Source organism: Rana temporaria, chromosome 11 (genome assembly GCF_905171775.1).
Source record: "Rana temporaria chromosome 11, aRanTem1.1, whole genome shotgun sequence".
NCBI lineage: Eukaryota > Metazoa > Chordata > Amphibia > Anura > Ranidae > Rana > Rana temporaria.
In genome coordinates, this window is record NC_053499.1 from 151,830,033 (window position 1) to 151,902,121 (window position 72,089).

At 46.5% G+C, this 72,089-nt stretch overlaps 1 protein-coding gene across 1 annotated transcript; it reads right to left on the bottom strand.

Moving 5' to 3' along the window:
- Positions 1–20,274: 20,274 nt before the first annotated feature.
- LOC120917888 (histamine H3 receptor-like) lies at positions 20,275–32,827 on the bottom strand. The gene is made up of 3 exons (XM_040329476.1): positions 32,392–32,827; positions 25,118–25,284; positions 20,275–21,562 (listed from the first exon to the last, which is right to left on the bottom strand). The coding sequence occupies exons 1-3, from the start codon at positions 32,645–32,647 to the stop codon at positions 20,672–20,674; spliced, it is 1,314 nt and encodes a 437-aa protein (XP_040185410.1). The 5' UTR covers positions 32,648–32,827; the 3' UTR covers positions 20,275–20,671.
- Between the last annotated feature and the right edge of the window lie 39,262 nt (positions 32,828–72,089).

Consider the following 72,089-nt stretch of genomic DNA (forward strand, 5'->3'; position numbering starts at 1 on the left):
ATACAGATATATAGAGAGAGAGAGCTGTCAGAGAATACAGGGAGAGAGAATGACATTAGAGATAAAGAGAGACATTAGAGAGAAAGATACATCAGAGAGTGAGATGTCAGAGAATACAAAGAGGGAGAGAGAGCCATTAGATTGAGAGACATCCGAGAATACAGAGAGAGAGAGTGATGTCAGAGATTACAGGGAGACGGTGACATTAGAGAGAGAAACTTTAGAGAAGGAAACATCAGAAAAAAAGGTATCAGAGAATTCAGAGAGAAAGAAAGAGACATCAGAGAATACAGAAAGAGAGAGACATCAGAGAGAGAGAGATGTCAAAGAATACAAAAAGAGAGAGAGCGACATTAGAGAGAGAGAGGGAGACCTTAGAGAAAGAGAGAGACTTTAAAGAGGGACAGAGAGACATTAGAGAAAGAGACATCGGAGAATACAGAGATAGAGATAGAGAGACATGAGAGAGATGTCAGAGAATACAGAGAGAGGGCGACATTAGAGAGAGAGAAACTTTAGATAGAGAGACATCAGAGAATACAGAGCGAGAGAGACATCAGAGAATACAGAGAGAGACATCAGAGAATACAGAGAGAGCGAGAGACATCATAGAATACAGAGAGAGAGACATCAGAGAATACAGAGAGAGAGAGAGATCAGAGAATACAGAGAGAGAGAGAGACATCAGAGAATACAGAGAGAGAGAGACATCAGAGAATACAGAGAGAGAGAGAGACATCAGAGAATACAGAGAGAGAGAAAGAGAGAGATCAGAGAATACAGAGAGAGAGACAGAGAGAGAGGGACATCAGAGAATACATCAGAGAGAGAGAGATCAGAGAATACAGAGAGAGAGACATCAGAGAGAGATGGACATCAGAGAATACATCAGAGAGAGAGCGATCAGAGAACAGAGAAAGAGAGCGAGAGAGATCAGCGAATGCAGAGAAAGAGACATTGGAGAATACAAAGAGAGAGACATCAGAGAATACAGAGAGAGAGAGACATCAGAGAATACAGAGAGAGAGACATCAGAGAATACAGAGAGAGAGGGACATCAGAGAATACACGGAGAGAGGGACATCAGAGAATACACCAGAGAGAGAGAGAGACATCAAAGAATACAGAGAGAGAGACATCAGTGAATACAGAGAGAGAGAGAGACATCAGAGAATACAGAGAGAGAGAGAGACATCAGAGAATACACCAGAGAGAGAGAGAGAGAGAGACATCAGAGAATACAGAGAGAGAGAGACATCAGAGAATACAGAGAGAGAGGGACATCAGAGAATACACCAGAGAGAGAGAGAGATCAGCGAATACAGAGAGAGAGACATTGGAGAATACAAAGAGAGAGTCTCTGTAATTAGGTGGGAGGGGATTGGGAATAGTATGATGTTAGGTCTCCGCCCCCAAGCTTTGTTGCTGTTCCACCCCTGCAGATCTCTGAGAGCTACAACCAAATGAGATGACTTTTTGAGAGGTACACACAATGTGAATTAGGTCATAACAACATTATCTACTAAACTGTGCAAAAGAATGGTGTTGTGGGGTTGTGGGTTCACAACAACTGCTAGTGACGGCTTGGTGCCAGATACCACGGCATACCTTCAGGGGTGGAGTGGGGTCCATGCCTCCCTCCATGGATTAGGGCTGTTTTGGTGGCAAAAGGTGGACCTACTCAATATTAGGTGGGTTGTCATATAATTATTATCTTGTGTAGGCAATATGTTTGTTCATTGTAATATAGAGCGCCCTCTGGAGGATGAAGGACACTTGAAACTCTTTGCTTGGCGAGAATGGCACATTTTACTACAGACTGTAGCCCGAGGAGAAATCTATCCCAACCCAGAGCCTACCCCACAGAGACCATCACCTGTTCCCGTCATCTTATGTACAGCAAGCCTGGGTCGTCTAGTTCAGTACATAATGGAAGATAATCAGAGCGCCTGTCTTGTGTGTAGAGTTATTAGTGTATCCGGTGTGGTGGAGCACTTCATTAGAAGCGGCAACGTCGTCTCACCGGTCGCTCCAAACAGAGAAGAGATACAGATGGCTCCTCACCTCCGATTAATTTTGCGGCCACCTTTCATAACGGTCTGTCACAGGAAGCCTCCGGGAAGGATGATAATTACGGTCGGTAATTAACGAGCTCCCACTCTCTGACGGCAAAATCAACCTCGAAAAATGAAGAGTTTACTGTAATGCATTGAGAATAACTCAACTCTACATTTCTAATATTCTGCAATTTATACATCCGCCAAACGCCAATTACCGACGCCATGGAATTAATTGGGAAAGGAAACAAAAAGTTTACGCCGTCCACATGAAGTAATTGTAAGATTGTGATCTGTAGACTTGACCCCATGACTTCCCTTCAGTCTTGTACAGTTTTTTTTTTTTAAAACTGCAGCTTTCACTAAAACAATCTCTGGTGATCCTGCCACGGTGGATGTTGTTCAGGCACTTCCTGATGGAGGGTGACACCAGTCTGTCCCTGTCTCCAACTGTGCACCTGAGTAGTCACCCTGGCACATGGGCTTCCTCCTCTGCCCTGACATGACTTCCTCCGGAAAAAAATAAGCCTGCCCTTATGCCTATAGCTTAGAGCAGCCTGGAGGGAAATCTCCACCCTGCCCCCTGGCCCAGCCCGCCCCTGTTCCTGTGTTCCAGTGCCATTTTTAGTACATTACACAGGGATGGTCTACTGTTGTCACCATCAGGAAACCTGCCCTGAGAAATTCCAATGCGCCCATCACTGGAGTGCCTGTAGACAGGAAGCGGCTACAGAAGGTCGGCCGCACCGAAGAGTAACAGATGTGAAAACAAGGATTTTATATAAGAAGCAGAATTCAATTATTGGTGATGCACAAAGCAAATGAAATGTCATTCAGTCGTGGGTTACATTTACTTTAAGCCCACTACAATATAAATGTAATACAAGTTTCTGCTCTGCGTTCCATGGCGAGATCTCTGCAGCCTCTTGCCTGGCGGGTCCAGATGTTTCCTGACCAAACAATCCACATTTTGCTGTAATTGGTGTTATTGTGAGGGGAGTCTGGGCTCACGGGGAAGGTCCATGGATGTGAAGGACACGGGGACGATGTACAGGGATGGGGCGATCAATAAGTCATTCCAAGAAAATATCTGTTTATGAAACCATGTCTGATGCTGCTCTGCAACAATGCACCAATCATGGTCTGATGATTACACAGCTGTCCATCCATTCTATTCACCCCATACCATCCATCCATCCATCCATCCATCCAATGATCCCTTCCATTCATACCATCCATCCAATGATCCCTTCCATCCATCCTCCCATCCATCCAATGATCCCTTCCATCCATCCTCCCATCCATCCAATGATCCCTTCCATCCATCCTCCCATCCATCCAATGATCCCTTCCATCCATCCTCCCATTCATCCAATGATCCCTTCCATCCATCCAATGATCCCTTCCATCCATCCTCCCTCCCATCCATCCAATGATCCCTTCCATCCATCCTCCCATCCATCCAATGATCCCTTCCATCCATCCTCCCATCCATCCAATGATCCCTTCCATCCATCCTCCCATCCATCTAATGATCCCTTCCATCCTCCAATCCATCCAATGATCCCTTCCATTCATCCTCCCATCCATCCAATGATCCCTTCCATCTATCCAATGATCCCTTCCATCCATCCTCCCATCCATCCAATGATCCCTTCCATCCATCCTCCCATCCATCCAATGATCCCTTCCATCCATCCTCCCTTGTCTTGGTAGGTTTGCAGTTGTGCCATACTCTTTCCATTTTCGGATGATGGATTGTACAGGGATGGGGCGATCAATAAGTAATTCCAAGAAAATATCTGTTTATGAAACCATGTCTGATGCTGCTCTACAACAATCATGGTCTGATGATTACACAGCTGTCCATCCATTCTATTCACCCCATACCATCCATTCATCCAAAGATCCCTTCCATCCATCCTCCCATCCATCCAATGATCCCTTCCATCCATCCTCCCATTCATCCAATGATCCCTTCCATCCATCCTCCCTCCCATCCATCCAATGATCCCTTCCATCCATCCTCCCATTCATCCAATGATCCCTTCCATCCATCCTCCCATCCATCCAATGATCCCTTCCATCCATCCTCCCATCCATCCAATAATCCCTTCCATCCATCCTCCCATCCATCCAATGATCCCTTCCATCCATCCTCCCATCCATCCAATGATCCCTTCCATCCATCAATCCTCCCATCCATCTAATGATCCCTTCCATCCATCCTCCCATCCATCCAATGATCCCTTCCATCCATCCTCCCATCCATTCAATGATCCCTTCCATCCTTCCTCCCATCCATCCAATGATCCCTTCACAGAACGGCTGTATTTATATTTATACTGAGATTAAATTACACACAGGTGGACTCTATTTACTAATTAGGTGACTTCTGAAGGCAATTTTTCCCACTAGATTTTAGTTAGGGGGTATCAGAGTGAAGGGGGCTGAATACAAATGTATGCCACACTTTTCACATATTTATTTGTAATTTTTTTTAAAACCATTTATAATTTTCTTTCCACTTCACACTTATGTGCAACGTTGTGTTGGTCTGTCACATAAAATCCCAATAAAATACATTTTTGGTTGTAACCTTACAAAATGTGAAACATTTCAAGGGGTATGAATACTTTTTTTAAGGCACTGTAAACTCGTGGGCAACTATTGTGGGGATTCTACTGGCCTCTTGGCTTTTTTTTTTTACCGCCCCCCTAAATCAGACCCGGCAATGGTTACAACTATTCTCTACTTTATCTAATTGTAGGGAAAAAGTACATTGCACGCTGTCAATTGTGAAACGTTTAGCCTCTCAGAACCTCTCTCTGGCCGGCGCACACGTCTCTTTCATTTGCTGCGTTTCCCTCGGCGCTGAGAGTTGTAACCCCACAACCTCCCCGGAAGGGAAGCCGGCCCTCTGGCATCTCGAGGGAAATCCAATTACTTCTATAAAGAGCCCAAAGACCAAGAACTATCACCCCGAGAATGTCAGCAAACAGATTAGAGGGGGATGATGAGGAGCTCAGGAATCACAGCTCTATATCTATAGGTCGGCACGCTTATCCCTGACATTAAGAGCGCACGGCTGGGAGAGTCAGCCGCGGCCTCCTCTGATAGGTCAGCCAATCCGTTGATGACTTTACTACTTAAAGGGAATCCTTCAGCCCTTATAAACCTTTTCATCTGAAGGTTTTACTTTAAACAGTCAATGGGTGTCTGCTATGATGTATACTACTAGCCTGAAAACTCTTCTTGGGCACCTCTCTGATATAGTTTACTGTATATACTCGAGTACAAGCCGACTCGAATATAAGCCGAGGCGCCTAATTTTACCACAAAAAATTGGGAAAACTTATTGGCCCGGATTCAGAAACGAGATACGCCGTCGTATCTCTGAGTCCGGCCGTCGTATCTATGCGCCTGATTCATAGAATCAGTTACGCATAGATATCCCTAAGATCCGACCGGCGTAAGTGTCTTACACCGTCGTATCTTAGGCTGCATCATCACGCTGGCCGCTAGGTGGCGCTTCCGTATAGTTGCGCAAGGAATATGCAAATTAGGTAGTTACGCCGATTCAGAAACGTACGTCCGGCCGGCGCATTTTTTTACGTCGTTTACGTTAGGCTTTTTTCAGCGTATAGTTACCCCTGCTATATGAGGCATAGCTAATGTTAAGTATGGCCGTCGTTCCCGCGTCGAGTTTTGAAAATTTTACGTCGTTTGCGTAAGTCGTTCGCGAATAGGGCTGGACGTAATTTACGTTCACGTCGAAAGCAATGACGTTTTGCGGCGGATTTTCGAGCATGCGCACTGGGATTTTTTCACGAACGGAGCATGCACCGTTCAAAAAAAACGTAAAATACGCGGGGTCAACTCAAATTTAAATAAAACACGCCCCCAACATCCCCATTTGAATTAGTTCTTTCTGAATACAGAACTTGCGCCCAAAGTTACAGCGGCGTAACGTATCTTAAATACGTTACGCCGAGCGGACAGATAGAGCATTCTATCTGAATCCGGCCCAGTGTGTCCATGCCTCACTGTGCCTCACTGTGTCCATGCCTCACTGTGCCCATGCCTCACTGTGCCCATGCCTCACTGTGCCCATACCTCACTGTGCCCATGCCTCACTGTGCCTCACTGTGCCCATGCCTCACTGTGCCCATGCCTCACTGTGTCCATGCCTCACTGTGCCCATGCCTCACTGTGCCCATGACTAGACTTACGTTTAACATGGGAGTATATAGAAGGGGTGCCCAGCTTTGAAAAATCGGTGCTCCACGGCCGTAGGTTCCCCCAGACAGCAAACTTTGTATAGGAGAATTGGGGCTACATGTGTGCCAAGTTTCGGGTCATGGGGACCTACCGCCGGCCGCTACCGGGTCCCCAAAGTTACCGGAGAAATAGCCGTTTAACATGGTAGTCTATGGAAGGGGGATCTCTGCTCCGATTACACGGAGATCAGTGTCATTGTCACTAGGCAGAGCGGGGAGATGCTTGTTTACATTAGCATCTCCCCACTCTATCTCCCCGTGAGACGATCGCGGGTACCCCCGCGGCGATCAAGTCCGCGGGACCCGCGGTCGGGTTCACGGAGCTTGCGGCGGGGGACGTATATATACGTCCCTCTGCCCAGGAGTGCCATTGTGTCGACGTATATGTTCGTGCGGCGGTCATGAAGCGGTTAAAGGGGGGTTTATGGGTTCAGTTTTAAAAAAAACAAACAAAAAACAAACATGTCATACTTACCTCCACTGTGCAGTTTGTTTTGCACGGCGTGACCCCCAATCCTCCTCTTCTGGGATGCCACGGCGGCTGTCTCGGCTCCTCCCCGCAAGAGCTAACCCCCTCTGGGAAGTTCTCTTCTGAGGGGGGTTACCTTCCAGGCGCGCTCCCGTGTGATACACTCGGAGGACATAGCCCCGCCCCTGGCGCGCCGCGTCATTGATTTGATTGACAGCAGCGGGAACCAATGGCTGTGCTGCTATCAATCTAACCAATGAACAGCCGATAAGCCATTTGGAAAGCAACGCGGCCCACGGAAGTTCGGGGCTCAGGTAAGTAAAACACGGGCGCGGGGGGCGAAGAGTACAAGGTGTTTTTTCACCTTAATGCATAGGATGCAATAAGGTGAAAAAACAAGAAGGATTACAACGCCTTTGAGGCCTCGTACAGACGACCAAACATGTCCGATGAAAACGGTCCGCCGACCGTTTTCATCGGACATGTCCGCTGGGATCATTTGGTCTGATGTGTGTACACACCATCAGACCAAATTCCCCGCGGACATAATACGCGGTGACGTGGCGGCGACAACGATGACGCCGCGACGTGCGCGCACCAGGAAGTTCAATGCTTCCACGCATGCGTCGAATCACTTTGACGCATGTGTGGGATTTCGGGCCAGCGGACATGTCCGATGAGTCATACTGACCATCGGACATGTCCGACGGACAGGCTTCCAGCGGACAAGTTTCTTAGCATGCTAAGAAACTTTTGTCCGCTGGAAACCTGTCCGATCCGCCAGAAAATTGTCCGGTCGGCCCTACACATGACCGAACATGTCCGCGGACACTGGTCCGACGGACCAGTTTCAGCGGACATGTTCGGTCGTGTGTTCAAGGCCTTTAAGTTCCAGATTTGTTATTTGTTTTGTTCCGAGCGGACAGTCCTCAGAGTCGTCCATTTCATGTGGATTAGAAGATGAATTAGAAGTCTTCACTACAATTCTCATCCGTAATGATTATGAAAGGCAGACCAATTTTTCACATCCGGCTTAGTAAGCGGCAGACGTACGGGAGGTACGAGAACGTCCATCAGATCTCTTTGTTCTACCGAGCTGCTAATTATCAGCTATTTCTGCCCGAGCGGATTTCATAATTAACATCATTTCATTATAAGTCAGGTCTACGGAGAACGTTCATTCATCTGTATGAAGGGATCTGGACTGACATTTCGGGATGATTCCATTCATGTGAAAATTCCTAGACGAGCCTGATCTCTGAGGAGGAAAGGACGTCGAGATGAGAAGATTCCATATCGGCAGATCAAGGAGACGGAAGCTCATGTAGGCTTCTCTATATTTTGGAGACATGTTTTTGCATTGATGACATTTTGCTGAAAATTGGGACATTTTACTCAAATTTTTCCAATTTTGACAAAGTGAATGGGGAAGGTGGAAATGAAAGCTGAACTTTGGGATCAGTAAACATTGTCTAAATCAGTGGTCTCCAAACTGTGGCCCAGAGGCCAGATAGGACCCTTTGCTTGTCTGTATCTGGCCCTTGGGGCACTATTCCTCCAAATGACACCAATGATGGGCCACCCTTCCTCCCACCAATACCAACAATGGGGTACTATTCCTTCAACTGCCACCAATGATAGGGCACTATTTCTCCAAATGACACCAATGATGGTGCACCCTTCCTCCCACCAACACCAATGATGGAGCACTATTCCTCCCACCAATACCAACAATGGGGTGCTATTTCTCCAAATGACACCAATGATAGGGCACTATTTCTCCAAATGACACCCATGATGGGCCACCATTGCTCCCACTAACACCATTGATGGAGTACTATTCCTCCCACCAATACCAACAATGGAGTACTATTCCTTCAACTGTACAGTATGTACAGTGATACATACACAGTATACACACACAGACACACAATATACACACACAGACACACAATATACACACACAGGGGTAGATTCAGATAGGTTAGCGGATCTTTCGATCCGCGTAACCTATCTGATTTACGATCCGTCGGCGCAAGTTTTTGAGGCTAGTGCCTAATTCAGAAAGCACTTACCTCAAAACTTGCGGCGGCGTATCGTAAATCCCCCCTGGAATTCAAATTCCGCGGCTAGGGGGCGGCTACAATTTAAATCAGGCGCGTCCCCACACCGATCCAACAGCGCATGCGCCGTCCGCGATTTTTCCCAGCGTGCGTTGCTCCAAATGACGTCGCTAGGCCATAACGACGGCCATACTTAACATAGGATACCCCTCACATAGCAGAGGTAACTATCCGCCGGAAAAAGCCGAACGCAAGCGACGTAAAAAAAAAAGCGACGGGCGGGCGTTCGTTTCTGAATCGGCGGATCTCCTCATTTGCATATTCGTCGCGTATACAAACGGAAGCGCCACCTAGCGGCCAGCGGGAGATTGCAGCCTAAGATCCGACGGTGTAAGTCACTTACACCTGTCGGATCTTAGGGAGATCTATGCGGAACCTGATTCTATGAATCAGGCGCATAAATACGACGGCCGGAACACAGAGATACGACGGCGTATCTTGTATCTGAATCCGGGCCACAGTATACACACACAGACACACAATATACACACACAGACACACAATATACACACACAGTATACACACACAGACACACAATATACACACACAGACACACAATATAGACACACAATATACACACACAGACACACAATATACACACACAGTATACACACAATATACACACACAGACACACAATATAGACACACAATATACACACACAGACACACAATATAGACACACAGTATACACACACAGACACACAATATACACACACAGACACACAATATACACACACAGACACACAATATAGACACACAATATACACACACAGACACACAATATACACACAATATACACACACAGACACACAATATAGACACACAATATACACACACAGTATACACACAATATACACACACAGACACACAATATACACACACAGACACACAATATACACACACAGTATACACACAATATACACACACAGACACACAATATACACACACAGACACACAGTATACACACACAGTATACACACACAGACACACAATATAGACACACAATATACACACACACAGTATACACATACACACACTAAAAAGGTAAGGAGAGGTGGGGCAGCTATAATCTTGGGATTTTTTCTAAAAACCCAGATTTTTACATACTGTCCCTGGTTTTACTGAGGCTGGCAACTCTGATGGGGCCCCCTAGTGGCATGGGGCCCTCGGGCAGTGCCCAAATGGTCAGTCCGCCCCTGGCTGCTATATAATAAATGTTGGCTTTTGGGTTTAATACTGCTTCAGTGATCAAGCTTATAAATGCTGCCGATCCATTGGAAGCCACTGATCTGTAAGTACCGGAGATTAGAGCCCGTCATGCGTTTTCTATGGATAAGCAGCTTCTAATGGCCTTCAGGTGTTGGCTGATGGGAAGTCATTAATAACATTTGTATGCCCATCTCTGGCTATAGACGAGAAGATTCCGAGATTAGAGACCAATCATGAGATCCATGTAGAGGAAAGGACGAGCGTCCCCATCACTCGTGTCACAGCTCTTGTGTACAAATTGGTTCAATCTGAGAGCTTGCTTTGAAATAAATGCATTATCCTCCAGCCATGCGAGGCTCCCTGATGGGGAAAGAGCATTCAAGACTAGAGAACCTCCTCCCCAGGAGAGCACCATGAAGTCCCCATGGCACGGGTTCATGTAGTCATTACACAGCATGTGCCTGTTTACCAGTGCTTCCCATCAGTGCCTACCATCAGTGCCCATCAACGCCACCCATCAGTGCTGCCTATGTGTGCTGCCTATCAATGCACACCAGTGCTGCCCATCAGTGCCCACCACTGTCACCTATCAGTGCCCACCAGTGCCACATATTAGTGCCTACCATCAGTGCCCATCAGCGCTGCCCATCTGTGCTGTCTATCTGTGCCGCCTATCAATGCACACCAGTGCTGCCCATCAGTGCTCACCACTGCCACCTATAAGTGCCGCATATCAGTGCCACCTATCAGTGCCTACCATCAGTGCCCATCAGCGCTGCCCATCAGTGCTGTCTGTCTGTGCCGCCTATCAATGCACACCAGTGCTGCCCATCAGTGCCCACCACTGCCACGTATCAGTGCCACATATCAGTGCCACCTATCAGTGCCGCATATCAGTGCCACCTATCAGCGCCGCCCATCAGTGCTGCCTGTCTGTGCCGCCTATCAATGCACACCAGTGCTGCCCTTCAGTGCCCACCACTGCCACCTATCAGTGCCCACCAGTGCCACCTATCAGTGCCGCATATCAGTACCCATCAGTGGGGCATAATAGTGCCTCCTCATAAGTGCCGCCTTAGGCTCCATTCACATCTAGGCGGACGAAATCGCGGCGTTTTGTCCCGCGAATTGCGGTGGCAAATAGCGGCGTTTTGAACCGCGATTTTCGATTGTCCGCCTAGATGTGCCCCTCTATGGAGATGGTCCCCGAACGCCGAAAGCCGCCTGAAAAAAAGGTCCGGGACCTTTTTTCAGGCGGCAGGCGACAGGCGTCCGGCGTTCGGCGTGGAGATGTGAACCATCTCCATAGAGGGCAATGTGTTTCCAGCCCTCTGGCGGCAGCGGCGTCACACTACAGGCGACAAAACGCCTAGGTGTGAATGGGGACTAATAGGTGCCCATAAGTGCCGCCTCATCAGTGCCCATCGGTGAAGGAAAAAAATTACTTATTTACAAAATGTACTGACAGACTAAGAAAAAAGTTATTTTTTCAACATTTTCTGTCTTTTTTCTTTTTGTAAAAAATAAAAGTCCCGGCAGTGAACTGTGAAAGCCGTGAAAGAAAGCTCTATCTGTGTAAAGAAAAATATTAAATTTAGGGAAAAGCGTTGCATGACCGCGCAATTATCATTCAAAGTGCGACTATTGAGGTGGTTAATCTGCTTTAAGGGAACAGAATCTCCATTTAATAATTTTTTTTTTTCGGGGGTTAGAAAACTCTTTAATATTGCTTTACCAGGGACCTTCGGGCCGGATCTCCAGTTTTGATTAAAATGGTAAATTCTGCCCCCGGAGCCGGATAATCCGGATTGTAGATAGCGATGGAAATGGCGGCATTTTTTGTATTTCTATCTTCGGATGAAGTAGATTTTTTGGGGTTCCAGGCGGCGGAAATTGTAGAAACTGCTGAAGCCAAACTGATGAGTCAGATCCGACCCGTCACACTTTATTATTATTATCCTTCTCTGCCAATCCTGTCCATTCTCTACATGCTTGTTACCATGGCAACACCGGGGGGGGGGGGAGGGGGTTAGTTATCGGAGAGTTAGAAGCAACTAAAACTGACATCTCTACTGACCATCCTTTTCAGTTTGCTGAAAGAGACGTTGCTTACCGAATGATGATCACTATTTCCAGTAACAGATACCGAATTGCACATGACCAGTTCTTACTGTAGATGTGGCGGCTGCATTTGTCTTTTTCGGGGTAAGTACATTTTCTGCAAGTACAGAAAAATAGCTGTTGGTCCCGCCAGAAATAAGGGACTTAACCACTTAAGCCCCGGACCAATATGCTGCTAAATGCCCAAAGGCGTTTTTACAATTCGGCACTGCGTCGCTTTAACAGACAATTGCGCGGTCGTGCGACGTGGCTCCCAAACAAAATTGGCGTCCTTTTTTCCCCACAAATAGAGCTTTCTTTTGGTGGTATTTGATCACCTCTGCGGTTTTTATTTTTTGCGCTATAAACAAAAATAGAGCGACAATTTTGAAAAAAATGCAATATTTTTTACTTTTTGCTATGATAAATATTCCCCAAAAAACATATATACATTTTTTTTTTCCCTCAGTTTAGGCCGATACGTATTCTTCTACCTATTTTTGGTAAAAAAAAACGCAATAAGCGTTTATCGATTGGTTTGCGCAAAATTTATAGCGTTTACAAAATAGGGGATAGTTTTATTTTTTTATTTTTTTTACTACTATTGACGGAGATCAGCGATTTTTTTCGTGACTGCGGCATTATGGCGGACACTTCGGACAATTTTGACACATTTTTGGGACCATTGTCATTTTCACAGCAAAAAATGCATTTAAATTGCATTGTTTATTGTGAAAATGACAGTTGCAGTTTGGGAGTTAACCACAGGGGGCGCTGTAGGAGTTAGGCTTCACCTAGTGTGTGTTTACAACTGTAGGGGGGTGTGGCTGTAGGACTGACATCATCGATCGAGTCTCCCTATAAAAGGGATCACACGATCGATGCAGCGCCATAGTGAAGCACGGGGAAGCCGTGTTTACATACGGCTATCCCCGTTCTTCAGCTCCGGGGAGCGATCGCGATGGAGCGGCTATAAACGAATAGCCGCGCCGTCGTCCCGGATCGCTCCCCGCGGGAATCCGATCGACCCCCGACCCGCAGAAAGGCAAGGACGTACATGTACGCCCATTTTCCTGTACGTGCCATTCTGTGGACGTACATATACATGCGGCGGTCGGCAAGTGGTTAATGTGCACCGAGCCGCAATCTCAACCACTTCATTTGGATACAGTCTTGCATGACCGCGCAATTGTCATTCAAAGTGCAATAGCGCTGAAAACTAAAAATTGGCCTGCACAGGAAGGGGGTTAAAAAGCCCGGTATTGAAGTGGTTAAAGCTGATCTCCAGCCACAGAAACTTTCAAATAAACACAGCCACAAAGGATGTAATTCCCTTTGAGTTCACCAAAATGCCTTTTACAAACCCAGATTTTATGTAAAAAAGGACCTGGAGGAGGATCTGGGGAGCCGCAGGACGACAAACGGGGAGACCAGAGGAGCACAGAGGGGGACCAGAGCAGACCCGGGGAACCGGCTGAGGACCTGGAGGAGGACTTGAGGAGACGCAGGAGGACACAGGAGTAGACCAGAGGAGCACAGAGGGGGACCAGAGCAGACCCGGGGAGCTGCAGGAGGACACAGGGAGACCAGAGAAGCACAGAGGGGGACCAGAGCAGATCCGGGGAACCGACTGAGGAACTGGAGGAGGACCTGGGGAGCCGCAGGACACAGGGAGACCGGAGAAGCACAGAGGGGGACCAGAGCAGACCTGGGGAACCGGCTGAGGACCTGGAGGAGGACCTGGGGAGCCGCAGGAGGACACATGAGTAGACCAGAGGAGCACAGAGGGGGACCAGAGCAGACACAGGGACCCAGCGGAGGACCTGGAGGAGGACCTAAGGAGCCGCAGGAGGACACAGGAGTAGACCAGAGGAGCACAGAGGGGGACCAGAGCAGACACAGGGACCCGGCGGAGGACCTGGAGGAGGACCTAAGGAGCCGCAGGAGGACACAGGAGTAGACCAGAGGAGCACAGAGGGGGACCAGAGCAGACACAGGGACCCGGCGGAGGACCTGAGGAGCCGCAGGAGGACACAGGGGGAGACCGGAGGAGCACAGAGGGGGACCAGATCAGACACAGGGAGCTGGTGGAGGACCCGGAGGAGGACCTGGGGAGCCTCAGCAGGACACAGGGGATGATAGGTGCGGGTACAAGTACTCGTGCAAATGCTCGGTATCAGCACCGATATTAGTATCAGTTCAACCCTGATTGCCTACTACAATAAAACACGTCCTTCACCCATTTTATTTTATTTTTCGAGAATTAGTAATGAAACCTGGAAACACACAAGATAAGTTTATTGTTTATTTGAACAATTCTTTAACCGCCATTCCAGTTTTTATAACGGACATTAATATATTATACCACCATTCCTATATTGCAGCAATACGTACCGCAACTCCTTCATCTCTCTTCATCTCCCAAAGCCCTTCTCTTCTATTTCCATCTCTTATATGAATCAAGGTTTGTGCTTTGTAAGAACCTGACCCTCGTCCTTCTTTATTCTGAGCCAGAGAAACATGATTGTCAATACTCTGCTACTCGCTTTTGCAAAGGAACATGGTGGGTGGGAAGCCTTTTGTATGTTTTTTTGTTTGCAAAGACTAAGAAAGAGCTTTAAAAAAAATAATCTGAATATAAATATGTACGCGGCTCTTAATTATAAGAACATTTGCACTTATAGTTTTCTCACAGGGCCAGATCCACAAATGAGATACGACGGCGTTTCTCCTGATCAGGGGTCAAGTCCTGGCGAAAAAAGTGTGGGAACTCCCACCCAAGATCCACTCCCCCACCAAAAAAAATTAAAATGATACGCTCATATGCATAATTACTAAACCGCATGTTTGTTTTTTTTTCCGATCTACTGTACCTTAGTAATCCTTTATGTTACTGGCCGCTTCTTGTATATGGATTCATCGGGTAGTGTTCCGTCACTTCCTCGATGCCACAATGTCTCCTGGGAGCTTTTGTCATTGTTCCCAGGAGACATTGCGGAGGTCTGCAACGAGTTATCGCGGGATTTACAAAGAACTTGCTTAAAGTTCTTTCTAAATCCGAGGAAGTGACGGAATACCCGCACACTACCTGATGAATCCGTATACAGGAAGCGGCCAGAAACATAAAGTATTACTAAGGTTCACCTGCCCCTGACAGTGACTCGAGCTGGGCATCGCCGCTTAGTGAAGGATTGGCTCGGGCGTCTCGGCTGCTCTAGTCCTGCAAAGGGAACTGCGTTCCTGCTGTGAAAAAAGTGCAGGAACTCCGTTCCCACGCGTTCCCGCAGGACTTGAGCCCTGCTCCTGATACTCCGTCGTATCTCTGTTTCTATCTATGTGACTGATTCATAGAATCAGTTACGCATAGATATCCCTAAGATCCGACAGGTGTAATTGAATTACACTGTCGGATCTTAAGGATGCAATTCTAGGCCGGCCGCTAGGTGGCGAGGCCATTGCGGCCGGCGTAGAATATGCAAATGAAGACTTACGGCGATCCCCGAATGGACCGAACGGCCCGTCGATCTAAATCTACGTAGTTTCTGTCGGGTTACACCGCGTAAAACTAGGGCTGAGCCCTAGTTCTCATAAGCCATGTTAAGTATGGCCGTCGTTCCCGCGTCGAAATTTAAACATCAACGTCATTTGCGTAAGACGTTCGTGAATGGCGCTGGACGCCATTTACGTTAAGGTCTAAGCAAATGACGTCGGTGCGACGTCAGTTAGCGCAATGCACGTCCGGTAATTTACCCGACGGAGCATGCGCAGTATGTCCGGCGCGGGAGCGAGCCTAATTTAAATGGGACTCGCCCCATTCGATTGGGCCCGCCTTGCGCTGGACGGATTTAAGTTACACCGCTGCAAATTTCCAGGTAAGTGCTTTGTGGATCGGGCACTAACTTGGAAAAATTGCGGCGGTGTTACTTAAATCGGGAAAGTTAAGTTGCGCCCGGTCTACGTGGATCTGGCCCTTAGTTCCTACAAAATACCTGTTGCTCCTGCCAGTGAGGTCCGCCTCATACAGCTTCCTGTGATGGACTGACAACAATGTTGCGCTGCTCCTGATGTCAGAGCAAAGTTGTCACTCATGTGGGCTGTACCCTGCTCACAGTACAGTGGAATGAAAAAAAATAAAGTAAAAATGTTGTAGGGGGGCGTGGCTACTGTGACATTGTCACTGCCTAGTCCCAAAGCCTGCAGCTTATCAATCGTCACCTGGCCACACCTAGTCCCGCCCACAGCTTTCTAGATCGATGGCACCGCCTCTGCTTCTGAAACCCTCCCACTGTGAGCTGCAGTGTCTGGGAGGGGGAACGCGTGAGATACAAATAAAGGCGGATTTGGCTCACTTAGGGAAGGTAAATGAGGATTTTTGTTTACATGTGCATCACATTGTAACTGGATGAAGATGAAGTGCATAGCCTATCTTTGCACACCAGGAACGTTACAGTAACTATTTGATAACATTTTCTGTTTTCCTGGTACCATCATGGTGGCATACTATTTCATGTACTCTGCCATGCATTGGTGCCAGGACTGGAAAATCACGGTAATTATTTGATACAATTTTCTATTTTCCTAGTACCAACATGGTGGCATCCTACCGCATGTACTCTGCCATACTGTAGGCTGACACCAGAAAATGAAAACCAAGGTAAGTATTTTATACAATTTTCTGTTTTCCTGGTACCAACTTGGCGGCATACTACCGAATGTACTCTGCCATGGGTTGACACAAGGAAAGAAAAATAAGGGTAAGTATTTGATACACTTTTCTGATTTCCTGGCACCAGCATGGCGGCATATTACCACATGTACTCTTCCATGGACAGGCGCCAGGAAATGAATATTAAGGGTAAGTATTTGATACAGTTTTCTGCTTTTCTTGTACCAACATGGCGGCATACTACCTCATGTACTCTTCCATGGACAGGCGCCAGGAAAGGAAAATAAGGGTAAGTATTTGATAGAGTTTTCTGTTTTTTTGGTACCAACATGGCAACATACTACCACATCTGCCATGTGTTGACACCAGGAAAGTAAAATCAGGGTAAGTATTTGATACAATTTTCAATTTTTTTGGTACCAACATGACGGCTTACTACCACAAGTACTTTGCCATTGACTTGCTCTAAGAAAAGGAAAATAAGGGTAAGTATTTGATACAATTTTCTGTTTTTCTGGTAACAACATGGCGGCATACGAACATGTACTCTTCCATACTGTTGGTTGACGCCAAGAAAAGAAAACCAGGGTAAGTATTTGATACAATTTTCTGATTTTCTGGCACCAACATAGCGGCATAAGAACATGTACTCTTCCATACTGTTGGTTGACGCCAAGAAAGAAAAATCAGGGTAAGTATTTGATACAATTTTCTGTTTTTCTGGTAACAACATGGCGGCATACTACCACAAGTACTTTGCCATTGACTTGCTCTAAGAAAAGGAAAATTAGGGTAATTATTCGATACAATTTTCTGTTTTCCTAGTACCAACATGGTGGCATCCTACCACATGTGCTCTTCCATACCGTAGGTTGACGCCATGAAAGAAAAACCAGGGGAAGTATTTGATACAATTTTCTGATTTCCTGGCACCAACATGGCGGCATACAAACATGTACTCTTCCATACCGTAGGTTGACGCCAAGAAAGAAAGATCAGGGCAAGTATTTGACACAATTTTCTGTTTTCCTGGTACCAACATGGCATCATGCTACCACATGTACTCTGCCATGGACTGGTGCCAGGGCTGGACTGGGACAAAAATTTGGCCCTGGACTTCATCCAGACTGGCCCATTTTGACAGGTCTCTCCCACAGCGGCCGGACAACTCCCGCACCCCCCCGGCCACCCAAGCACCCTCTCCCCCTTCACTAGCCACTAGCCACTCTTTATTAGAGTAGAACGGCTGGTACTGGTACTCTTATAGGCAGTACCAGTGGGGAAGCTAGACATTATTTCACCCGGGGCAAAGAATCAGTTTGGTGCCCCCCCCTTATGGGACAAGATTAGGCAGAAGTGAGAAACTCCCAGGCGGCTGTCACTGAAGCCGGCCCACTGAGCCATCGGCCCACCGGGAAACTCCCTGTAGTCCCAATGGCCAGTCCATCCCTGACTGGTGCCAGGAAAGGAAAATTGCGGTAAGTATTTGACTCACTTTTCAATTTAACAGGCCAAAATAAAAGAAATGTATTGTTAGAATTTACGAAGACTTTAATGCCCATGGAACCCTTTAAAACCACCTGAAACCAGAAGAATTTTCGCCCCCTTCCCATTGACTCCAATGCATTTAGCCAAAATGTCTCGTCTTTTTCAGAAAAAAATATTAGATGAAACAAAAACTCTGAATTTTTCTCACCCGTAGCCACAAAACACAATTTACCAAAAAAATAAAAGGCACGTGCTTTTTTCTCTTTCACAGTACATATAAAATTTACAGCCATTTTTTTAACTTGCACAGTAAAAATCTGAATAAATCGTGCAAAATTAAATTGCAGACAGAGTCAGTAATGTTTTTTTTTTTTTGTTCTTTTTTTTTTTTTTTTTTACACATAAAGCCCTTTATAAATATACAGTATTGAGAAATTTTGCATGAGGTCCATCAAATCAACTGCTACTGAAATGTGGAAAGAAAGTGCTAGAGAAGGTGCAAAGGTTTTTAGGTCTTCTAAGGGAAACTTCCAGCCAAAAACTGAATACACCGCAAAAAAAAAAAATGTATACTGTACCTGCTGAAAGATTTGTGGTGGAATGCAGATGGTTCTTCTAATGCCTGCTGCTGTTTGTTCTTCATGAACTAAGCAGGCTAACAATACTTTTTTAGAAAATGTAGAGTCACTGCCCCTCCCACTGTTTGCTCTTTAGACCATTATTGCTCATCACTGACTGGGGACGCCCACACAGGGCCGGTGCTACCACTAGACAAACTAGGCAGCCGCCTAGGGCGCACTGCTGCCTAGGGCGCCCAGCCACTTGTGTTCCTACACTCTCCTCTCTGCAGCAAGCGACTAAGGCCCAGATTCAGAAAGGGCTTACGACGGCGCATAGATATCCATTAGATCTGACAGGCGTAAGGCAGATCTACACAGCGCAATTGCTTACTTGCCCCGGCGTAACGAATGCTCCTGATTCAGGAACCTTGTTACGCCGACTGCAGCCTAAGATATGCGCCGCATATCTTAGGCTGCATTCTTGCGATGGCCGCTAGGTGGCGTTGCCGTTGTGCTCAGCGTATAGTATGCAAATTGCATACTAACACCGATTCACAACGTTGCGCGAGCCCTGCGTACGCAATTTACGTTGTTTCCGTACGGCCTTTTTTGCGTAAGGCTGCCCCTGCTATTAGCAGGGGCAGCCAATGTTACGTATACCCGTCGTTCCCGCGTTGCGAAATTTGAATTTTACGTAGTTTGCGTAAGTGATTCGTGAATGGCGCTGGACGCCATTCACGTTCACTTTGAAGCAAATGACGTCCTTGCGACGTCATTTGCCGCAATGCACGTCGGGAAAGTTTCCCGACGGAGCATGCGCTCTACGATCGGCGCGGGAACGCGCCTAATTTAAATGATTCCCGCCCCCTACGGGATCATTTAAATTGCGCGCGCTTACGCCGGGCATCTTGCCGGCGCGCCCGCGCAATTTACGGAGCTTCTGCTCCGTGAATCGAGGGCAGCGCAAAAAAATTGCGGGGGCGCAGGGCAAAAACGTTGCCCTGCGCCTCCGTAAAAAAAGCGCAATTCTTACTGAATCCGGGCCATTGAGAATAAATATGGCCTCAGGATTAGTAGTCAATAGGAGGGGTAGTGCCCCTGTTATTAGGAGGAATAGTATCTCATCATTGGTATCAGTGGAAGAAAGAGTGCCCCATTGTTGCTGTCAGTGGGAGGAATAGTGCCCCAAGGGCCGGATAGAAGCTAGCAAAGGGCCACATCTGGGCCGCAGTTTGGAGACCCCTGCCATAAAAATAGATGATTCTCTCTATTTTTATGGCAGGGGTCTCCAAACTGCGGCCCAGATGTGGCCCTTTGCTAGCTTCTATCATTAGTGTCATTAGTGTTCATACAGTGTGACTGTCCCAGCTCATGGCGCCCCCTACTGGCCTTGGGGCCCTTGGGCAGTGCCCGAGGGCCCTAATGGTCAGTCCGCCCCTGATTATATGATCCTCTTAGACTGTGTCTCGGCTGTACTGTCGACTCACCAAAAGGTCCAAAACTCTTAAGAGTTGACAGAACACACTAATCTCAAGTCTTCAGCTTTCATGAGACATTTCAACCAAATGTTACACATATATTCTCCAATGATCTCGTTAGTCGCTCAGCTCAACTAAAATAACTGAAACGTGAACACTCAGAGGTGGTCCAGGTAAGCCAAGACATGAAAAGGAAGTCTCTGTATTCCATCCTATAGGAATTTCCGTCCCGAGATCACCGCTACATAAAAATATGGGGGTGTATTTTCACTTTTCCCGGACACAGTAGTTTCATGAAGGCTTTTCGGAAACTCATATGGCAGAGGGGGTACAGTACGGGATTGATGGCGGAATTTAACCACAATAGCCAAAACGAGATCTCGTAGAGATAATGTTGGACGCAGCGCCCATAGCAAGCAGCCCTGATGATCATTAAGAGGGTGTAGGGCGCCCAGCAAAGGCCAAACACGCACACAATGATGGCCAACGACTTGGCTACCCTCTTGTCTCTCGAAAGCCTAAAACGGTTGGCAATGCTACTAGCCATGTCCGTCCTGACGTTACTGCAAGCGTTCTCCACTGCTTTATAAAGGCAGGCTTGGTGTCTCCTGGTTTGGACCTCAACCTGCAGTGGTGGAAGGTCCTGACTTATGTTGAGGTCCAAGGTGTGGCCTTTGACCCTCTTCATTCTCGGCTCTTCAGGGCAAACCTCTGTGGGCGTCAAGCAAGAGGCCTGTTTTCTGCATTCTATGTGAGGCCTCTCTGCTGGCTTGACGAAAAATATCAAGTGTTCCTTCCTCTTCCTCTGGAAACTCATCTCACAATGCTCGTGTCCTTGGGCCAGCTCCTCGTTCCTCATCCTGGTCCTCTTCTTGATGTTAATGTAGATGCTCAGGTTGAAGTAGGTGACGCTGATGAAGGGTGTGAAAAATTCCACGGTGGAGGCGATCATGAGAAAGTACCAGTTGTAGTAAAATTCCACGTAACATTCGCCTTCTGGTAAGATGGTCGCACGTGCGATGTATTCCCAGCTGATGATGGCGGGACCGTAGAGGAGAAAGGCGGCCACCCACACGAACAGCATTTTAAGGACTGTGTTTCTGGTCATCCCTTTCTGAGCTCTGTATGACACCTAAGGAAATAAAAAAATATATAACTTCCGCAAAAAGTACAATGAATAATGTATTCTGGACAGGGCCATCATTAATGTTGATTGGACCCCATGCAAAAAATGCTTGGGGCCCCCCATGCATACAATACATACAATAGAGACATACAATAAATATCAGCTAGACTTAAAATCAGTTTACTGTATCAGATCAGGCAGTGATTGTGATTGGTTGCCAGAGGTTACAGAATATCATTACCACTTACTGACTGGTTGCTAGAGGTTACAGCAACATTACTGCTCACTGATTAGTTGCTAGAGGTTACAGCATGTAGTTTCTACTTGTTGATTGGTAGCTAGAGATTACTCTTTGGAGACTAGCATTCTGGTAAGTTCTATTTCTTTTTTCAATGTGGCCCGGGGGGGGGGAGGGGCAGAAAACTGGGTGATATTCCAGTACGGCAGCCAGGCAAACATAATTTCCCCCAAAAAAAGAGTCCGACATTGAAGCACAAGAGTTTTTTCACATGACAGGTCCCCTTTAACCACTTCCCGCCGGGAGGGCGTACATGGCCGTCCTCCCGTATCAGTGGTTATACCGGGATGATGCCTGCACCTACAAGCATCAACCCGGTATCGTTCTCTTCAGCCAACGATTCTCTGCCCCGCAAGAACAATCATAGTGTCAGTTCAGCGATCCACAAGCCGTAGAAGGAATCCATCGTCGCCGTAAGTTGACCATAGGGGAACATATGGTCCCTGGTCATCTCTTGGAGGCCCGTGTGTGATGTCATAAAGTCACGCCCGGCCTGGCAGTTGGAAATACTGCCATATATTCGGCTGTAAAGCCGAGATCGTCCTGTTTTTTTTATTTATTATTTCAGGCTTTACAGCCTGGAGGAGAGATATGAGGACTTATTGACCCACATCTCTTACTAAAGAGGACCTGTCACACACTATTCCCATTACAAGGGATGTTTACATCCCTTGTAATGGAAATACAAGTGTCCAAAGTTTTTTTTTTTAGAAGGAAAGTGTAAAAATCTAAAAATTTTAATAAAATAAACAATAATTTTTTTTTTTTAAAGCACCCCCGTCCCCGGGCGCTCGCACGCAGAAGCGAACGCATACCTACGTCGTGCCCATATATGTAAACAGCATTCAATTCACACATGTGAGGTATCGCTGCAATCGTTAGAGCGAGAGCAATAATTCTGTACCATGATCTCCTCCGTAACTCTAAACATATAACCTTTACAAAAAAAAGATACGCTTAAATGTTGCTAAGATACGACCAGCGTAAGTCTCCTACACCATCGTATCTTAACTGCATATTTACGCTGGCCGCTAGGGGCGTGTACGCTGATTTACGCCTAGAATATGTAAATCAGCTAGATACGCCTATTCAGGAACGTACGCCCGGCCGTTGCAGTAAAGATACGCCGTTTTCAGACGTAAAGATAAACCACCAAAGTATGGACGTCGGAACCGCATCAAATTTTTCAAATTTTACGTTGTTTGCGTAACTCGTTCGTGAATGGGGCTGGCCGTAATTTACGTTCATGTCGAAAGCATTGACGATTTGCCGACGTCCACGGACGGCGCATGCGCCATTCGTTAGAAACGTCAAATACGTGGGGTCACTAGTATTTTGCATAGAACACGCCCCCAACCAGACCATTTTGAATTAGGCGGGCTTACGCCGGCCCAGTTACACTGCGCCCCCGTAAGTTACAGCGCAATCTAGCCCCTAGTATTTATTTATTTTTTTAATTCATGAATCTGTTGTCCCCCCCCCCCCCAAAAAAAAACATAAACATAAAAAGTTGCAACGACCGACATTTTATTCCCTAGGGTCTTAAAAAAAATTATATATATATACACACATACATAATGTTTGGGGGTTCTGAGTAATTTTCTACCAATGACATTATGATTTTTACATGTTGGAGCGAAGTGCCAGGATTGGCCCGGAAGGGAAGTGGTTAAATGGTTAGAAGGCTTTTTAATGGCTGCTGCAGCGACGTTACTAAGAAAAGCAGTGGGCTCGCCAGCCAATTTATAACACGTCTCCTAATGCTATAATTGACTCGAGCGCAGACCCCTCCACCGCCTTTGGCTGCGGTAAAACACTTTTAATTATAGAGCGTGTTATCCAAAGCTCTTTCTTTGTAATGCTCCTTATAAAAGAGTGGCCGATATCTGCTTCGTACTGGAAGGGTGCAAACCACTCCATGAAGGGGTCCTCCGGGGGCTCCGTGGTAATGGAGGACTCAGATCTGCACAGCCAGGAAAGACGCTAATCATTCATGGAAATTTCCTTGTTCCAGATTCAGATCTTCCCAGCTATTAGTAAATGGAGTGGCCACACTTGAGACCTCTTTCCTTGAATAACACAATAGGTGAATTATATAATATGTGTCTGCTAAAAATGCAGGTCTTTCAGTTGGCCACAAACCCAATGCACTCCTCTAGTGGTTAATATTTTATCTCCCCTGCTGTATTCCACAAAGTGCTCCCCCTAGTGGCTAATATTTATTTTTAATATTTTAAACAATACTAGGTAGATTCAGTAAGAGTTAGGCCGACTTATCAGTAGATAAGCCGACCTAACTCAGAATCTACGCCGACTTATGTTTAAGTGTATGCTCAAACAGAGATACGCTTAAACATATCTAAGATACGGCGGTTTGCACCGTCCTATCTTAGATTGCAATATTTTGGATGGCCGCTAGGTGGCGCTTCCATTGCGGTCGGCGTATCATTGTTTTGTATTCGCAAAACAAGATACGCCGGAATTAGGCTAGGATCCGACTGGTGTAAGTCACTTACACCGTCGGATCCTAAATGCAATACAACGCTGAGCGGTAAGTGGCGTTTACGTTCAGGTCTCATTTGACTATGCAAATGAGCCTGATACGCCGATTCCCGAACGAATTTGCGTTGTCGTCGCGTACGTCGTTTCCGTAAGTGTAAAGTTACCCCTGCTATATGAGGGGTAACCTTACGCCAGTCCGCCGTATGCCATGTTAAGAATGGCGTCGGGTCCGCGTCGGCTTTTTCCGTCGGTTACGTCGTTTTCCTAAGTCGTTCTTGAATACGACTTCAATGACGCTCACGTCGGCGTCATTGACGTTTTCCGTTGTGAGCTGGAGCATGCGCACTGGGCTATTTTTCAGCCCGGCGCATGCGCAGTTCAATTGGCGCGGGGGCCAATTGAATACAAGCTGCCCCCTTTGAATTACGCGGCCATACGCCGGGCCATTTACACTACGCCGCCGCAAATTACGGAGCAAGTGCTTGGAGAATACGGCACTTGCTCCAGTAAGTTGCGGCAGCGTGGTGTAAATGGCTTACACTGCGCCGCCGCAGATTCTACGAGAATCTGGCCCAGAGCATCTAGTGGCAGAAAAAAAGTACTGCGGGAGATACCTCTAGATTCAAAGTGTGACAGCGCTGAAAGTTGGCCTGGGCAGGAAGGGGGTAAAAGTGCCCGGCGTTGAAGTGGTTAACTGTCAGCTGGGGGCGAAGAGCATCCAAGAAAGTGTACTTTACATTTAAAGGGGCAAAACGACTTACCGCTCTGGTGACGGAGATGAACCTGTCGTAGCTGATGAGGACGATGTTGAAAACTGATGCCGTGCACAGCAGATAGTCCATGACCAGCCACAGCTTGCACAAGCCTTTGCCGAACTTCCATTGGCCGGTCAGGACATACGGGATGTAGAGAGGGATGCAAAACCCGCCTGCGGGGAAAGAGAAGCAGTGAAATCCTATTCTTATACAGTATGTATATTTCATCCATTCATATGGTGCTGACCAATTCCCTAATGCTTTATATAGTCCTTTTCACACCAGCCTGAGGCAGGGGAGCTTACATTCTGATGTCCCTAGTGCCAAATAGGACCAATCTGCTCAGAAGTTGATTAAAAGAAACCTGAAATTATGAAAATGCCAACTTCCTGGCTTTCTGAGTCAATGCTCATTAACAAACACATGTTCTAAACCAATGTCTGGCATTCATCTTTCTCCAGTGGGCGGTGTTTATGTGCAGAACGTTTTACTGATTGGCTGCTTTGACAGCTTTAAATCAGTGCGCCTGACCTGCGCGCTTGTTCATTGACTTGGAGGTCCCATTCACACCTCTGCGTTTTGTAGCTGGAAGCTTGGAGCTTCAAAACAGAGGAGAAAAAAACAACCAGGATTGGATGGGTGATCTGTCTATCAAAGTTTCCCGAACAAGGGGGAGGGGCTGTTGATTTGAAAGCTGTAATGTTCCCCGTGGTTTGAACAACGTGGGGGGACTCCTGGCTGCAATTGTGGGGGGACTCCTGGCTGCAATTGTGGGGGGACTCCTGGCTGCAATTGTGGGGGGACTCCTGGCTGCAATTGTGGGGGGACTCCTGGCTGCAATTGTGGGGGGACTCCTGGCTGCAATTGTGGGGGGACTCCTGGCTGCAATTGTGGGGGGACTCTGGCTGCAAAATGGGAACACATGCTGCATTGGTAGACATGGCTGCATTTTTGGGCACGGATAAAGTTGTTAATATTTATTTTTATAACTTAATTCTGCATAAAACATTTAGGTGTCATTTCATGAGATTTATGAGGGTGTGTCTAGGGGCGGGATTAGGGGGCGGGACATGGTAGGGGTTGGGCAGGGCAACTGGTGGCAAGTACACCTTGAGGCCTGGCTAGTAGCTCAGGACTTGAAATTTTGAGTCCTGATATAAGACACATAATATTAACCCCTAACTCCTAACCCTAATATTAAACCCTAACACCAATATTAACCCCTACAACTAAACCCTAACCTTAACCCCTAACCTAACAAAATAAATAAGTAAAAATAATAGTAAAATAATAAGTAAATAATTAAATAATAAATAAAATTAACCCCTAATGCCAACATTTAAACCTAACCCTTAATCCCTTATAAAAAATAAAAATAATAATAATAAATAATAATTTTCTCTATTGGCTAATTAAAAAATTGCAAACCTCAAATGCTGTACACAAAAGCTCAAAACATGCATGCTAACACTCGAAAATATGCCCAAAAATTGCAACGCTCAGGTGTAAATGCCGCCTGACAGTACTGAAGCCAATGGATCGGCACGACAGTCCACCTTTTTTTTGTCTTTTTGAGATGTTATTTGGGGTTGTGGGGGGGGGAATCTGGGCACTCACAAAAAATATGATGATGCAGCCTCACTACCATGCATTAAAACCAGAGCCTCAACTTCATACTTTGTAGGATGCCCAAGCAGTTCCTCATAAGTCATTTATGCCTTTCATTACTTTCATAACCAAAGCCCATCAATTCTATTATGCAAGTGTCAGAAATCACATTCGATGTGCTATTCTCCTGGTTATTAAAAGATTGGTTGAGTCATCACTGAAATCAGTTAGGAGCGGATTCTGGTGCCTAAACATTACTCCACTTTTCCGAAATCTCACATAAAGATTTTCCCACCTGTGTTTCAGCTCGACTATACGCACAGTGATGTATGATTACTTCTGCATCTACAGTCGTTTCCATCCTCTTATTAAGTTCATTCATTTATTCAAGTGAACAATTCAGCAATGAATGTGGGACTCCCAAGCTTTCACCACTACAACGGTGGGGAAGAAAACCAAGGGCCAGATTCTGGTAGAATCTGCGGCGGCGTAGCGTAAGCCATTTACACTTCGCCGCCGCAAATTACTGGAGCAAGTGCCGTATTCTCCAAGCACTTGCTCCGTAATTTGCGGCGGCGTAGTGTAAATGGCCCAGCGTAAGGCCGCGTAATTCAAAGGGGGCGGCTTGTATTTAAATTAAGCGCGCCCCCGCGACGATCGAACTGCGCATGCGCCGGGCATAAAAATAGCCCAGTGCGGATGCTCCAGCTCACGACGGAAAACGTCAATGACGCCGACGTGAGCGTCATTGACGTAAAGTCGTATTCGCGAACGACTTACGAAAACGACAGAAAAAGACGACGCTGACCCGACGCCATACTTAACATGCATACGACGGACCTTCGTAAACTTGCCCCTCATATAGCAGGGGCAAGTTTACGCTTACGGAAACGTCGTAAATTCACTGCGTCGTCCGCGCGTACGTTCGGAAATCGGCGTAAATAGCTAATTTGCATAGATGACTGGGAGAAAGACGAGGCGACACCTAGCGGCGGGAAAAAAAATTGCATTTAAGATCTGACAGCGTAAGAGCCTTACGCCTGTCAGATCTAAGGGATATCTATGCGTAACTGATTCTAAGAATCAGTCCCATAGATACGCCGGGCCAGATTAGGACTTACGACTGCGCAAATGGCATTGCGCCGTCGTAAGCCTTTTAAGAATCTGGCCCCAAGTATTTTAAGTAATGATCTCTCCTTAGGAGGCCAATGGACAGTTTAGACCCCCCCCCCCCCCCCAAAGTAGGGTGACCACGTGTCCCGGATTGCCCGGGACAGTTCCGCATTTTGCAGGTCTGTCCCGGGCACATTCATTCCAGGACAATACAGTGTCCTGGAATGAAACTGACACAGCCCCCCCCCCCCCCGGGCCAATCTTATGCCCCCAAAAAAGGCCGCCACATCACCGCTTAACTCACTGACAGTACTTGTCCTGGCCGGGAATGCCTGGAGGAGCACAATCCCCGCCCCCTGCTTGTGATTGGAGAAATCATAAATCCCGCCTCTTATGTCCAATCACCGTGCTGTCATTAGTTACAGCACACGCTGATTTTGGGGAAGGGAGGGTGTCCCTGAATGGTAGTTTGGAAATGTGGTCACCCTACCCCAAAGTCAGGGCCGGTGCTACCACTAGGCACTGTTGCCTAGGGCACCCAGGCCACTGGTGTTCCTATTCTCTTCTCTCTGCAGCAAGCAACTAAGGCTGCATTCACACCTGAGCGTTTTGTTGCCTGAAGCGCGACGCTCAAAAACGCTAGAGGGGAAAAAATACATTATTCCCTATGGAGATGGTTCACATCTCCACTCCAATACGCCTGACGCTGAACGCCTGAAGCTCAAACAAGTTCCAGACCCTTTTTTGTCACACGTATCGGGCGGTTTGGTCGTTTTTGAGCGTTTCCATTTCTCATAGAAAGTAATGGAAACGCTCGATTCAATCGACTAGCGCGACAACGAGCATTTGCTAGGGGCGTTTCGTCGCTTTAATCAATAGAACATTTCACCCAGGCAGAAGACTAAAAAAATCTACCAACATGAAAAGATGATAATTTTTCCTATTGGCTAAAATAAAAAACGTTGAAGTACAAAAACGTCGGACGACGCTGTATGCAAACGCACAAATAAGCATGAATACGCCGGAAAAAAACGCCGGAAAAAACGACCGAACGACCGACGCTCAGGTGTGAATGCAGCCTAAGTCTCAGCATCAGCAGGCAGCCGCACATAGTATCAGAGGCGCAGCGGCGGAGGACTGTGTCTGTGTCCCGACTCCAGAATTAAAAGAAGCAAGCAAACATTCATTGGTGGGCACTGGTAGGCTGCATTGATGGGCGCCGGTGAGGCTGCATTTGATGGGCACTGGTGAGGCTGCATTTGATGGGCACTGGTGAGGCTGCATTGATGGGCACTGGTGAGGCTGCATTGATGGGCACTGGTGAGGCTGCATTTAAAAAACGCTGGTGAGGTTGCATTTGATGGGCACTGGTTAGGCTGCATTTGATGAGCGCTTCATTGAAAAAGTGGGGTATACATGGGAAGGGCAAATGGGGTGGAGTCAGGGGGGGGAGTGGCAAAATGAGGTTTCGCTTAGGGTGTCAAAAAAACCTTGCACCAGTCCTGCCCAAAGTGGAATACACATTTTCAGTGGACTACCCCACCAAGTGTAACTGGAGAGTCAGTAGTGGTGGGATGGTGATGATTGGTGGGATAGAGGTAGTGAAGAAGCTGGTGGAGGTCTTGTAAGGTTTCACATTGTCTGGTGGGTCTTTATATAAAATGTATGGTCATTGAGGGTACCTGTAATGATCCACACTGGCTAGTGGGTGGGCAATGATGGGGTTTTAGAGGTTATTTCGAACACTGGGGTTCCTTTAAGGGCTTAAGATTTGCTGGTGGGTCTTTATTAAGAGTGTATGGACAATGGGTATTTCTGTAGGGCTGGTGGGTCTTTATGAAAAATGTATGGAAAGTAGAGATTTCTGTAAGGCTGGTGGGTCTTTATATAAACATTTATGGATATTGTGGGCATTTGTAAGCCTTTACACTGGCTGGGTGGTCTTTATGGAGAATTTAAGGACATTGGGGTTTCAGTAATGGCTTCACATTGCCTGGAGGGTATATATAAAGATTGCATGGATATTGGGTTTCCTGTAAGGCTTCACATTGTCTGGTGGATCTTTGTGAAAAATATATAGATATTGGGGATTCCTGCAAGGCTGTTGGGTTTGTATATAGCATTTGGAGACATCAGGGTCTCTGTAGGGCTTTACATTGTCTGGTGGGTCTTTATGAGGAATGTATGCTCATCGGAAGGGTCCTTTAAAGCTGGTGGGTCTGTTTGGAGAATTTTAGGACATTGGGGTTCCAGTAACGGCTCTACATCGTCTGGTGGGTCCTTATGAGGAATGCATGCTTATTGAGAAGGACTTTCAAAGCTGGGGGGTCTTTATGGACAATGTTAGGATATTAGGGTTCCTGTATTAGCTTCACATTGTCTGGTGGGTCTTTATGAGGAATGTATGCAAATTTAAAGGGTCCTTTAAAGCTGTGGGTCTTTATGGAGATTTTATGGACATTGGGGTTCCTGTATAGACTTCACATTGGCGGGTCTTTGTGAAAAATATATAGACATTGGGGATTCATGTAGGGCTTTACATTGTCTGATGGGTCTTTAAGAGGAATTTATGCTCATCAAGAAGGTCCTTTAAAGCTAGTGGATCTTTATGGAGAATTTTAGGACATTGGGGTTCCTATAATAGCTTCACATTGTCTGGTGGGACTTTTTGCGAAATGCATTCTAAGTTAGAAGGTCCTTTAAAGCTGGTGGGTCTTTATGGAGATTTTATGGAAATTGGGGTTCCTGTATGGGCTTCACATTGTCTGGTGGGTCTTTATGAGGAATGTATGCTCATCGAGAGGGTCCTTTAAAGCTGATGGATCTTTATCAAGAATTTTAGGACATTGGGGTTCCTGTAATAGCTTCATGTTGTCTGGTGTGTCTTTATGAGGAACGCATGCTAATTTAGAAGGTCTTTTAAAGCTGATGGATCTTTATGGAGAATTTATGGACATTGGGGTTCCTGTAATAACTTCATTGTTGTCTGGTGGGTCTTTATGAGGAATGCATGCTAATTTAGAAGGTCCTTTAAAGCTGGTGGGTCTTTATGGAGATTTTATGGACATTGGGGTTCCTGTATGGGCTTCACATTGTCTGGTGTGTCTTTGTGAAAAATATATATACATTGGGGATTCATGTAAGGCTGTGAGGTTTTTATATATATATAATTTAGGAACATTGGGGTCTCTATAGGGGCTTTACATTGTCTGGTGGGTCTTTATGAGGAATGTATGCTCATCGAGAGGATCCTCTAAAGCTGATGAAGCTTTATGGAGAATTTTAGGACATTGGGGTTCCTGTAATAGCTTCATTTTGTATGTTGAGTCTTTATGAGGAATGCATGCTAATTTAGAAGGTCCTTTAAATCTGGTGGGTCTTTATAGAGATTTTATGGACATTGGGGTTCCTGTAAGGCTTCACATTGTCTGGTGGGTCTTTGTGAAAAATATATATACATTGGGGATTCATGTAAAGTTGTGAGGTTTTTAAATAAAATTTAGGGACACTGGGGTCTCTATAGGGGTTTTATATTGTCTGGTGGGTCTTTATGAGGTATGTATGCTCTTCAAGAGGGTCCTTTGAGAATAATGGATCTTTATGGAGAAGTTTAGGACATTGGGGTTCCTGTAATAACTTCATGTTGTCTGGTGGGTCTTTATGAGGAATGCACGCTAATTTAGAAGGTTCTTTAAAGATGATGGGTCTTTACTCTTTATGGAGAATTTATGGACATTGGGGTTCCTGTAATAACTTCACGTTGTCTGGTGGATCTTTATGAGGAATGCACGCTAATTTAGAAGGTTTTTAAAGATGATGGGTCTTTATGGAGAATTTATGGACATTGGGGTTCATGTAATAACTTCACGTTTTCTGGTGGGTCTTAATGAGAAATGCATGCTAATTTAGAAGGTCTTTTAAAGCTGGTGGGTCTTTACTCTTTATGGAGAATTTATGGACATTGGGGTTCCTGTAATAACTTCACGTTGTCTGGTGGGTCTTAATGAGGAATGCATGCTAATTTAGAAGGTCTTTTAAAGCTGGTGGGTCTTTACTCTTTATGGAGAAGTTTAGGACATTGGGGTTCCTGTAATAACTTCACGTTGTCTGGTGGGTCTTAATGAGGAATGCACGCTAACTTAGAAGGTTCTTTAAAGATGATGGGTCTTTATGGAGAATTTATGGACATTGGGGTTCCTGTAATAACTTCACGTTGTCTGGTGGGTCTTAATGAGGAATGCACGCTAATTTAGAAGGTCTTTTAAAGTTGGTGAGTCTTTATGGATACAATTTTTTGGACATTGGGGTTTATGTAATAACTTCACGTTGTCTGGTGGGTCCTAATGAGGAATGCACGCTAATTTAGAAGGTCTTTTAAAGCTGGTGGGTCTTTATGGATACATTTTTTGGACATTGGGGTTTATGTAATAACTTCATGTTGTCTGGTGGACCTTGATGAGGAATGCATGCCAATTTAGAAGGTCTGAGGTGAGCAGCATATTTAGACCAAGTGCATAATATATAAATGTGAGCCCCCCATGGGGGGAGCAGACACTCACCCACCAGGAAGTCAGCAATGGCCAGGTTGAGGAAGAAGAAATTGCCTTGAGTCCGGAGCCCTTTGTCCACCACAAAAGCCAGGATGACCAGGGCATTGCCCAGCACCGTGGCCAGCACCATGAGAATCATCAGCACTGCCAGCAGGATGGAAACACTGGGAGTGAACTGTCCATAGTACTGAAACTGCTCCTCACTGCCGGCCAGGCACCTGTTCCCCACCAAGCTGTCCACAGCGGAGCTGTTCACCCCGGACATTGCTGTATTCAATCCCGGACGGCTGAAAAGTGCCTTCAAATATCAGAGCTCCTCCAACACTTCACATCATCCAAGTGGAGATCCTGCTGGCCACAGAGGCTCCAAGCTGGCCAGGACAGCCTGCCTCATCTGCAAAACTCCGAGCCCCTGAGCTTCATGAGATGCAATGTGCTCAGACCCCAGAGAAGAGAATAAGAGAAGTCACAGCACTGCTGCTGCTGCTCAATGAGGAGCTTGTGAGCGGCTCAGCTGCGCCATCATGAGGAGGAGAAGAGAATAGCACCGATGGAAATTCTTAGATGCTCCTGTACATCCAAAGGGATGTTAAAATTAAAGCTACAATTTGAGCAAACAGCTAAATACACAGAGATGGGATACATATAGCGTTCGGGCACCAGATTATCACCACTGATAGGTAAAGTGAATAACATTGAAGGAGATTCACTAAAATGGGAGAACTCAGAATTTTGGAGGCTTCTAACATCAGCTTCTTCAATTAACTACTTGCCTACCAGTCACTTTTACCCCCTCCCTGCCCGGGCCAATTTTCACTGTTGCATTTTGAGTGACGATTGCGCGGTCATGCAACACTGTACAACATTTTTTTAGTTTTTTTCCAAACAAAAATACATTTATTTCGGTGTTGTTTAATCACCACTGGGTTTTTATTTATTTTTTGCTAAACAAACGAAAAAATACCAAAATTTGGAAAAAAAAATTCTCTGTTATAAAATTTGGCAAACAGGTAATATTTTTCCTTCACTGATGATGCTGCACTGAGAGGCATTAATGGGAAGCACTGATGGGCACTTATAGGCAGCCCTGATGAGGTTTCGCTGATGAAGAAGCACTGATGGACACTGATAGGCAGCACTGATGAGGTGGCACTGATGAGACTGCACTAATATGTGGCACTGATAGGCAGCACTGAAAGGCACTAATAAACAGCACTGATAGAAGGCACTAATGGGGAGGCACTGAGCGACAGCACTGGTGGGCACTGATTTGCAGCACTAATATGCACTGATTGGCATCACTGATAGGCACCGATTGGCAGCCCTGATGTGCACTGGTTTGCAGCACTGATGTGCACTGATTGACATCACTGTTGGGCACTAATAGGCAGAACTGATGTGCACTAATTGGCATCACTGATAGGCACTGATTTGCAGCACTGAATGAATGAATGACTTGTATGGCGCTACTCATGCGAACTGAATCGCCTCTGGGCGCTTTTTCCAGCCAGTGTCTGCTTGGCTGGTGCGGTCATTTTACCCCGTAGGATCGTGACATGCTTGGGACACACAGTCATACACACAGATATACATATATATATATACTGGGCCAATTTGGACAAGATCCAATTTACCTACCAGCATGTCTTTGGAGTGTGGGAGGAAACCGGAGTACCCAGAGGAAACCCACGCATGCACGGGGAGAACATGCAAACGCCAGGCAGATGGTGTCGTGGTCGGGATTCGAACCAGCGACCCTTTTGCTGCTAGGTGAAAGTGCTACTCACTGCACCACTGTGCTGCCACTACACCACTGATAGGCAGCACTGATGGACACTGTTGGGGCTGAACTGATAACCTTTCAAACTAGCTCCGGCTCTCTCCTGTCCTTACATTGTGACAGCACATGAGAAAAGGAATGCTGATACATTGTGGTCAACTATAATTGGACACAGCTGGTCATGTGGTAAAGAGCTGCTGTGATTTTCTCTTAACCCAGATCTGTGATCAGCTGTGCCCGAAGGACCCATCAATCACAGAGCATGGCAGTGGGGCATGTGGGGGGTGGTTCTGAGAGGACTTTAATAAAAACCTTCCCAGAACTGGACGACCTTTGCTGTAGCCATCATTCGGGCTATAGCGCGGTCAGGAAGTCATTAAAGTAATTTCTAGATTGTAAGCTCTAACGAGCAGAGCCCTCTGATCCCTCCTGTATTGATTTGTATTGTGACTGTACTGTACTGTCTTCCCTGATGTAAAGCGCTGTGCAAACTGTTGGCGCTATATAAATCCTGTATAATAATAATAATAATAATAAAGTGGTATTAAATTGTCGGCGTTAAAAAAGAAAAGAAAAAAGTAAACATTTCATACCTGCTTTGTATAATGGTTTTAAACAGAGCAGCCCAATCCTCTTCTTCTCGGGGCCCCAGCCGGCACTCCTGGCTCCTCCCAGTTGACCAGTGCCCAACAACCATGCCACGTTCAAAGTCACTTTAAATCCCATTTTTTCCCCATTCTGATGCTCGGTTTGAACTTCCGCAAATCATCATCACCACATCTAGATGCCTAAATGCATTGAGTTGCTGCCATGTGATTGGCTGATTAGCAGTCTGTGTTACCAAGCAATTAAACAGGTGTACCTAATAAAGTGGCCGGTAGGTTGTATAATCCAACGCATCTGTTGTCGTGCTGCAAGAGATTCTTCGTGTTTTCAATGTGTGTAAAAATAACCAGACTGAGATAAACATATGATAGCGGATCAATATATTATCCATACTGTGAGGACGGATAGGATAAGTGGAGCTAAGGACCTGTAATAGTCCCACTTAAGTATTGATTTGGTGACATGTTCAATCCGACTTGTTTAACTACTTTACTGTCTGGTAGAAATAAGAAGATAGATGTGTGGTGTCTGACATGATTAATGATGACGCTCCCACATCCTGGGAATATCGGCACACTCAGAACAATGTTTTCATAAGAAGATGTTAAAGGGAGGAAAATAGAAAATGAGTCGGCAATAGAACAGAAAAACAGAGAGAGAGAGAGAGAGAGAAGAAGAGACAGGAGAGAGAAAGAAAGAGAAGAAGAGAGAGGAGAGAGAGAGAGAGAGCAATAAGGAGAGGAGAGGAGAGAGAGAGAGGAGAGGGAGAAAAGGAGAGAGAAAGAGAATGTGAGAGCGAAAGAGAAGAATGAGAGAATGGGAGAAAGAAAGAGAGAGAAGGAGAGGGAGAGGAGGATAGAGAAAGAGAAGAAGAGAGCGAAAGAGAAGAATGAGAGGGAGAGCGAGAGAGGGAGAGAGAAAGGGGGAGAGAAATAGGGAGAGAAAAAGAGCGAGAGGGGGAGAGAGTGAGTGAGAGAAAGGGAGAGGAGAGAGAGGAGAGAAAGAAGAGAGAGAGAATGAGCAAAAGAGGAGAGATAGAGAAGGGGGGGGGGGGAGAGAAGGAGCGAAAGATAAATGAGAGAGAGAGAGAGGAGGAGGGAGGGGGATAAGGAGAGAGAATAAGAGAGCTAGAGAAGGAGAGAGAGAAATAGAAGAAGATAGAGAAGGAGAGAGAGAAGGATAGAGAGAGAAAAGGAGAGAGAGAGAGAGAGAGAGAGAGAAAAAGACAGAGAGAGAAAGAGAAGAATGAGAGAAGGGGAAAGGGAGAGAGAAAAAGAGAGGGAGGAGGAGAGAAAGGGGGAGAGAGAGAAAGGGGGGAGAAAGAGAGAGGAGAGAGTGAGAGAACGAGAGAAGAGAGGGAGAAGGAGAGAAAGAGGAGAGAGAAAGAAGGAGAGAGAGATAAGGAGAGAGAAAGAAGGAGTGAGAGAAAGAGGAGAAGGAGAGAGAGGGGGGAGAGAGAGGGGGAGAGATAGAGGGGAGAGAGAAGGAGAGAGGAGAGAGAGAAGGAGAGAGAGAGGAGAGAGAAAGAGGAGAAAGAGAGAGAGAGGGGAGGGAGGGAGGGAGAGAGAGAGAAGGAGAGAGGGGAGGAGAGAGAGAAGGCGAGGGATTGAGAGGGAAAGGAGAAAGAGCGACAGGGAGAGAAAAAGAGAGAGATATATAGGGAGAGAGAGTGAGTGAGAGAAACAGAGAAGAGACAGAGGAGAGAAAGAGGAGAAAGAGAGGGAGAGAGAGAGAGAATGAGAGGGAAGGAAAGAGAGAGAAAGAAAGAGGGGAGAGGGAGAGAGAGAAGGCAAGAGAAAGAGGAGAGAGAGAAGGAGAGGGAGGGAAGGTGAGAGAGAGAGAGAGAAGGAAAGAGAGAATGGTTATGTGTGAGAGAGAGAGAGAGAAGGGGAGAGAGAGAGAAAGAAAAAGAGAGAGCGAGAATAAGGGAGGGAAAGAGTGAATGAGAGAGGGAGGGGGGGATTTGAAGGGTTGGGGAGAAGACACTATAAGATTTGTAATACCAGATTGGTGTGTGTGGGGGGGGGGGGGTATTTGGGGAGTGTTGCGATGGAAATGTACTATCGCCTTGGTGGGGGGGGGGGTGGTGGGGAGGTATTGCGATGCAAATGTACTATCACCCTGGTGGTGGGGGGATATTTGGGGAGTGTTGCAATGGAAATGTACTATCACCCTGGTGGTGGTTCGGGGGGGGGGGGGGTATTGCGATGCAAATGTACTATCACCCTGGTGGTGGCGATGGTGGGCGGGGGGCGGGGGTATTGCGATGGAAATGTACTATCACCCTGGTGGTGGTGGTGGGGGGGCGGGAATTGCGATAGAAATGTACTATCACCCTGGTGGTGGTGGTGGTAGGGGGGGGGGGGGTATTGCGATAGAAATGTACTATCACCCTGGTGTTGGTGGGGGGGGGGGGGTATTGCGATGGAAATGTACTATCACCCTGGTGGTGGTGAGGGGGGGGGGGGGAGTATTGCGATGGAAATGTACTATCACCCTGGTGGTGGTGGTGGTGGGGGGGGGGGGTATTGCGATGGAAATGTACTATCACCCTGGTGGTGGTGGTAGGGGGGGGGGTATTGCGATGGAAATGTACTATCACCCTGGTGGTGGTGGGGGGGGGGGGGGGTATTGCGATGGAAATGTACTATAACCCTGGTGGTGGTGAGGGGGGGGGGTATTGCGATGGAAATGTACCATCACCCTGGTGGTGGTGAGGGGGGGGGGGGGGAGTATTGCGATGGAAATGTACTATCACCCTGGTGGTGGTGGGGGGGGGGGGGTATTGCGATGGAAATGTACTATCACCCTGGTGGTGGTGGTGGTGGGGGGGGGGGGGGTATTGCGATGGAAATGTACTATCACCCTGGTGGTGGTGGGGGGGGGAGGTATTGCGATGGAAATATACTATCACCCTGGTGGTGGTGGGGGGGTATTGCGATGGAAATGTACTATCACCCTGGTGGTGGTGGTAGGGGGGGGGGTATTGCGATGGAAATGTACTATCACCCTGGTGGCGGTGGTAGGGGGGGGGGGGTATTGCGATGGAAATGTACTATCACCCTGGTGGTGGGGGTGGGGGGGGGGGGGGGGGTATTCGATGGAAATGTACTATCACCCTGGTGGTGGTGGTGGGGGGGGAGGTATTGCGATGGAAATATACTATCACCCTGGTGGTGGTGGGGGGGTATTGCGATGGAAATGTACTATCACCCTGGTGGTGGTGGTAGGGGGGGGGGGGCTATTGCGATGGAAATGTATATCACCCTGGTGGCGGTGGTAGGGGGGGGGGGGTATTGCGATGGAAATGTACTATCACCCTGGTGGTGGTGGTGGGGGGGGGGGGGGGGTATTGCGATGGAAATGTACTATCACCCTGGTGGTGGTTTGGGGGGGGGGGGTATTGCGATGGAAATGTACTATCACCCTGGTGGTGGTGGTAGGGGGGGGGGTATTGCGATGGAAATGTACTATCACCCTGGTGGTGGTGGTGGGGGGGGGGGGTTATTGCGATGGAAATGTACTATCACCCTGGTGGTGGTGGTAGGGGGGGGGTATTGCGATGGAAATGTACTATCACCTTGGTGGTGGTGGTAGGGGGGGGGGTATTGCGATGGAAATGTACTATCACCCTGGTGGTGGTGGTGGGGGGGGGGTATTGCGATGGAAATCACCCTGGTGGTGGTGGTAGGGGGTATTGTGATGGAAATCACCCTGGTGCACGGATACTTTAATGAAGGTACAGAGGTTTCTGATGCCGGCCTGCAGGGCTCGGCAAGATTCCCTCTACGTTATCAGATCAATGGCAGGTGGGTCAGTGATTAAATACACCAAATGAATTGCAATGGAAGTCTTGATCTCTTGGCATCAAACAGCTGCATAATTCTGCTGTCTTGCAAACTGAGAGATGAATGGAGAGAATGAGTGCAGATCAGATGAGGGCTGAATGATGTGTGATGGCTGTATAGACAATCACAATCTGTGTCAGTCTGTGAACATTGTGCATGCCTTCTGCCTCATCTGTCATCCTCCTCCTCACATTAGACATGACGGCATTGTGGGATGAAGAAGGAAATTTTATTTGGCGTGTTGAGCCATTCTTATTTTCTATTCTCTTTAAATAAAACATAAAGCTGGAATTTAGACAAACAGTTAAGCGCACAGCTGTAAAAAGTACATAAACATTGGTTTACATAGGAGGATTTTCACCGGTCTGCGCAGTAGGTTTTGTTATACAGTCACCCCTCTCGGAAAATGTAGTCAAGTTGGTGACACTTCTTTTCTCCAATCGCCATAAAGCATAAAATCTTGGTCACTGGCTGGTAACTGGATAGTGAAGGATTATCATCATCACTGCTGCAGTCACCAATCTGCTCCATCCCTTTCTTTGTCAGCAATCTCCCAGTGTTGATCTGAGAGCCCTGTCTGGGTCAATAGAATACGACTGGATTACTTGAGTGCCCTCACCTGGTCTTGCTATGTAATAAATGACAAGAATTTAGGTGCTCATAGCAGCTATATTTAAAGAGAAGCTCCACCCAAAAGGGAAAGATCTGTTTATTTGCCTCCTTCCCCCCCTCCGCTGCCACCTTTGGCACCTTTCGGGGAGGGAGCGGGTACCTGGTTTTGACAGGTACCAGCTCCCACTTTCAGCTGACTTCGCAGAGGCAAACTCATCCGGAAGTTTGGCCCCCTCCTCTTTCCCCCACCACCGGGCCATTCACAAAGCACAGCGCGCTTCGCACGGGCACAGTAGGGTTTTACGTACCCTAAATGGCGGCGGCAGCACCCGAGAGCTGATAGAAAAATCGGCATGGGTGAAGATACTGCTGGATTTGGGGACAGGTAAGTGTTCTAAACCTGCCTGCCCAGAAACCTAGATGGGGCAATTGCGGGGCTGCATGACTGAGTGCAAAACCCTGGTCGGGTGCGGACTGAGCGGGGGGGGGGAGGGTTGTGCCACCCCTCTATAAAAAATAAAACACCAGCCGCCACTGATACATACACTTAAAGCAGGGTTCCACCCACTTTTGAGAGGTGGTCTTAAACGAAAGACCTCTACACCTCTTGTTTCTGGATGTTGAAAAAATATATTTTTTTCCTTTGGTGCTTTTTTGGAAGTACAAGTGTACTTCTGATTCTGCCCGGCCGCAACCCGGCCCTGGACGTCACGTCCCCTTCTTCGGCGAGCACCCCCGTTGTCTTTAAGAACCTGTGTGTGTCCCAGAAGACAAGCTGGCCATTCACAAAGCGCCGCAGGACTCGTGCGGAGAGGCTCCACTGCCAGTTTCCCTTAGTTGGAATGGCGGCGCCTGCACTCAATCCGATGGACAGATCGGCCATGGGGGGCCGACATCACGGGCTCCCTGGACAGGTATGTGTCCTTTTTAAAAGTCAGCAGCTACAGTATTTTTAGCTGCTGAGCCAGCGGGACCCGAAGTGCGTGATTCTGCGTGACCAGGTGCCTCGACGTACGTTTCGTGTTACCACGTCATCAGGAAGCGAGTTGGCGCAAGATTTTCACCTCCCAATGGACATACAGTGATCAATAGACATACAGTGATCAATGGACATACAGTGATCAATGGACATACAGTGATCAATGGACATACAGTGATCAATAGACATACAGTGATCAATAGACATACAGTGATCAATGGACATACAGTTATCAATAGACATACAGTGATCAATGGGCATACAGTGATCAATAGACATACAGTGATCAATAGATATACAGTGATCAATAGACATACAGTGATCAATGAAGAAGAAATACAACATTAGATAACATTACTTGTTATCACAAGAGTTCAGCTGAGTGAAGCCTTCTCTGTCTTCTCTGTATCAGTCCATCCAACTTCATTTACAATAAACTTCACCTCCGAAATATTTACCCCCCCCTTCATGACCAGGTTTTTATTTGCGCTATGCCCCTGCGTTACTTTGACAATTGCTCGTCGTGCAACGCTGTACCCAAATAAAATTTATATAATTCCCCCCCCCCCTCACAAATAGAGATTTATTTTGGTGGTATTTGATCATGTTTGTGTTTATTATTTTATGCGCTAAATACAAAAAAAGACCGACAATTTCGAAAAAAAAAATATTTTTTACTTTCTGCTTTAAAACATTTCCAATATAAAAAAATGTAAAAAATACATAAAAATTCTTCATCAATTTAGGCCAATATGTATTCTGATACATATTTTTGGTTAAAAAAAAAATCCCAATAAGCGCATATTGATTGGTTTACGCAAACGTTATAGCGTCTTCAAACTATTGTATACACCGTATTTATCACGGTATAACGCGCTCCCGCGTATACCGCGCACCCCTAAAGTTGCCCCGAATCCTGTGGAAAAAAAGTTTTGGTGTCTTGCGCGGCGTCCATCGGCGGCCTCGTCAGGTCCGGCGTCCGTCTGCGGCTTCGGGTGTCCTCTTCGTCGGGTCCGGCGTCCTTCCGCGGCTTCGGTTATCCTCTTCGTCGGGTCCGGCGTCCTTCTGCGGCTTCGGGTGTCCTCTTCGTCGGGTCCGGCGTCCTTCTGCGTCGTCCTCGCGTCCTCCCCGCTCGTTTCCCGCGCCGAGTTTGAATACCGCGCCCGACATATACAGAGCGCAGTACACTCGTGTATTGTCGGCAATGCTCGGCTACCCGCGCTGACGTCCTGTACGTCCACGAGTGTACTGCGCTCGGTATATGTCGGCGCAGTATTCAAACTCGGCGCGGGAAAGCGGGTATCGGCGTATACCGCGCACCCACAATTTTGCCCTGATTTTCAGGGCAAAAAAGTGCGCGGTATACGCCGATAAATACGGTATATTTATGGAATTTGTATTTATTTATTAATTTTTTTTGTTTACAAACAATTTTTATTATTGTAAAAGGTCAAAACATAGTACAAGCAGAGGGAGTGACAGCAGCACTGCATCTGGTGACAGGCTATGGGTGGCAAGTGGCACAATCGCCTGACAAATAACCCACCGCCAAATTCCCCATCAACCCCCGAGACTACATTACCCCCGCCCCCGTATCTTTTTTTGGGGGGGGGGGAGGTGAGAGAGGGGGTGTGTCCCTGAATGGCAGTTTGGAAATGTGGTCACCCTACCGTTGATGGGTTGCCAACCCCAGGATTAGCGTGTGCCCAGGCACACCTGGCACACCTATAGTGCCCATCTTCTCAGACATTATCATTTCTAGGAAAACCACTTTTTTTCCACTCCCAGCCTGCAATCTTCCCTCTGTGTTAACTATAAAAAGATTGAGTGTGTTGAAAAGAAATGCAGACAATGGCTGTGAACTCGTATGTCCCGGACCTGTTTGTCTGGCAGCGTTGATGTGGCAGACATTAACATGCGGGGAATCAGGATACGTTAAACTGACTGCCACTTGCAAATTAGGCGCCTAATTGGATGAGTGCGGACTATTAATATAGTGAATGAGAACATCGGGGAAAACTCGACAAAAACAAATTCACGTGTCTAGCTACAAAGACTCATGAGGGTGCACATCAAAGCCTTTACATTATGGAGATAATTAATATGCATTAAAGTGTTTATATTGAACATGGCTCAGCGTGCGCCATGTTTAATGGCTTTGATTAAAAAACTGATATTTTTAGGCCAGTGAACAGAAAAACAAAATGTACAGTGTGGATGCAAGTTACATTTCCATAAAGAATATAAATATTTAAACTGTGTGTGTATCAGGGGCGGACTGACCATTGGGGCTCCCGGGCACTGACTGAGGGCCCCATGCCTCTAGGGGGGCCAATCAGGGTTGCCGGGCTCAATAAAACCAGGGACAGTATGTAAAAACCTGTGTTTTTTTACATCTGTCCCTGATATGTCCGAAACCAGCATGCTTTTGATGTTAAAATTCTGAGATTTTAGCTGCCTCCTGGCGTGGTTGCCATCTGTAAGCTTGGGGGCCCCATAATCTTCTATTGCCCGGGGGCCCCATGAGTTGTCAGTCTACCCCTGGTGTGTATATAACAGTGTTGCCAACCGTCTGTATTTTTACGGACAGTCCGTAAAAACGGGCACTTTTTCCCCCCGTTTGTAAATGTCCGTGGTTGCTGGAATGTGCCAGTAAAAATAGCCGTGATCGGTTCGACTTGGAACTGCGTATGGAGATTGGAGGCAGGGGGGTGATTGGAGGCAGGGGGTGATGGTGGCTGCGGTGGCACCGCAGAGGGGGATGGAGGCAGGGGGAGATTGGAGGCAGGGGGTGTTAGTGGCAGGGGGTGATGGTGGCACCGCAGAGGTAGGGGGATGGAGACAGGGGTTGTTGGTGGCACCGCAGAGGGGGATGGAGGCAGGGGGTGATTGGAGCCAGGGGGCCTGGGGGAGATTGGAGGCAGGGGGTATTAGTGTTAGGGGGTGATTGGAAGGAGGAGGTGATTGGAGGCAGGGGGTGATGGTGGCACCGCAGAGGGGGAGGGTGGCATTGCAGAGGGTGGGGATGGCGACAGGGGTTGTTGGTGGCACCACAGAGGGGGATGGGGGCAGGGGACGATGGAGGCTGTGGGTGATTGGAGGCAGAGGGAGATTGGAGGCAAGGGGAGATTGTGTCACCGCAGAGGGGGGTGAAGGCAGGGGGTGATTTGACTAAATAATTTGCACTTTTTTATATCGAAAATAACAAAAATATGTTTTTTTACCTTAACCACTTAAGCCCCGGACCAAAATGCAGGTAAATGACCAGGCCCCTTTTTGCGATTCAGCACTGTGTCGCTTTAACTGACAATTGCGCGGTCGTGGGACGTGGCTCCCAAACAAAATTGGTGTCATTTTTTTCCCACAAATAGAGCTTTCTTTTGATGGTATTTGATTACCTCTGCGGTTTTTATTTTTTGCGCTATAAACAAAAATAGAGCGACAATTTTGATATTTTTTACTTTTTGCTATAATAAATATCCCCCAAAAATATATAAAAAAAATAGTTTTTTTCCTCAGTTTAGGCCGATACGTATTTTTCTACATATTTTTGGTAAAGCGTTTATCGGTTGGTTTGCGCAAAATTTATAGCGTTTACAAAATAGGGGATAGTTTAATTGCATTTTTATTAATTATTTTTTTTTACTACTAATGGCGGCGATCAGCAATTTTTTTCATGACTGCGACATTATGGCGGACACTTCGGACAATTTTGACACATTTTTGGGACCATTGTCATTTTCACAGCAAAAAATGCATTTAAAATGCATTGTTTATTGTGGAAATGACAGTTGCAGTTTGGGAGTTAACCACAAGGGGGTGTGGATGGGGTTGTTTCACCTAGTGTGTGTTTACAACTGTAGGGGGGTGTGGCTGTAGGAGTGACGTCATCGATTGTGTCTCCCTATAAAGGGGATGACACGATCGATGCAGCCGCCACAGTGAAGCACGGGGAAGCCGTGTTTACACGCGGCTCTCCCCGTTCTTCAGCTCCGGGGACCGATGGCGGGACCCCAGCGGCGATCGGGTCCGCGGGTCCCGCCGTCCCGGAGCTTCGGATCGGGTCGCGGGAGCGCGCCCGCGACCCACGGCTGGGTACATGTACAGGACGTACATGACTGTTTACAGGGTATAGAGACATAATAGTTAACTGATTCCTTTTAAAAATGATTAAAAATAGATAAAAATCAATCATATAATGTACCTGTAGTTTCTAGTTTCGTTTTTGCATGTTGTTTCCTGCTTCTGTGATGTACAGAACCAATACAGGGCAGTGATGGTTTGGAAAACAAAACTGATTGGTGCTGAGGGGTTTTAGACACACATAGGTAGATTCACAAAGAGTTAGGCCGGCTTATCAATAGATAAGCCGGCCTAACTCTGAATCTACGCCGGCGTTTGTTTAAGCGTATGCTCAAATAGAGATACGCTTAAACAAAGCTAAGATAGGACGGCTTGCGCCGTTCTATCTTAGATTGCATTTTTTGGATGGCCGCTAGGTGGCGCTTCCATTGCGGCCGGCGTAGATTATGTAAATGAGCTTTTACGCCGATTCCCGAACGTACGCGAGCCCACCGCAGTCGATTAACGTCGTTTCTGTAAGGCCTTAGGCGGCCTAAAGTTATTCCACCTATGAGGTGGAATAACAATGTTAAAGTATGGCCGCCGTTCCCGCCGCGAGGTTCAAATTTTTTACGTCGTTTGCGTAAGTCGTCCGCGAATCGGGAGTTACGTCGTTTACGTCCGCGTCAAAATCAATAGGCCCGTACGGCGTACTTAGCCGCAATGCGCCCTGGGAAATGTAGGCACCCGGCGCATTCGCAGTAAGAAAAAACGTCAAAAAACATGAGGTCAAGCCTCATTAGCATTAAACACGCCCCCCCAACCCATTTGAGTTAGGCGCCCTTACGCCCGCCGTGTTTACACTACGCCGCCCTAAGTAAGGAGGTAAGTGCTTTCTGAATCATGTACTTTCCTCTTTTACTTAAGGCGGCGTAGTGTAAACACGCTAGGCTACGCCGACCTATTTTTAGGCGCCCCTACCTGAATCTACCCAACAGTAATCACACCTCCTTGATTAGAGACCACAGAGAGAAAGCTCCCAGGGCTATGGTCATCAGTAAACAGACAACCAGGAAGTGTGGAGATCAGAGAAGAATTACAGCAACTTGAGAGCAAAAACGAACAACGAGGACATGAAAACAGCACTGCATTAAGGTAAAGGAAGCTATTTAGATAAAAAAATATATATTTTACAAACCCTTTAAATACCAGAATTGTGTTTCTTATATTTGCCTGAAGTTCCCTTTTAGCATAAAGTTTATTTAAAAGAAAATTTGAATTTCATTTTCAGAATCCGTACTCCTTCCTTCTCTCGTCCGCCTGGAGCTCTCATAACAAAAGGGCTTCTTTTATGTGCCAACTAATTATCCACCTTGTGTTCCTCGCAGGACCCTCCGCCTCCTCCTCTCCGGCAGACCGAAGTGAGAATCACGAGGACTTCAGAGGAACTTCAGGTAAGAAGAATGACGTGCGGCGAAAATTATATTCCCACTATCCATTCCAATTGCGCTCTCCCTAACTGTAAGAGAACATTGTGCCTAGGCGGGAGAGATAATATAAACATCCATTGTAATCAGCCACAATGCGCTGACTCACGGCCGGCGGTAACCTTGAAAACTTACACGGGAAGGAAGAACGACGGAGGTTGTGGCTGCGGGGAATTTCTTTAATAAGACAAGCCCGAGGTTTATTGTAATGATATTATAGTGGGATACCAGTGCATCCACGAGATATGAACTGAAAACGATTGAGAGAAGCCGCAGAGGCGTCTTGTTATAATTGTCAATTATTCCTAAACAGTTACAGTGAATATTTTCTATGTGTGGGGAGGTGACGGTGATTTCGAGATTGGACGGAATCACGGAAATACTGCGGCGATATCTTTGTACAGTCGTTTAGGCATCACTAAGGGGTCTATTTATCCGGAATTCCCTTTATGAATGTTTCATCATTTACACAAACGTAATGAATAAAACCCATTTGGATTGTAGTATTAGTTTCTTTTTGTTGCCTTGCATCGTATATATATATATATGTAGCGCCCTGCTCCCAAAGATGGGGGCGCTATTTCAAATTTAAGGGATGTCTGGGCCAATAGTTGGGCCCAGACCTGTTGAATTATATACAAATTTGCCTCTGTTCTGGTTGTGGTACTGCCTGGTAGTAATTGCTCTTGTTGCCTGTAGGTGGCTGTGAGAAGACCCTTTGCTCGCTCGGTTCTGCTCTCCCGACACTCCTCTGCTTCTATTGGATCAGATTGCCAATTGCAACGTCTGATGGTCCAGTCATCCAAGGTTCCGGGATCCGAACTACAGCTATGTGCCGTTCGGACCCATTAAGAACACACACCAGGCAGGCTGTATGTATGTTCAAACAGGACTCTTTATTTTCAAGTACACAGCACACTTTTATACAGAATTTGGGACATCCCACCCCCAACAACCGCTTTCCTATTTCCTATTGCTTACAGTAATACAAAAAAAAACATCCCCCCCAGTAGGATAGCTTAATAGCATCATGAGCCCCTGGGCAAAGTAATGCTCTGGGGCCCCTACAATGATGACAGTGCGGGTAAACAGACATTAAGTAGGTAGGAGGCAGACTGCCTCCCCTTTGCATCTATCACTCTCAGTGCCATCATGGGGCCCCCAATTTCAGGGCTCAAGGACCAGCTGCTTTGGGAAATGTGCAGGGGCCCCCCATGCAGCTGGGGCCCCTGGGCAGTGCCCAGGTGTGCCCTCTCATTAAGACAGCCCTGGGTGGGGGGGGGGACTTAGTGGAATTTGGAAAGGGATTTGGAAAGGAAAATAAAAACACAAATGCAAAGAACAATGCAATGAACTAAATTAGACTATATTTTATACACCTACAAAAAAAACAAAAAACGTTGTGAATTCAAGCAAATGTAGCATAAGCAGCAAGAGTTTCTATTTTAGCACCATTTCACTGAAGAGGAGGAAAAAAGTAATTTTGTGCCAAAATCAGTTCTGCTAAAAACCTCCGCCGCGCATTCCTGTGACATTTTTGATTGCCCCTGGCAGTGAGATAGAGCGCCCTAATCCCCGCTACCGTCGCTACTGCTGGGCAGCTTGACCTGCATGTAAATTTGGAGAAGATTTTAAGACATAATCATAAGAATATACCATGTCTACATTTGTCTGCAATGCTCCACAACCCAGCTGAAGAAAGTATTGCAGTGTGAACAGGGCACATAGAAAACAATTGCCTTTATGGTGATTGGCATCTGTCCGGTGTAGAAGAGCGCCAATCACTGCATATAGCGTGAATGAGCACCGCCTCCCAGCTTTCAAAAAAATCAATGTTTGGGCTCAGCTGCCACCCCCTATTCATGTGCCCGATCCCGTTTCAGGCGCCGGGCACCTGAATTACAGCGGCGGGGTATTTTTTGGAAGCACCTGATTAGAGCCGTAGGCGTCCAAAAAGGTGAACAGCGGGCACCATGCTGGGCGCTCGCTGTTCACTCAGCGTTTTGTTGGGAAAGCGAATGAATCGATTTCCTAACACTAAACCGCCTCTCAGCCAATCATGTGCCCGGGTCTGTTACCTGTCACCTGATTGGCTGAAATGTCAGACGATGTGATTGGATGCCGCCTATCAGGCATCCAATCATAGCAGAGGACGAGAAGAGAGGACGGGAGAAGACATCGAGGAGCGTGGAGGACATCGCTGTGGCCTGCTGCCCCACCGAGACAGATAAGTGCCGGGTGGGCGGGCAGGGGGATGCACAGTAGCGGCAATTGATGGGCACACTGGCAGCAGTTGGTGGGCACATTAGCGGCAGTTGATGGGCACACTGGCAGGAATTGATGGGCACAGTAGCGGCAATTGATGGGCACAGTGTCAGCAATTGATGGGTACAGTAGCTGCGTTTGATGGCACAGTGGCAGCAATTTATGGGTACAGTGACTGAATTTGATGGGCACAGTGGCTGCATTTGATGGGCACAGTGGCTGCGTTTGATGGACACAGTGGCTGCTTTCAATAGGCACAGTGGCTGCGTTTGATTGACATAGTGGCTGTGTTTGACAGACACAGTGGCTGCGTTTTAATGGGTATAGTGGCTGCGTTTGATGGGCACAGTGGCTGCGTTTCATGGGTATAGTGGCTGCGTTTGATGGGCACAGTGGTTGCGTTTGACGGGCACAGTGAGGCTGCAATTGATGTTTTTTTCCCAGCAATTGATGGGTACAGTAGCTGCGTTTGATGGCACAGTGGCAGCAATTTATGCAATTTATGGGTACAGTGACTGCGTTTGATGGGCACAGTGGTTGCATTTGATGGGCACAGTGGCTGCGTTTGATGGACACAGTGGCTGCTTTTAATAGGCACAGTGGCTGCGTTTGATGGACATAGTGGCTGTGTTTGACGGGCACAGTGGCTGCGTTTCATGGGTATAGTGGCTGCGTTTGATGGGCACAGTGGCTGCATTTGATGGGTATAGTGGCTGCGTTTGATGGGCACAGTGGCTGCGTTTGACGGGCACAGTGAGGCTGCAATTGATGTTTTTTTTTTCAGTTTGTTTGCGCCCACCCCAAAAAATTTTGAGCACAGAAATTGCTGTCTTATGTCCATCTCCAGCCATTTCTACCCCTTTCATGGCAAATAAGATGCCAACCCAAGGGATTTCTCTCTGTAGACACCAGAGCGGGTATGCTTGGATGGTTCTACGGGATTAGAGAAGATTTGTGACATGGACGGATTAGCGGACGAGTTGCTCGATTCCCGTAGTGACGTTAATGACAGTATTTGACATTGTGTGTATGATCCGCCGAGCATGGAGACTCAGATGTGTGATATACAAGGACCGCCGTCTATGGCTGCCAGTCACGTAATCCCGCATGACGGAGGAAGGATGGCAATCGTGGAAAGAAAATCTCCCAGGGAAAAATAGGAAGATAAAAATGTTTCTCTACACAGTTTAATCTTAATTAACCAGCCAAGAAAAACACTCAGTGAACGTCTCTCTGGATCTGCATTCAGGAGATATCCACGGGACGCTCTCCGAGAACAGATAACGAGCAACATGCTAATTAGGATCATCTACAAAGAGAATTCATTCCATCCAAACTTTCCTTTCACTGGATTACCAAAATGTATTGAGAAAAGACAGATAGATAGATAGATAGATAGATAGATAGATAGATAGACAGACAGACAGACAGACAGACAGACAGACAGACAGACAGATAGATAGATAGATAGATAGATAGATGATAAATAAGTAAACGAGTAGGTAGATAAACAGATAGATAGATAATAAATAGTAAGATAGATAGGGCCAGATTCACATAGGAGAGCGGCGGCGTAACGGCTCTAATCAGGAAGCCTATTAGAGCCCACGGCGCTTGACAAGGGGCCGGACAGCGGTGACAATAAATAGATTCATGCAATGTCGATGGGTGCAGGATAGAGGGGGCAGAGCTCTTGCGCCCTCTATGGACGCACCGCCACTGCCATTGTAGTGTTTTTAACTTTACCATGTTAAAGCCGAGTTCTTCTTTTGTGTTTTGTTTGGTTGGTTTTGAGAATGGAAGGACCAAAACAAAATTCCCTTGGCTATGTGTTCAGATGTTGGCCCACCGTTCAGCCTAAGGCCCCGTACACACGACCAAACATGTATGCTGAAACTGGTCCGCGGGCCAGTTTCAGCCTACATGTTTGGTCGTGTGTAGGAGCGAGCGGGCCGAATTCCAGCAAACATTTGCCCGCCAGGCCTTTTCCCAGCGGGCAAATATTCCTGGACGTGTTTTAAAACCGTCCGCTGGAATCCTGCCCGCTCGGACATGTACGGTCGTCAGTACAGACCTACCGTACATGTCCGAGCGCCCGCCGTCCCTCGCATGCGTCGAATGACGGACACGCCCCGCGTAGTGTTTACGCGCGGACTTCTGTACGATGGATCGTACAGAAGCCCTCTGGCAGGCATGTACGGTGAAAACGGTCCGATGGACCGGTTTCATTGTACATGTTTGCTCGTGTGTACCCGGCCTTAGATTTAAGCTTTGGATTTACTAGTATAATGAGAAGAGTCTATTACATTGGCCTGCAGCCCTCAACTTTTGCCTGGCTGTGAATGAAGCCAACTAGAAAAAGATTCTCCTCTTGAATAATCATGGTGAAAAATCACATCTCTTCGGAGACCGCATTTAAATACGGGTTTAATTTTATACTAATATATGTTAATCCTAATTGCCAAACGCATTCAATTAGCGTGCTCCTGTGGATGGCATACAACCAGGGGATTTGAACAGATGACTAGAGTCAGGTCCTAAACTTTTTGACGAAATTAATTATACCATTGGAAGATCTAATTCCCTGCGGCTTCGAGGAGAGCGTCAGATAATCCATAATAGAGAAAGGCGCCTCAGATCTTAAATAAAAGAGTATTGATGCATCACATGTCCAATACGCTGTCGGGGCTGAGGAACGAGGAAGAAGGGCGCCGGGACTAAAGGATGGATGATGTTATTTTTCACTGGTACAAGTTACCTACATTGTGTGGACCTACATCTGATATCTGACCATTACATCTACCAATGTCCATGTCCAACCTTGTGGGAACAGTATGGGGAAGGCCCTCTTCATTACGGCTCCATAAAGACATGGTTCAATCAGTTTTGGTGAAGAGCAGGGATGTCCAAACTGCAGCCCAACCGAGGGCCGAATGTGGCCCGAGGCTAGCCTTTATCTGGCCCGTGAAGCACTATTCTGAGCAGAGGCGGCTCTAGGCAAAACTTGACATGGGGCCCCACTCACACCCATGATGGGAAAAATAATTCAAGGACAAGAGCCTCCTCCCCACAACCCTGGCCGGTGGTTGTGGGGGTCTGCGGTCAGGGGGCTTATCGGAATCTGGAAGCCCCCTTTAACCATCATAGCCCCCAGATCCTGCTCTTTAATAACTAAGGGGCGGGGCCACTCGGTGATGTCACCTGGGGAACCCGCCCCTTGTGACATCATTGACTGAGGGCATGCTGGGTCATTGACGTCACAAGGGGTGGTGTCACCGATATTCACTGGTTGTTAGGGATCCTGATTCAGGGCTCTTAACGCTGCCTGAGCACAGAAAGCCTCCTCTGATTCTGAGTCCCAATGATATAAGGCAGGGGTCAAGTCCTGGGGAAAAAAAGTGTGGGAACTCCCACTCAAGATCCACCCCCCCACCAAAAAAAAATGATGAAGTGACGGAAGACCCGCACACTACCTAATGAATCCATATACAGGAAGCGGCCAGTAACATAAAGGATTACTAAGGTTCGCCTGCCCCTGACAGTGACTCGAGCTGGGCATCGCCGCTTAGTGAGGGATTGGCTCGGGCGGCTCGGCTGCTCTAGTCCTGCAAAGGGAACTGAGTTCCGGCTGTGAAAAAAGTGCAGGAACTCCGTTCCCACGCGTTCCTGTAGGACTTGAGCCCTGATATAAGGGTACTATTTCTTCCACTGAACACCAACAGTGGGGCATAATTATTGACACTGACGCTTATGATGGGGCACTATTCCTCCCACTGACACCAACAATAAATTGGGCACTATTTCATCCACTTATACCAATGATGGGGCACGATTTCTGACACCAACAATGGGACACTATTTCTATCACTTAAACCAATGATGGGGCACTATTCCTTCCACTGACACCAACAATAAATTGGGCACTATTTCTTCCACTTATACCAATGATGGGGCACTATTCCTTCTTCTTCTTCTTCCTTCTTCTTCTTCCTTCTTCTTCTTCTTTTTCCTTCTTCTTCTTTTTCCTTATTCTTCTTCTTTTTCCTTCTTCTTCTTCTTCTTTTTCCTTCTTCTTCCTTCTTCTTCTTCCTTCTTCTTCCTTCTTCTTCTTTTTCCTTCTTCTTTTTCCTTCTTCTTCTTCTTTTTCCTTCTTCTTTTTCCTTCTTCTTCTTTTTCCTTCTTCTTTTTCCTTCTTCATCTTCTTTATCCTTCTTCTTCTTCTTTTTCCTTCTTCTTCTTCTTTTTCCTTCTTCTTATTTTTCCTTTTTCTTCTTCTTCTTTTTCCTTCTTCTTCTTATTTTTCCTTTTTCTTCTTCTTCTTCTTTTTCCTTCTTCTTCTTCTTTTTCCTTTTTCTTCTTCTCCTCACAGCAATGCTGATCTGCAGGGATGGCGGACTTGATAAGCAGGAATATAAAATCTGGAATGTTCCGTCTTGTCTGAGGCCATAGCGATGAAATGCGGGACGGGATGTTTAGGTGGGAATTGGTTTCTCTGTCACCTTCAGATAATTTGCTCGCTGACAGTAAATTGAAGTTAGTGAGGAGCGGCGGCGTCTGTACAACTCAGCGGGAATCATAAATCTTCCATTACCTAACCCTAAAAAATGACTCGATTTGCGAGCATTGAGCAGAATTCAAGCCTCTGGGGTGTGCAGTACCGCATGTGGCCAAAGGTGCGGAGGCGCCGGTGACACTCAGAGGCGCTCAAAGATACTCGGTAACACTCTGGGCCAGATTCTCGCAGATTCCGGCGTAGTGTAAGCTATTTACACTACGCCGCCGCAACTTAGTGGAGCAAGTGCCTTATTCTCAAAGCACTTGCTCCGTAATTTGCGGCGGCGTGGTGTAAATGGTCCGGCGCATCCCCGCGTAATTCAAAGGGGGCGGCTTGTATTTAAATTAACAGCGCCCAAGTGCCGAACGAACTGCGCATGCGCCAGCCTTAAACGTAGCCCAGTGCGCATGCTCCGTAGTACGCCGCAAATACATTGGTTTCGACGTGAACGTAATTAACGCACAGCCCTATTCGCGACGAGTTACGTAAACAACGTAAACAACTGAAAAACCCGACGCTGTCCCGACAGCCATACTTAACATGGCATACGGCGGACCGACGTAAGGTTACCCCTCGCAACCTTACGCTTACGGAAACGACGTAAACTACGGCGAAGCGGCGCAAAAACGTTCGGGAATCAGCATATCGGCTCATTTGCATATGCAACGCTGAAATCGACGTAAAAGCCACCTGGCGGCCAGCGTAGTATTGCATTTAGGATCCGACGGTGAAAGTGACTTACACCAGTCGGATCCTATCCTAATTCTGGCGTATCTTGTTTTGAGAATACAAAACAATGATACTCCGGCGGGAAATTTGAATTACGCCGGTGTAGATACACCGGCGTAATTATTTTGAGAATCTGGCCCTCTGTGTCTCCGAATGTCTCTGAGTGTCTCTGGCTCCCCCCTACCTCTGGCCACATGCGGTACTGCATACACTAGCACTGACACTGGAACAAATTATCTGATTTTTCATTGATCCCTATGAGGAAACTTGATATACGAGTGCTTTGGATTACAAGCATGATTCTGGAACGAATTATACTCAGACTCCAAGGTACTACTGTAGAGTACAATACAGAAATCCATTGTCCTTGTTACTTTCTGTGCACCGAATTTGATCCTTGCTCGCACAGGTTTCCCGCACATCTGCCAGAAATACAAAAATGGTGGCAGGGGCGGGGGGCGGGGGGCAAATGAAAGGAGACTGAAGTTTCTTTTTAAGGTGCTATAACCAGAGTCAGGACAGGGTGGGGGGTGGTTTGAAAGGGGGGGGGGGGTGTGGCAGCTGCTCTGGGTGGAGGGCAGGACTTTTTTTCTCAGAGTATAGGTGCCGGAACTCCCCCTTCCTGCGTCACCCCATTTCTCCTCCCTCTACCCACCTCCGAGGACCATCCCTTGGCTCCACCCCCTGCCCACCTTCCAGTACTGCCCTTTATAGAGAATACAGAACCAAGTATAATTTTTTTGGTGCCAAGTAATTTGTATGGAATTTGTTAATAATACCAAGAAAAGCAGTAAAATAGATCCCTTGCAGCCAGAAACGCCAATAGAACCTCCAGCAACAATAGATCTCCCTACAGCAATAATGAACCACCGGCAGCAAAATATCCCCCAGCAAAAATAGAACCCCAGTAACAATAGACTCCCAAGCAACTATCGACCCCCCGGCAGCAACAACAGATATCCCCACAGCCAGCAACTATAGACCCCTCCCTCAACAGTAGATCTCTCCCAGCAACAACTAACCCCCCCCCCAGCAACATAAAACCCACCCCCACCAACAATAGATCCCCCACCAGTAACAACAGACTTCCTCAGCAACAATAGACCCCCCCAGCTACAATAGATCCCCCAGAAGCCAGCATCAGCAGACCCTTCAACACCCCCCCCCCAGCATCCCTTGCACACATTCAGTCCTGGAGTTGACGGAACTGCGTTCCCCCATGTTCCTGCTGGAAAAAATCCCTGGTGGAGGGGCATGCAGGCCCTTCAGGGGTGGGGCATGCAGGCCCTTCAGGGGTGGGGCATTTAGGCCTCTCAGGGGTGGGGCATGCAGACCCTTCAGGGGTGGGGCATGCAGGCCCTTCAGGGGTGGGGCATTTAGGCCCTTCAGGGGTGGGGCATGCAGGCCCTTCATGGATGGGGAATGCAGGCCCTTCAGGGGTGGGGCATTTAGGCCCTTCAGGGGTGGGGCATGCAGGCCCTTCATGGATGGGGAATGCAGGCCCTTCAGGGGTGGGGCATTTAGGCCCTTCATGGGTGGGGAATGCAGGCTCTTCATGGGTGGGGAATGCAGGCCCTTCAGGGGTGGGGCATGCAGGCCCTTCATGGGTGGGAAATGCAGGCCCTTCATGGGTGGGGCATGCAGGTCCTTCATGGGTGGGGCATGCAGGCCCTTCAGAGGTGAGGCATGCAGCATGGTACGCATGCATTAACAGCAGGGGAGAAGGGTGCAGCTCTACATCTTTGCCATGGGCGAGCCTGTTCCGGCACTGACTACAATTCCCCTCTACCCCCTTCACTGAAAAGTAAGTCCACTTTAAGATAACCGGCAACACATGGAAAAGGAAATCATATAAATCTGCACAGATCCCCCGGCGGTGACGGAGCTTCGCTATTCACTGATCATTGTGAAGGAACACATGCTGAGCAGTTCAGTCATCCTGCAGGTGCCTTCATTAATTATTCATGAGCTGTCATTAGTAATTACTCAGGAATCATCATATAACGAGGATAATTGTATCGTTTGGAATCAAGGTGCCTCTATTTACCAACAGGGAAAGCTTAAAGGGGAACCCCGGGCAAACAAGATAAATACATATATGGGAGAGCCAGAGGGGGCGGCGCTCCAGCGCCCTCTATAGACGCACCGCCACTGCCACCAATAAAAAGCTCTGAGGCCCAGATGCTCAAAGGGCTTACGACGATGCAACGCCATTAGTGCGCCGTCGTAAGTCCTAATCTGAGCCGTCGTATCTATGCGACTGATTCTTAGAATCAGTTACGCATAGATATCCATTAGATCCGACAGGCGTAAGGCTCTTACGCCATCGGATCTTAAATGCATTTTTTTTCCTCCGCTAGGTGTCGCCTCCGTCGTTTTCCCCGTCGAGTATGCAAATTAGCTAGATACGCGAATTCCCGAACGTATGCGCGGCCGACGCAGTAAAGTTATGACGTTTACGTTAGGTTTGCGCAGCGTAAAGTTGCCCCTGCTATATGAGGGGCAACCAATGTTAAGTATGGCCGTCGTTCCCGCGTCTAAATTTATAAATTTACGTTGTTTGCGTAAGTCGTCCGTGAATGGGGCTGGAGGCCATTTACGTTCACGGCGAAACCAATGACGTCCTTGCGACGTCATTTGGAGCAATGCACCCTTGGATATTTTACGGACGGTGCATGCGCAGTACGTTTGGCGCGGGAATGCGCTCAATTTAAATGCTACACGCCCCCTACCCGCCTAATTTGAATTCCGCCGGGTGATTTACGCTACGCCGCCGCAACTTTACAGGCAAGTGCTTTGTGAATAAAGCACTTGCCTGAAAAACTTGCGGCGGCGTAACGTAAATCAGATACGTTACGCCCGCCCTAAGTTACGCCGTTCTACGAGAATCTGGGCCTATCTGTCTAAAGACAGAAGATAACAATTTAATTTAAGTAGAGTATTTCATGCCTGAGTAATTGTCATTCAAAGTGTGACGACTCTGAAATCTGAAAATCGGCCTGGGCAGGAAGGGGGTGAACGTGACCGGTATTGAAATCGTTAAAATGCCCCCCCCCCCCCCGTAATGTATGCCTGCTACTTTGTATCAAATTTTCTCACTTAAATACAAACAGCGCTGGCAGTTGCTGATTCCAGATACTCTTTGTATCATTAATAAATGATGAGCAGATCTCACTGAAATAAACTTGACCTTTGAACCCCTCTGGATCCTCCGGCTGCTGGAGATTGTCAGTCCAGAGCACACAGCAGTAACGATAGATCCTCTGGTGTCAGACAGGCGACCCCCTTCAAGGAGACGGGTCACCATACTAACGTCCGATCTTGTACCTTCCTAGGAATGTTCCTTCCATCGGCGAGAATCGTCTTCTCTGCTCCTTTGTCTTTTCATCTCCAATGACAATTATAACCGCGTCCAATGTACAGACGTCAGTCTGGGGGAGTGCGGTCCGCCATGTACAGACCGGGTGACCCCATACATCAGCGCGGCGCATTCGCCAACTCACCGCTTTTCTGTACAGTGACTCACATCACAAGATATATTTAAATTGCCTGAGAACCTCGTTATTTGTCAGAGAACAAGATTCTCCATAGCAGCGGCACAGACTGCGCCAGTCTTTTATTTTTACGGCTGAACTCAGGGCAGATATATAAAGAACACTGTTGAATTTAGGTATTTAATAAATATCGTTATTGTAGAACTTCAGCCCAAAAGAACACAATAAAAATGAAAGACAAAATAAAAAAACTTTTTTTACTTGCAGTACTTTTTTCTGCCACTAGATGTCCTCTGTCAGCCTCCTGGAACCGCCCCCAGCCTGTGATTGGACAGTGAAAGGAGAAGACGCACAGTGATGAGTTCATCTCCCTGGCACTCTGCTCTTACCCCCCATCAGTATGCTCCTTGTAAGCACATGAACCGATGGGCACTGTACGCTGCTTCTTCCTCTCACTTTCCAGCCCTGCTGTACAGGGACTGCGAGAGACAGCTACCAAATCAGAGTTAGGTATTTGCAATGCCTGTATTTAAAGCGGAACTTCAGAAATGTTTTCATCTTTCCATCTATTAAATCTTCTGCCCTTGTTGTTATTTTTACCACTACATTACCGAGCCTATTTCTGAGATGTGGGGGCAGATCCACATACATCCGCTGTGCCCGGCGCAGATATAAGATACGCTACACAGCTGTAACTTACTTGGCTGTGGTTTGAATCCTCAACGAATTCGCGCCGTAAGTTACGGCAGCGTAGTGTATCTCTCGCGGCGGAATTCAAATTGGGCGGGTAGGGGGCGTGTTTCATTTAAATGAAGCGCGTCCCCGCACCAAACTAACTGCGCATGCGCCGTCCGTAAAAACTCCCAGGGTGCATTGCTCCAAATGCCGTCGCAAGGACGTCATTGTTTTCAACGTGAACGTAAATGGCGTCCAGCCCCATTCACGGACGACTTACGCAAACGACGTAAAATTTTCAAAATTAGATGCGGGAACGACGGCCATACTTAACATTGAGTACGCCTCCATATAGCAGCTTTAACTATACGCCGGAAAAAGCCGAACGGAAACGACGTATAAAAATGCGACGGCCGGTCGTACGTTCGTGGATCGTCGGAAATAGACAATTTTATCATACTCGACGCGAATTACGTCGGGAACGCCACCTAGTGGACGCCAAAAAATTGCATCTAAGATCCGACAGCGTACAAAGACGTACACCTGTCGGATCTAACACAGATGCCGTTGTATCTTGTTTTGTGGATACCAGAACAAAGATACGATGCGCAAAATTTTAAATTACGCAGCGTATCAAGAGATACGTCGCATAATTTCTTTGAGGATCTGCCCCGTGGTGTTTACACGTTTAAACTGGGCTTTTTTTGCTAGAAAATTACTTAAAACCCCCAAAAATTATATAGAGGTATTCCTCTTCAAAGACAGGGGGCCAGATTCTCGTCCAGCGGCGTATCTTTGCGACGGCGTAACGTATCCGATTTACGTTACGCCTCCGCAACTTAGACGGGCAAGTGCTGTATTCTCAAAGCACTTGCTCCGTAAGTTGCGGTGGCGTAGCGTAAATCGGCCGGCGTAAGGCCGCCTAATTCAAATGTGGGACAGGGGGGCGTGTTTTATGTTAATCTTCTGTGACCCGACGCGATTGACGTTTCCACGGATGCATGCGCCGTCCGTGGAAATCTCCCAGTGTGCATTGCTCCTAATACGCCGCAAGGACGTATTGGTTTTGACGTGAACGTAAATTACGTCCAGCCCCATTCACGGACGAGTTACGCAAACGACGCAAAATTTTCAAATTTCGTCGCGGGAACGAAGGCCATACTTAACATTGGTATGCCGCATGTACGCCTCATATAGCAGGGGTAACTATACGCCGGGAAAAGCCTAACGTAAATGGCGTAAATGTACTGCGTCGGCCGGGCGTACGTTCGTGAATTCGCGTATCTTGCTGATTTACATATTTCGACGCGTAAATCAGCGTACACACCCCTAGCGGCCAGCGTAAATATGCAGTTACGATCCGACGGCGTAAGACACTTACACCTGTCGGATCTAAGGGAAATCTATGCGTAACTGATTCTAAGAATCAGTCGTATATATACGACGGCGCTACTCAGAGATACGACGGCGTATCTCTTTTGAGAATCTGGCCCAGGATGTTTATAGTTGTACGGCGGGAAGGAAGTGGTTAAATTTGGATAGTGAAACATTTTTTTTTTTGCCAGTAAATCCGTTATACAGCCCACTTCCTGTTTCTTGTCTGGTCATTAGCCTAGGATTATGACATCATGCACAGCTCTCTCTTGTGAGAGTTTGCCAGGAAGGGAGGGGGGGTGAGTCATAAGAGGGGCCAATGAGAGCTGCAGAGCTGAAGGGGTGCCTCTGTGTAAATCCAGGAAGTGAACAGGCAGCAGCTTCAGCTGCCCACAGTTAAAATGGCTGCAGCCAGACTCAATGGAGGGACATTTCTGCAGCATATTTGACAAGTACAGAATCAGTATATATAAAATAATATGCAGAGTGGTTGGAGGGAAGCTTCAGAACGGCAAAGATGTTTTTATTACAAATAATGTGAGCGGACTGCAGTTCCTCTTTAACCCCCTAACCCAATTTTTTTAAAAATAATAATAAAAAAAAAATGACTAAACACCCTGGGCCAGATCCACGAAGCAGTTACGCTGGCGTATCTCTTGATACGCCGCGTAACTTCTAGTTTGCTCCGGCGTATCTTTTTTGTATCCACAAAACAAAGATACGCCTGAAGCTGGGCTAGATCCGACTGATGTATATCTTAGTACGCCGTCGGATCTAAGGTGCATATTTACGCTGGCCGCTAGGTGGCGCTTCCGTCGATTTCCGCGTCGAGTATGCAAATTAGCTAGATACGCCAATCCACAAACGTACGTCCGGCCGGTGCATTTTTTTACGTCGTTTCCGTAAGGCTTTTTTCGGCGTAACGTTACCCCTGGGTCTATGAGGCGTACGCAATGTTAAGTATGGACGTCGGGCCAGCGTCAAATTTTTCGTCGTTTGCGTAAAACGTTCGCGAATAGGGCTTTTACGTAGAATTACGTTCACGTCGAAAGCATTGGCTTGTTGCGGGTTAATTTGGAGCATGCGCACTGGGATACCCCCACGGACGGCGCATTTGCCGTAAAAAAAAAAACAGCGTTAAAAAAAAAGTAAATTACGTGAGGTCAAGACGTATTAACATAAAACACGCCCACAACTTAGTGATTTGAATTGCGCGCCCTTACGCTGACACATTTACACTACGCCGCCGTAACTTACGGGGGAAAATTCTTTGTGGATACGGGAAATACGCTGTAAGTTACGGCGGCGTAGTGTATCTGAGATACGCTACGCCGGACGTCAAAAAAAGCGCCGCGCTACGCTACGTGGATCTGGCCCCCTAACACAAAATAAATAAATACATTATTATTGTTATTAATAATAATAATAATAATACATTGAATGATGTTTTAATGGTTAGACATTGTTTTGTTACAAATCGAAAATTCTGAAATTTTTGTTATTCTGAGGTTCCGACGTATCAGAATTTCTAAATCACAATAGTAATAAATTTCAACGAATCTGAAATAAATTATAGCAAAACAAATTTTTAAATTTTAAAAAGGAAGTTGAAATTGAAATGTGAACATATTGCAATAAACACAATAAGGTACAAAAGTGAAATAAGACGATTTCTACTTATATAGAAGCAGGAACAGAATAGAATAGAACAAAAATTAAATAGAAAATAAAGCAAAAGAATAGAAAATAATAGATTAGAATAAAAATAAAATACTTGAAAAGATAACATAGAATAAAATAACGGTATGGGCAGGAGGGACAGCTGCCCTGGGCACTGTGGTATCATGTGAGGTGGGGGGCGCCACTAGGAGTTTGGGGGGGATTTGTGTTGGGAGGGGGAATTTGGGGGTAAGTATTGTTCCAGGAGGAGAAGGGGGGGGGGTGCTAAGAGTGGTTATCTAGGGGGATTTGTGTTGGGAGGGGGAATTTGGGGGTAAGTATTGTTCCAGGAGGGGAAGTTTGGAGGGGGGGTGCTAAGAGTGGTTATCTAGGGGGATTTGTGTTGGAAGGGGGAATTTGGGGGTAAGTATTGTTCCAGGAGGGGAAGGGGGGGTGGTAAGAGTGGTTGACTAGGGGGATTTGTGTTGGGAGGGGGAATTTGGGGGTAAGTATTGTTCCAGGAGGGAAAGTTTGGAGGGGGGGGGGGTGCTAAGAGTGGTTATCTAGGGGGATTTGTGTTGGGAGGGGGGAATGTTGGAATAAGATGTGTGCTAGGAGGGGGGATTTGGAGGGAATTTGTGCTGGGAGGGGGGATTTGAAGTGGGGGGGGGGATAGAAGATGTGTACTAGGAGGCTAGGAGAGGATTTTTTTTGGGGGGGGGGGCATTCGAGCTGGGGGAATGACGGGGGGGGGGGCAGACTTGTACTGGGAGGAGGGGGAATTTATGCTATGGGGGTGAGCATGCTTTTTTTTGGGGGGGGAGGGGGGTTGCTGACTCGTCACATGTCTGGAGTTGAACATGACAAGTTTTATTATTTATTCTTCTGAAGATAAATTGGTAATCTTTCTCTGCTGAAATCTTCACTTGTTTTAATGAATGATAACCCGACTCTTCTCGACTGATCTGTTTTTGTGAAGTCTGTAGATTTCCCTGGTGGGCCTTCCATACTTCCATATTTGTTTGCTTTATTTTATTGAAACATGTTAGTGTTGGAAACCGTTCATACACGGCGCGCTTCACTCTCCCCCCAGAATACGCGTCTTGTTAAATCTGTCCGAATCACACGGAAAATCTGTTTTGGAGTTGGCGGAGTGTCCCTTCATCTGTTCATCAAAGACGGAGCCTGAAAGTTTCCGTCATGGATGATGTCAGTGGCGGCGTCTCCTCGCCTCATCCCGCTTTACGTTGTCTGTATTCTCCGGGGATTGGGTCCTGTATACTCCGTACAACGCCGACCCTCCCCCGCACCATATTCATCCAGTCTCTCCATCAATCCATTATTTGTCTATAATTCTACATCATCAGGATATACATGAGGCTGATCTATCTATCTATCTGTCTGTCTGTCTGTCTATCTATCTATCTCAATATCTCAGATCTATCTATCTATCTATCTATCTATCTATTTGTCTGTCTATCTATCTATCTATCTATCTATCTATCTATCTATCTATCTCTCTATCTCAGATCTATCTATCTATCTATCGCAGATCTATCTGTCTATCCCTCTATCTCTCTATATCAATATCTCAGATCTATCTGTCTGTCTGTCTGTCTATCTATCTATCTATTTGTCTGTCTATCTATCTATCTATCTATCTATCTCTCTATCTCAGATCTATCTATCTATCTATCGCAGATCTATCTGTCTATCCCTCTATCTCTCTATATCAATATCTCAGATCTATCTGTCTGTCTGTCTGTCTATCTATCTATCTATTTGTCTGTCTATCTATCTATCTATCTATCTATCTCTCTATCTCAGATCTATCTATCTATCTATCGCAGATCTATCTGTCTATCCCTCTATCTCTCTATATCAATATCTCAGATCTATCTGTCTATCTATCTATCTATCTATCTATCTATCCATCCATCCATCCATCTGTCTGTCTGTCTATCTATCTATCTATCTATCTATCTGTCTGTCTGTCTGTCTGTCTGTCTGTCTGCCTGCCTGCCTATCTGTCTGTCTGTCTATCTATCTATCTGTCTGTCTGTCTGTCTGCCTGCCTGTCTATCTATCTATCTATCTGTCTGTCTGTCTGTCTGTCTGTCTGTCTATCTGTCTGTCTGTCTGTCTGCCTGCCTGTCTGTCTGTCTATCTATCTATCTGTCTGTCTGTCTGTCTGTCTGTCTGTCTGTCTGTCTGCCTGCCTGTCTATCTATCTATCTATCTATCTGTCTGTCTGTCTATCTATCTATCTGTCTGTCTGTCTATCTATCTATCTGTCTGTCTGTCTGTCTGTCTGTCTGCCTGTCTGTCTATCTATCTATTATCTATCTCAAATCTATCTATCTATCTATCTCAATATCTCAGATTTATCTGTCTATCTATCTATCTCAGATCTATATATCCATCTGTCTATCTATCTATCTATCTGTTTGTTTGTCTGTCTGTCTATCTATCTATCTCTCTATCTCATATCTATCTATCTATCTATCTATCTATCTATCTATCACAGATCTATCTGTCTATCCCTCTATCTCTCTATATCAATATCTCAGATATATCTGTCTGTCTGTCTATCTATCTATCTATCTGCCTATCTATCTATCTATCTATCTATCTATCTATCTCTCTATCTCAGATCTATCTATCTATCTATCTATATATCTATCTATCTATCTATCTATCTATCTATCACAGATCTATCTGTCTATCCCTCTATCTCTCTATATCAATATCTCAGATATATCTGTCTGTCTGTCTGTCTATCTATCTATCTATCTGCCTATCTATCTATCTATCTATCTATCTCTCTATCTCAGATCTATCTATCTATCTATCTATCTATCTATCTATCTATCTATCTATCTATCTATCTATCTATCTATCGCAGATCTATCTGTCTATCCCTCTATCTCTCTATATCAATATCTCAGATATATCTGTCTGTCTGTCTGTCTATCTATCTATCTATCTGCCTATCTATCTATCTATCTCTCTATCTATCTATCTGTCTGTCTGTCTATCTGTCTGTCTGTCTGTCTGTCTGTCTATCTATCTATTTCAGATCTATATATTATCTATCTATCTTTCTCAGATCTATCTATCTATCTATCTATCTATCTATCTTTCTCATATCTACCTGTTTATCTATCTCAGGCCTCGTACACACGACCGAGTTTCTTGGCAAAAACCAGCAAGAAATTTGCTGGTATTTTTTTTTTCCACGAGGAAACTGTTGAGGATCTCGACGAGCCAAAAAGAGAGCATGTTCTCTTTTTCCTCAACGGGAATGGGAATGGGGAACTCAACGAGCAAAACGATGTGTTTCGCCCATCGAGTTCCTCGGTCGTGTGTACTAGGCTTCAGATGTTTCTATCTATCTATTTCAGATCTATCTATCTATCTATCTATCTATCTATCTATCTATCTATCTTTTTTTATATTTTACAGTAAATATATATAAATAAATCAAAGTGTCTGTCTGTCTAGAATACAATGTTTTTTTTTGTATTTATTTTTTTGTATTATACTTCCTGGAATTAGGAGGATCAGTTGCTTCTATGAAATAACTTTCATTTCCAGTAATTCGGAGTCATTTGATCTCTGAGAAAAATACTTTTTTATCCAATAAACACAATACATATTTTATAGATTGCCAGCAGCGTGTAATCCTCGGAATCCCTCTATATCCTCTGCGTGTTTTCCTGGAGTCCTCCGGATTCTCCGGGGAAAACACAAGGAAAGGAAAGATCGGCTCTCCCGCAGTTCCCTGTTTGTCGGGGATTATGTTCCATTGTTGGTATTTATGTTCCGTAGACTTTTCATGTCAGCGTTGTTGTTTCTCCGAGGGGTGATAATGGAACCGCACAACAGGGAGAGGTGGCTTCCGGGGGCAGCTTAGAATTTTCACCAACACCCCCTAACAGAGCTCCTAAAAAATTGTAAAAAAATAATAAAAAAAAAAAAAAATTAAAAAAAAAAAAAAAAAGACAACATTTTAAAAAAAAATAAAAAAAAAAATAATAAAAATAAAAACTACTGACACCATCTATTACTCTATTGACACCAAGCTCTGCCCTTCTGACACTGTCCACTGTTCTACTGACACCGTCAGTATACAGTATCAGTGGCGGCTGGTGCTCAAATCTTTTTGGGGGGGGGGGCAAACAATTGATGGGCACAGTGGCGATAAATGATGGCATGGCACAGTGGCTTCATTTGATGGCATGGCACAGTTTGCGACAATTGATGGCACAGTGGCGACAATTGATGGCATGGCACAGTGGCGACAATTGATGGCATGGCACAGTTGCTGCATTTGATGGCACAGTGGCTGCATTTGATGGCACAGTGGCTGCATTTGATGGCACAGTGGCGACAATTGATGGCATGGCACAGTGGCGACAATTGATGGCACAGTGGCGACAATTGATGGCATGGCACAGTGGCGACAATTGGTGGCATGGCACAGTGGCGACATTTGATGGCACAGTGGCTGCATTTGATGGGCACAGTAGCTGCGTTTGATAGGCACAGTGGCTGCAAATATATATATTTGTTTGTTTGTTTGCTCTCCCCCAAAAATTTTGAGCACCAGGTGGAGAGGTGTTGGTGGCATACTGTTTGCCGCCCCCCCAATTTTTTTTACCACTGGCCGCCACTGACTGGACTGGAGCTCAAGGATGGCTTAAAGCTTTTCTGAAAAATGATGCTGTTGTTGTATATTGTGATATGCCGGCAGTTTGATCCCGAAAGGTCCACTTTATTGTGCGATCATACTTTACATAATAGTCCTATTACTGGTGGAATGAACGGTGAGCCGCCATCGCCCCTTGCTTTGTCTTTGATTGGTTTCTCAGGTCGCAGGTGCCTAAAAGTGTTGAAGAAATAATAAGTGCATCACCTCTTGTGGAAGTACGGCGCTCTTCTTTCTTCTTGCAGAGAACATAGCAGAGAATGCCTCCGGCTATTTTCCTTTTACTGCGTGCTCCGGGGTTCTTCTCTCCAGTCCTCTGTCATCAGCTTGGGACAACAGTCAGCCCATGGAGATGCATAAAGCATGAAGAGCCTAAGGGGCTCAGGATGATATGCGCTCGGAATAATTGTAGGATAAATCCCTGAGAAAAGGGCGAATGCTAGGCAGATAAAAAAAAGATAAAAACATTTAAAGGCAGCACTAGGATTACCCTTTCACCCCCCCCCCCCCCCGAGTGCTCCCTCTGCCCCCCCTAGAGTGCTAAGCCTTTTTATACTTACCTTCCCCAGGTAAGCTTTTCATACAGCCAGGGCTGGTGCAAAGATTTTTGAAACCCTAGGCAAAACGTTTTTTTGCCTCCCCCCCCCCCTTCGGCTCCACTACTGACTCCACCCCCTTTGCCCTGCCCATGTATATACCACCTTTTTTTAATAAAGTGCCCATCAAATGCAGCCTCACCAGTGCCTATCAAATGCAGACTCACCAGTGCCCATCAAATGCGGACTCACCAGTGCCCATCAAATGCGGACTCACCAGTGCCTATCAAATGCGGACTCACCGGCGCCCATGAAATGCAGCCTCATCAGTGCCCATCAGGGCTGGACTGGGACAGAAATTTGTCCCTGGACCTAATCCAGACTGGCCCACTTTGACAGGTCTCTCCCATGGGGGCCGGACAACACCCACAGCACCCCACCCCCCGGCCACCCAAGCCCCCTCTTCCCCTTCACTAGCCACTAGCCGTTCTACTTTATTAGAGTAGAACGGCTGGTACTGGTACTCTTATAGGCAGTGCCAGTGGGCAAGCTAGACATTATTTCACCCGGGGCAAAAAATCAGTTCGGTGCTCCCCCCCTATGGGACAAGATTAGGCAGAAGGGAGAAACTCCCAGGCCATAGCTGTTGAGTCAGCTGTCTGTCCCCCCCCCCTGCTCCTCCCCCTGCTTCTTTGTTCCCCCCAGGTGAGTGATGCGGGGAGGGAGAGGAGGTGAGCGCTGCGGGAAGGGAGAGACAGAGGAGCGGAGGGGGGCAGCGGTCCGCTGTCACTGAAGCCGGCCCACTGAGCCATCGGCCCACCGGGAAAATCCTTGTAGTGCCAATGGCCAGTCCATCCCTGGTGCCCATCAATGCAGCCTCATCAGTGCCCATCAAATGCAGCCTCACCAGCGCCCATCAAATGCAGCCTCACCAGTGCCCATCAAATGCAGCCTCATCAGTGCCCATCAAATGCAGCCTCACCAGCGCCCATCAAATGCAGCCTCACCAGTGCCCATCAAATGCAGCCTCATCAGTGCCCATCAAATGCAGCCTCACCAGCGCCCATCAAATGCAGCCTCACCATTGCCCATCAAATGCAGCCTCCCAGTGCCAATCAATGAAGGTTTGCTGGCTTCCATTCATTTGGGGGTCAGGACACAGACACAGTCCTCCGCTGCCTCTGACACTATGGAGCAGCGGCTGCCTGCTGATGCTGAGACTTAGTTGCTTGCTGCAGAGAGAAGAGTGTAGGAACAATATATATATTTTATTTATGTCTTTTTTTTGTAAAGGGCCCCTCCGCTTTTAAATTTTCTCAATTAGCGGCGTCCTAGTAGAAGACAGGCTGAGCAATAGCAATGCAATGTCAAGCTACAGCCCCGAAGCCGGCAGAATTTTAGCATGCATAAAAAAAAAAAAAAAGTTTTTTATATATTTTTTGATGGATATTTATTACAGCAAAAAGTAAAAATTATTGCATTTTTTTCAAAATTGTTGCTCTATTTTTTGTTTATAGCGCAAAAAATAAAAACCGCAGAGGTGATCAAATACCACCAAAAGAAAGCTCTATTTGTGCGGAAAAAGGGACGCCCATTTTGTTTGGGAGCCACGTCGCACAACCGCGCAATTGTCAGTTAAAGCGACGCAGTGCCAAATCGCAAAAAGTGGCCCGGTCATTGACCAGCATAATGGTCCGGGGCTGAAATGGTTAAATAAGCACAGCAACCATCTAAAAATGTCCAAGCAAAGTCTGGTTGAAGTGGTACCTTCATTATAACAGTATCTACTTCTTCTGTCCTGATAATGATTTCCCAGAGGTCAGGTGGGGCTGTCCAGCAAGTCCGTACAATGAGATCTGATGATCAAAGATAAAAACTCTTCTAGCTGCTTTTTAGCTGATAATTATTCATCTGTCCTCATTTCATTTCTGCATTTGGTCCTGTTTAGAAACATGCCAGAGATTGAAATTTATTAACAACATGTTAAATTCTGATAAAAAAAATATATATGTCAAGGGGTAAAACGCAAGCCTAGTTTAAAAAACAAAACAAAAAAACGAAACATTGTTACATGTTTAAAGGTGAATTCCACTTTTGTAAAAACAATAAAAATAAAAAAAATAAATATATATATATATATATATATATGACAGTAGTCAAGTCACTGGGAGGCCCCATTGAAAATCAGCAAACCTTGGTCAAAAAACTAAAACAAAAATTAAAGTTTGGGCTGCAGCATTACTTGAGAAGCTGATCTTGAGACCCGCTGATCGATTGGGTATAATTATCTACTAAACCACTTAACCCCCGGACCATATTGCTGGACCAGAGCACTTTTTGCGATTCCGCACTGCGTCCCTTGAACTGACAATTGCGCAGTCGTGCGACGTGGCTCCCAAACAAAATTGACGTCCTTTTTTCCCCACAAATAGAGCTTTCTTTTGGTGGTATTTGATCACCTCTGCGGTTTTTATTTTTAGCGCTATAAACAAAAATAGAGCGACAATTTTGAAAAAAAATCAATGGGCCAAATCCTTTAAAATCGTAGCCTAACTTAATTTTTCCCATTTAAGTTACACTGGCGGGAAATTTCTACCTAAGTGCCCGATCCACAAAGCACTTACCTAGAAATTTCACGCAGTGTAACCTAAATTCTCCCGGCGCAAGGCGGTCCTGTTATCCAGGGGGCGATGACAATTTCAATGAGGCGCGCTCCCGCGCCGGCCGTACTGCGCATGCTCGTGACGTAATTTTCCCGACGGGCAGCGAGCGAAATTACGTTACGCCGGGCTTTGTGGATTGCGACGGGACAATAAATTTGCGTCGGGTAAAAAAAAAGTTACGCGCCGAAAAATAAAATTCAAAATTTTAAAAAAATCGCGGCGATCGAAAAAAAGGTCTGTTTTTACAAGGTGTTACTAGTTTACACTTTGTAAAAGCAGAACTAATTTTACGTATGCAAACGTAAACTTACGCAGAAAACACAAAGATGAAAAGCTTTGTGGATCTCTGTAAGTCCTCATTTGCATACGCAAAGCGGCATTTCAATGCGAAATGCCCCCAGCGGCGGATGCGGTACTGCATCCTAAGATCTGACAGTGTAAGGCCCCATACACACGATAGAATCCATCCGCAGATAAATCCCAGCAAATGGGTTTCTGCGGATAGATTCTATGGTGTGTACACGCCAGCGGATCTCTTTCCGCGGAGAAATCTCCTCTGGGATGGATTCCAGCAGATCGAATATTTGTTGTGCTGCACAACGAATCCATCTGCTGGAATCCATTCCAACGGATGGATCCGCTCGTCTGTACAGACTTACCGGATCCATCCGTCCAAAGGGATTCCCCGCACGCGTCGTAATGATTTGACGCATGCGTGGAATTCCTTATATGACAGCGTCGCGCCCGTCGCCGCGTCATAATCGCGGCGACGGCGCGACACGTCATCGCCAGAGGATTTCCGCGCGGATTTCAATGGGATAGTGTGTACACTCCATCCCATCGAAATCAGCGGATATCTTTGAGAGGATTTATCCGTGGAAACGGTCCGCTGGACCGTATTCGCGGATAAATTCTCCCGTGTGTATGGGGCCTAAGTCTCTTACAGATGTCGGATCTTCTGCCTATCTTTGGAAAACTGCTTCTGAGGATCGTTTCCAAAGATAGGCACAGGGATACGCAGGCGGAACAGCAGTTCCGCCTGCGTATCCCTTTTGAGGATTTGGCCCAATATTTTTTACTTTTTGCTATAATAAATATCCCTAAAAAAAAAAAAAAATCCTCAATTTAGGCCGATACGTATTCTTCTACCTATTTTTGATAAAAAAAAATCGCAATAAGCGTTTATCGATCGGTTTGTGCAAAAGTTATAGCGTCTACAAAATAGGGGATAGTTTATTTATTAATATTTTTTTTTACTAGTAATGGCGGCGATCAGCGATTTTTATCGTGACTGCGACATTATAGCGGACACATCGGACACTTTTGATGCTATTTTGGGACCATTCACAATTATACAGTGAACAGTGCTATAAAAATGCGCCGATTACTGTATAAATGTGACTGGCAGGGAAGGGGTTAACCACTAGGGGGCAAGGAAGGGGTTAAGTGTTGAACAGCAAAAAATAGCTTGGTCATGAAGGGGGTAAAACCTTCCTGGGGTCAGTACCGGAACAGGTTCTACTAGCGCCCAGGGCAAGGATGCAGACCTGCAGCCCCTTCCCAATGCATACCATAGAGTGGGGTTACTCAGTTCCACCACCTCTGGCTCAGACCCTTTGGTGCCTGCTCACCACAATCACTTGTAAACACAAAAGTCTGGTTTCTGTGTTTACAAGCAACAGCTCTGCACTCTGTGTGTAACCCCCCTAAACTCTGCACTCTGTATGTAATGCAATCCTAGTATTTATTGCCCCTTTAAGACCCTCTTACTGTTTGTGAAATCTGAACGGGTCGTATCTGAGTTCCTGCACCTATTTTCTGAGAAAAAAAGCTGTGGGGTTACCACATTGCACCCATTATTTGCCCCCTTGCTCCAGCTTTCCATGGTTGGCATGTAGTGTGCGCTGCCCCTGCATGGCCGAGCACTTGCTTTCTTGTAGGTAGAAGGTGTGTTTTTGTGTCAGCTGTGGACAGGGTCGCCAATAGGCCTTTACAACTGCCCCTGTTGTACCAGGCCCGGCCAGCAGAGGGTTCCCGGGCAATCTTAACAGGGAACAAATGATTGCAGAGGTCCAGCCAGCAGGGCTGCCATCAGGGGGGTACAGGTAGTACACCTGTAAGGGGCCGGTGGTCCCCAGGGGCCCAGATGGCATCCCCCCTTTTTTTTTTTTTTTGGTCAGCACCCAAAGAAAGCCCCCCAACCTCTAAGGGGCACGGTGGTCCCCAGGGCCCCAGATGGCATCCCCAATTTTTTTTTGTTAGTCAGCACCCAAAGCCCCCCCGTCCTTAATTCGCGACTGCAGCACCCCCCCGATTCTTAACATGTGACACTTCCCCCCGCTTCTCAACTTGCCTCACCCCCCCCCACTTCTCAACTTGAAGCAGCACCCCCCCGGTTCTCTGCTCCTGGGGGGCCATGCCTGAAGCTGTGTAAGGGACCCCAAAATTCCTGATGCCATGCCAGGCAGCACTCCATAACCAATCATCATAGCCACTGATCTGAATAGTTTTCGTGTGGTGAGGAGTGCCCTCCCCTACCGCTGCGCCCTGGGCGGCTGCCCCCTCCCTCCTGCCCACCCTTTGTCCCGGCCCAGCCAGAGGTCAAGTGGTTAACATGACATCCTTGTAAACAACGCCAATGGGAACAATTTACTAAATATTTTTAAACACTTCTTTTCGTGAGAATGTTATTTCTCTACGCTCGCGGCGATCACCTTCACTAATTTTGTCTTTGTCATCCAGCGGTTTATCCGCGGCTAAATCTTAATCGTTAATCATGTTGCCACTCAACTCACCACTCGCTTTGCCTTTTTATAGAAAAAGGTAATTAAAACAAACAGATTCTATTTATTATCTCATGGAAAAAACGGAAATAATGACTAACAACTGAGCGAATAATAACAGCTCAGATTGTGCGCAGCAGATAAACGCCGTGGGCCGATCGCCGTGAATCATTAGGGAAAGCGGAGTTGTGTAATGCATTGAAATTGTAATAGACGCAGTTACAAGTGTCAGCAAGGTGGAATAAAAGCACAATTAAATAGAAAAAAATAAATAAAAATGTATACTGCGCTGTGATTGGCTCACTGAAAAATGATGTCAGTAAACCGCTTTAGAGCAAATTTGATAAAATCTTAAAACCCCAACATCACTTTGAATAAAAAATAAATAAATCAGTTGCCCAGAAGTAGCTGAAAAAAAAAAGCAGCTTTTAATGCAATACTCATCTCTTCTCTTCCATGCTGCCCCCTGCAGGAAATCCTCTGGAACCACTAGGCTGTTCTACCGTGTTTCCCCGAAAGTGAGACTGGGTCTTATATTATTTTTGTCCACAAAAAACACACTAGGGCTTACTTTCGGGGTAGGGCTTATTTATTTACGGAATGTACAAATTTCACAAAGATTATGGGGCAGATCCACGTACCTCTGCGCTTCTCTCTGCCGGGCGCAGCGTATCTAAGATACACTACGCCGCCGTAACTTATTTTTTTTTTCCAAATCCACAAAGAATTTGCGCCGTAAGTTACGGCGGCGTAGTGTATCTTTGGCGGCGTAATGGCGCGGCATTCAAATCTCTGTGATGGAGGCGTGTTTTATGTAAATACGTTGTGACCCGACGTAAACAATGTTTTTTTTTAACTGCGCATGCGCCGTCCGTGGGGGTATCCCAGT

Coding starts and splice junctions, on each gene's coding strand:
- LOC120917888 (XM_040329476.1), bottom strand. CDS start 32,647: ATGTCCGGGGTGAACAGCTCCGCTGTGGACAGCTTGGTGGGGAACAGG. Junction 25,285..32,391: donor CATTGCTGACTTCCTGGTGG/GTGAGTGTCTGC, acceptor CTTTCCCCGCAG/GCGGGTTTTGCATCCCTCTC. Junction 21,563..25,117: donor TCATCTCCGTCACCAGAGCG/GTAAGTCGTTTT, acceptor TTATTTCCTTAG/GTGTCATACAGAGCTCAGAA.